Below are 70,027 nucleotides of genomic sequence, written 5' to 3'. Positions count from 1 at the left end.
AGTGTATGTCTTTGTTACTCGGTATCAGTGTATGTCTTTGTGACTTGGTGTCAGTGTATGTCTTTGTTACTGGGTGTCAGTGTGTGTCTTTGTGACTTGGTGTCAGTGTATGTCTTTGTTACTTGGTGTAAGTGTGTGTCTTTGTTACTGGGTATCAGTGTATGTCTTTGTTACTGGGGGTCAGTGTATGTCTGTGTTACTTGGTGTAAATGTATGTCTTTGTTACTTGGTGTCAGAGTGTGTCTGTGTTACTGGGTATCAGTGTCTGTCCTTGTTACATTGGTGTAAGTGTGTGTCTGTGTTACTGGGTATCAGTGTATGTCTTTGTTACTTGGTGTCATTGTATGTCTTTGTTAATTGGTGTAAGTGTGTGTCTGTGTTACTGGGTATCAGTGTATGTCTTTGTTACTTGGTGTCAGTGTATGTCTTTGATACTTGGTGTCAGTGTATGTCAAAATACTTGGTGCAGGTGTATGTCTTTGTTACTTGTTGTAATTGTCTGTCTTTGTTACTTGGTGTCAGTGTTTGTCTTTGTTACTTGGTGTAAGTGTATGTCTTTGTTACTTGGTGTCAGTGTATGTGTTTGTGACTTGTTGTCAGTGGATGTCTTTGTTACTGGGTGTCAGTGTATGTCTTTGTTACTTGGTGTCAGTGTATGTCTGTGTTACTTGGTGTAAGTGTATGTCTTTGTTACTTTGTGTAAGTGTGCGTCTGTGTTACTGGGTATCAGTGTATGTCTTTGTTACTGGGTATCAGTGTATGTCTTTGTGACTTGGTGTCTGTGTATGTGTTTGTTACTGGGTGTCAGTGTGTGTCTTTGTTACTGGGTATCAGTGTATGACTTTGTTACTTGGTGTCAGTGCATGTCTTTCTTACTGGGTGTCAGTGTGTGTCTTTGTTACTTGGTGTAAGTGTGTGACTGTCTTCCTGGGTATCAGTGTCTGTCGTTGATACTTGGTGTAAGTGTGTGTCTGTGTTACAGGGTATCAGTGCATGTCTGTGCTAATGGGGGACAGTGTATGTCTGTGTTACTTGGTGCAAGTGTATGTCTTTGTTAATTGGTGTCAGAGTGTGTCTTTGTTACTTGGTGTAAGTGTGTGTCTTTGTTACTTGGTGTCAGAGTGTGTCTGTGTTCCTGGGTGTCAGTGTATGTCTTTGTTACTTGGTGTAAGTCTATATCTTTGTTACTTGGTGTCAGTGTATGTGTTTGTGACTTGTTGTCAGTGGATGTCTTTGTTACAGGATGTCAGTGTATGTCTTTGTTACTTGGTGTCAGTGCATGTCAAAATACTTGGTGTAGGTGTATGTCTTTGTTACTTGGTGTAATTTTCTGGCTATGTTACTTGTTGTCAGTGTATGTCTGTGTTACTTGGTGTAAGTGTGTGTCTTTGTTACTTGGTGTAAGTGTATGTCTTTGTTACTTGGTGTCATTGTATGTGTTTGTGACTTGTTGTCAGTGAATGTCTTTGTTACTTGGTGTAAGTGTATGTCAAAATACTTGGTGTAAGTGTATGTCTGTGTTACATGGTGTATGTGTATGTCTTTATTACTTGGTGTCAGTGTGTGTCATTGTTACTGGGTATCAGTGTATGACTTTGTTACTTGGTGTCAGTGTATGTCTTTGTTACTGGGTGGCAGTGTGTGTCTTTGTTACTTGGTGTAAGTGTGTGCCTGTGTTACTGGGGATCAGTGTATGTCTGTGTTACTGGGGGTCAGTGTATGTCTGTGTTACTTGGTGTAAGTGTGTGTCTGTGTTACTGGGTATCAGTGTCTGTCTTTGTTACCTGGTGTAAGTGTGTGTCTGTGTTACTGGGTATCACTGTATGACTTTGTTACTTGGTGTCATTGTATGTCTTTGTTACTTGGTGTAAGTGTGTGTCTGTGTTACTGGGTATCAGTGTCTGTCTTTGTTACTTGGTGTAATTGTGTGTCTGTGTTACTGGGAATCAGTGTATGTCTTTGTTACTTGGTGTCAGTGTATGTCTTTGTTACTCGGTGTAAGTATTTGTCTTTGTTACTGGGTATCGGTGTATGACTTTGTTACTTGGTGTCAGTGTATGTCTTTGTTACTGGGTGTCTGTGTGTGTCTTTGTTCATTGATGTAAGTGTGTGTCTGTGTTCCTGGTTATCAGTGTATGTCTGTGTTACTGGGGTTCAGTGTCTGTCTGTGTTACTTGGTGTAAGTGTATGTCTTTGTTACTTGGTGTAAGTGTGTGTCTGTGTTACTGGGTATCAGTGTCTGTCTTTGTGACTTGGTGTAAGTGTGTGTCTGTGTTACTGGGCATCAGTTTATGTCTTTGTTACTTGGTGTCAGTGTATGTCTTTGTTACTTGGTGTAAGAGTGCGTCTGTGTTACTGGGTATCAGTGTATGTCTTTGTTACTGGGTATCAGTGTATGTCTTTGTGACTTGGTGTCAGTGTATGTCTTTGTTACTGGGTGTCAGTGTTTGTCTTTGTGACTTGGTGTCAGTGTATGTCTTTGTTACTTGGTGTAAGTCTGTGTCTTTGTTACTGGGTATCAGTGCATGTCTTTGTTACTGGGGGTCAGTGTATGTCTGCGTTACTTGGTGTAAGTGTATGTCTGTGTTACTGGGTATCAGTGTCCGTCTTTGTTACCTGGTGTCAGTGTATGTCAAAATACTTGGTGTAGGTGCATGTCTTTGTTACTTGTTGTAATTGTCTGTCTTTGTTACTTGTTGTCAGTGTTTGTCTGTGTTACTTGGTGCAAGTGTGTGTCTTTGTTACTTGGTGTAATTGTTTGTCTTTGTTACTTGGTGTAAGTGTATGTCTTTGTTACTTGGTGTCAGTGTATGTGTTTGTGACTTGTTGTCAGTGGATGTCTTTGTTACTGGGTGTCAGTGTATGTCTTTGTTACTTGATGTAAGTGTATGTCTGTTTTACTTGGTGTAAGTGTATGTCTTTGTTACTCTGTGTAAGTGCGCGTCTGTGTTACTGGGTATCAGTGTATGTCCTTGTAACTGGGTATCAGTGTATGTCTTTGTGCCTTGGTGTCTGTGTATGTGTTTGTTACTGGGTGTCAGTGTGTGTCTTTGTTACTGGGTATCAGTGTATGACTTTGTTACTTGGTGTCATTGCATGTCTTTGTTACTGGGTGTCAGTGTGTGTCTTTGTTACTTGGTGTAAGTGTGTGTCTGTGTTCCTGGGTATCAGTGTCTGTCTTTGTTACTTGGTGTAAGTGTCTGTCCGTGTTACTGGGTATCAGCGTATGTCTGTTTAACTGGGGGTCAGTGTATGTCTGTGTTACTTGGTGTAAGTGCATGTCTTTGTTACTTGGTGTCAGAGTGTGTCTTTGTTACTTGGTGTAAGTGTGTGTCTTTGTTACTTGGTGTCAGAGTGTGTCTGTGTTCCTGCGTGTCAGTGTATGTCTTTGTTACTTGGTGTAAGTTTATGTCTTTGTTACTTGGTGTCAGTGTATGTGTTTGTGACTTGTTGTCAGTGGATGTCTTTGTTACTGGGTGTCAGTGTATGTCTTTGCTACTTGGTGTAAGTGTATGTCAAAATAATTGGTGTAAGTGTATGTCTGTGTTATTTGGTGTAAGTGTATGTCTTTATTACTTGGTGTAAGTGTGTGTCTTTGTTACTGGGAATCAGTGTCTGTCTTTGTTACTTGGTGTAAGTGTGTGTCTGTGTTACTGGGTATCAGTGTATGTCTTTGTTACTTGGTGTCAGTGTATGTCTTTGTTACTTGGTGTAAGTGTGTGTCTGTGTTACTGGGTATCAGTGTATGTCTTTGTTACTGGGTATCAGTGTATGTCTTTGTGACTTGGTGACAGTGTATGTCTTTGTTACAGGGTGTCTGTGTGTGTCTTTGTTCATTGGTGTAAGTGTGTGTCTGTGTCACTGGGTATCTGTGTATGTCTGTGCTACTGGGGTTCAGTGTATGTCTGTGTTACTTGGTGTAAGTGCATGTCTTTGTTACCTGGAGTAAGTGTGTGTCTGTGTTACTGGGTATCAGTGTCTGTCTTTGTTACTTGGTTTAAGTGTGTGTCTGTGTTACTGGGTATCAGTGCATGTCTTTGTTACTTGGTGTCTTTGGATGTCTTTGTTACTTGGTGTAAGTGTGCGTCTGTGTTAATGGGTATCAGTGTATGTCTTTGTTACTGGGTATCAGTGTATGTCTTTGTTACTTGGTGTCAGTGTATGTCTTTGTTACTGGGTGTCAGTGTGTGTCTTTGTGACTTGGTGTCAGTGTGTGTCTGTGTTACTGGGTATCAGTGTATGTCTGTGTTACTGGGGGTCAGTGTATGTCTGTGTTACTTGGTGTAAGTGTATGTCTTTGTTACTTGGTGTAAGTGTGTGTCTTTGTTACTTGGTATCAGTGCATGTCTTTGTTACTTGGTGTCAGTGTATGCCAAAATACTTGGTGTAGGTGTGTGTCTGTGTTACTGGGTGTCAGTGCATGTCTTTGCTACGGACGTCAGTGTATGTCTTTGTTACTTGGTGTAAGTGTGTGTCTGTGTTACTGGGTATCAGTGTGTGTCTTTGTTACTTGGAGTAAGTGTGTGTCTGTGGTACTGGGACTCAGTGTATGTCTTTGTTACTGGGTGTCAGTGTATGTCTTTGTTACTGGGTGTCAGTGTGTGTCTTTGTGACTTGGTGTCAGTGTATGTCTTTGTTCCTAGGTGTCAGAGTGTGTCTGTGTTACTGGGTATCAGTGAATGTCTTTGTTACTTGGTGTCAGTGTATATCTTTGTTGCTGGGTGTCAGTGTGTGTCTTTGTGACTTGGTGTCAGTGTATGTCTTTGTTACTTGGTTTAAGTGTGTGTCTGTGTTACTGTGTATCAGTGTATGTCTTTGTTACTTGGTGGCAGTGTATGTCAAATACTGGGTGTAAGTGTATGTCTTTGTTACCTGGTGTAAGTGTGTGTCTTTGTTACTTAGTGTCAGTGTGTGTCTGTGCTCCTGAGTGTCAGTGTATGTCTTTGTTACTTGGTGTCAGTGGATTTCTTTGTTACTGGGTGTCAGTGTATGTCTTTGTTACTTGGTGTAAGTGTATGTCAAAATACTTGGTGTAAGTGTCTGTCTGTGTTACTTGGTGTCAGTGTATGTCTTTGTTACTTGGTGTAAGTGTGCGTCTGTGTTACTGGGTATCAGTGCCTGTCTTTGTTACTTGGTGTCAGTGTATGTCTTTGTTACTTGGTGTAAGAGTGCGTCTGTGTTACTGGGTATCAGTGTATGTCTGTGTTACTGGGGGTCAGTGTATGTCTGTGTTACTTGGTGTAAGTGTATGTCTTTGTTACTTGGTGTAAGTGTGTGTCTTTGTTACTTGGTATCAGTGTATGACTTTGTTACTTGGTGTCAGTGTATGTCTTTGTTACTGGGTGTCAGTGTGTGTCTTTGTTACTTGGTGTAAGTGTGTGTCTGTGTTACTGGGTAACAGTGTATGTCTGTGTTACTGGGGGTCAGTGTATGTCTGTGTTACTTGGTGTAAGTGTATGTCTTTGTTACTTGGTGTAAGTGTGTGTCTGTGTTACTGGGTATCAGTGTCTGTCTTTGTTACTTGGTGTAAGTGTGTGTCTGTGTTACTTGGTATCAGTGTCTGTCTTTGTTACTTGGTGTAAGTTTGTGTCTGTGTTACTGGGATTCAGTGCATGTCTTTGTTACTTGGTGTCAGTGTAAGCCAAAATACTTGGTGTAAGTGTATGTCTGTGTTATTTGGTGTAAGTGTATGTCTTTATTACTTGGTGTAAGTGTATGTCTTTGTTACTTGTTGTAATTGTCTGTCTTTGTTACTTGGTGTCAGTGTATGTCTGTGTTACTTGGTGTAAGTGTATGTCTTTGTTACTTGGTGTAATTGTCTGTCTTAGTTACTTGGTCTAAGTGTATGTCTTTGTTACTTGGTGTTAGTGTGCGTCTGTGTTACTGGGTATCAGCGTATGTCTTTGTTTCTGGGTATCAGTGTATTTCTTTGTGACTTGGTGTCAGTGCATGTGTTTGTTACTGGGTGTCAGTGTGTGTCTTTGTGACTTGGTGTCAGTGTATGTATTTGTTACGTGGTGTAAGTGTATGTATTTGTTACTTGGTGTAAGTGTGTGTCCTTGTTACTGGGTATCATTGTCTGACTTTGTTACTTGGTGTCAGTGTATGTCTTTGTTACTGGGTGTCAGTGTGTGTCTGTGACACTAGGTGTCATTATTTAGTTTAGTTTAGAGATACAGCACTGAAACAGTCCCTCCGGCCCACCGAGTCTGTGCCGTCCATCAACCAACCATCTGTACTAATCCAACACGAATCCCATATTCCAATAACATCCCCAACGGTCCCTATATATTTCCCTGCCACCTACCTATACTCGGGGCAATTTATAATGGCCAATTAACCTACCAACCTGCAAGTCTTTGGCAAGTGGGAGGAAACCGGAGCACCAGGAGGAAACCCACGCAGACACAGGGAGAACTTGCAAACTCCGCACAGGCAGTACCCAGAATCGAACCCTGGTCCCTGGAGCTGTGAGGCTGCAGTGCTAACCGCTGCGCCACTGTGCCGCCCAGTGTGTGTCTGTGTTACTGGGTGTCAGTGTATGTCTTTGTTACTTGGCGTCAGTGTGTTTGTTTGTGTTACTGGGTGTCAGTGTGTTTGTTTGTCTTACTGGGTGTCAGTGTGTGTCTGTGTTACTTGGTGTAAGTGTCTGTCTTTGTTACTTGGAGTCCGTGTGTGTCTGTGTTACTGCGTGTCAGTGCAAGTCTTTCTTACTGGGTGTCAGTGTATGTCTTTGTTACTTGGTGGAAGTGTGTGTCTGTGTTACTGGGTATCAGTGTGTGTCTTTGTTACTTGGTGTCAGTGTGTGTCTGTGTTACTGGGTATCAGTGTTTGTCTTTGTTACTGGGTATCAGTGTATGTCTTTTTTACTGGGTGTCAGTGTGTGTCTTTGTGACTTGGTGTCAGTGTATGTCTTTGTTCCTTGGTGTCAGAGTGTGTCTGTGTTACTGGGTATCAGTGTATGTCTTTGTTACTTGGTGTCAGTGTATGTCTTTGTTACTGGGTGTCAGTGTGTGTCTTTGTGACTTGGTGTCAGTGTATGTCTTTGTTACGTGGTGTAAGTGTGTGTCTGTGTTACTGTGTATCAGTGTATGTCTTTGTTAGTTGGTGGCAGTGTAAGTCAAATACTTGGTTAAGTGTATGTCTTTGTTACCTGGTGTAAGTGTGTGTCTTTGTAACTTAGTGTCAGTGTGTGTCTGTGCTCCTGGGTGTCAGTGTATGTCTTTGTTACTTGGTGTCAGTGGATTTCTTTGTTACTTGGTGTCAGTGTATGTCTTTGTTACTTGGTGTAAGTGTGCGTCTGTGTTACTGGGTATCAGTGCATGTGTTTGTTACTTGGTGTCAGTGTATATCTTTGTTACTTGGAGTAAGTGTGCGTCTGTGTTACTGGGTATCAGTGTCTGTCTTTGTTACTTGGTGTCAGTGTCTGTCTTTGTTACTTGGTGTCATAGTATGTCTTAGTTACTTGGTGTAAGTGTCTGACATTGTTACTTGGTGCAAGAGTATGTCAAAATACTGGGTGTCAGTGTGTGTCTGTGTTCCTTGGTGTAAGTGTGTGTCTATGTTACTGGGTATCAGTGTATGTCTTTGTTACTGGGTATCAGTGTATGTCTTTTTGACTTGGTGTCAGTGTATGTCTTTGTTACTGGGTGTCAGTGTGTGTCTTTGTGACTTGGTGTCAGTGTATGTCTTTTTTACTTGTTGTAAGTGTGTGTCTGTTTTACTGGGTATCATTGTATGTCTTTGTGACTTGGTATCAGTGTATGTCTTTGTTACTGGGTGTCAGTGTGTGTCTGTGTTACTGGGTATCATTGAATGTCTTTGTGACTTGGTATCAGTGTATGTCTTGGTTACTGGGTGCCAGTGTTTGTCCGTGTTCCTGGGTATCAGTGTATGTCTTTGTTATTTGGTGTCAGTGTGTGTCTGTGATACTGGGTACCAGTGTATGTCTTTGTTACTTGGTGTCAGTTTATGTCTTTGTGACTTGTTGTCAGTGGATGTCTTTGTTACTGGGTGTCAGTGTATGTCTTTGTTACTTGGTGCAAGAGTATGTCAAAATACTGGGTGTCAGTGTGTGTCTGTGTTACTTGGTGTAAGTGTGTGCCTTTGTTACTTGGTGTCCGTGTGTCTCTGTGTTACTGGGTGTCATTGCATGTCTTTGTTACTGGGTGTCAGTGCATGTCTTTGTTACTTGGTGTAAGTGTGTGTCTGTGTTGCTGGGTATCAGTGTGTGTCTTTGTTACATGGTGTAAGTGTGTGTATGTGTTACTGGGTATCAGTGTATGTCTTTGTTACTTGGTGTCAGTGTCTGTCTTTGTGACTTGGTGTCAGTGTATGTCTTTCTTACTTGGTGTAAGTGTGTGTCTGTGTTACTGGGTATCAGTGTGCGTCTGTGTTACTGGGTATCAGTGTATGTCTTTGTTACTTGGTGTCAGTGCAAGACTTTGTTACTTGGTGTGAGTGTGTGTCTGTGTTACTGGGGGTCAGTGTGTGTCTGTGTTGCTTGGTGTCAGTGTATGTCTTTGTTACTTGGTGTCAGTGTATGTCTTTGTTACTTGGTGTAAGTGTGCGTCTGTGTTACTGGGTATCAGTGTCTGCCTTTGTTACTTGGTGTCAGTGCATGTCTTTGTTACTTGGTGTCAGTGTGTGTCTGTGTTATTGGGGATCAGTTGTGTCTGTGTTGCTTGGTGTAAGTGTGTGTCTGTGTTCCTGGGTGTCAGTGCGTGTCTTTGTTACTTGGTGTCAGTGTATGTCAAAATTCTTGGTGTCAGTGTATGTCTGTGTTACTTGGTGTAAGTGTATGTCTTTGTAACTTGGTGTAAGTGTGCGTCTGTGTTACGGGGTATCAGTGTATGTGTTTGTTACTTGGTGTCAGTGTATGTCTTTGTTACTTGGTGTAAGTGTGCGTCTGTGTTACTGGGCATCAGTGTATGTCTTTGTTACTTGGCGTCAGAGTGTTTGTTTGTGTTACTGTGTCAGTGTGTTTGTTTCTCTTTCTGGGTGTCAGTGTGTGTCTGTGTTACTTGGTGCAAGTGTGTGTCTTTGTTACTTGGTGTCCGTGTGTGTCTGTGTTACTGGGTGTCAGTGCATGTCTTTGTTACGGACGTCAGTGTATGTCTTTGTTACTTGGAGTAAGTGTGTGTCTGTGTTACTGGGTATCAGTGTGTGTCTTTGTTACTTGGAGTAAGTGTGTGTCTGTGTTACTGGGTATCAGTGTATGTCTTTGTTAGTGGGTGTCAGTGTATGTCTTTGTTACTGGGTGTCAGTGTGTGTCTTTGTGACTTGGTGTCAGTGTATGCCTTTGTTCCTTGGTGTCAGAGTGTGTCTGTGTTACTGGGTATCAGTGTATGTCTTTGTTACTTGGTGTCAGTGTATGTCTTTGTTATTGGGTGTCAGTGTGTGTCTTTGTGACTTGGTGTCAGTGTATGTCTTTGTTACTTGGTTTAAGTGTGTGTCTGTGTTACTGTGTATCAGTGTATGTCTTTGTTACTTGGTGGCAGTGTATGTCAAATACTTGGTGTCAGTGTATGTCTTTGTGACTGGGTCTCAGAGTGTGTCTTTGTGACTTGGTGTCAGTGTATGTCTTTGTTATTTGGTGTCAGTGTGTGTCTGTGATACTGGGTATCAGTGTATGTCTTTGTTACTTGTTGTCAGTGGATGTCTTTGTTACTAGGTGTCAGTGTATGTCTTTGTTACTTGGTGCAAGAGTATGTCAAAATACTGGGTGTCAGTGTGTGTCTGTGTTACTTGGTGTAAGTGTGTGCCTTTGTTACTTGGTGTCCGTGTGTCTCTGTGTTACTGGGTGTCATTGCATGTCTTTGTTACTGGGTGTCAGTGCATGTCTTTGTTACTTGGTGTAAGTGTGTGTCTGTGTTGCTGGGTATCAGTCTGTGTCTTTGTTACATGGTGTAAGTGTGTGTCTGTGTTACTGGGTATCAGTGTATGTCTTTGTTACTGGGTGTCAGTGTCTGGCTTTGTGACTTGGTGTCAGTGTATGTCTTTCTTACTTGGTGTAAGTGTGTGTCTGTGTTACTGGGTATCAGTGTGCGTCTGTGTTACTGGGTATCAGTGTATGTCTTTGTTACTTGGTGTCAGTGCAAGACTTTGTTACTTGGTGTCAGTGTGTGTCTGTGTTACTGGGTGTCAGTGTGTGTCTGTGTTGCTTGGTGTCAGTGTATGTCTTTGTCACTTGGTGTCAGTGTATGTCTTTGTTACTTGGTGTAAATGTACGTCTGTGTTACTGGGTATCAGTGTATGCCTTTGTTACTTGGTGTCAGTGCAAGTCTTTGTTACTTGGTTTCAGTGTGTGTCTGTGTTACTGGGGATCAGTGTGTGTCTGTGTTGCTTGGTGTAAGTGTGTGTCTGTGTTCCTGGGTGTCAGTGCATGTCTTTGTTACTTGCTGTCAGTTTACGTCAAAATTCTTGGTGTCAGTGTATGTCTGTGTTACTTGGTGTAAGTGTATGTCTTTGTAACTTGGTGTAAGTGTGCGTCTGTGTTACGGGGTATCAGTGTATGTGTTTGTTACTTGGTGTCAGTGTATGTCTTTGTTACTTGGTGTAAGTGTGCGTCTGTGTTACTGGGCATCAGTGTATGTCTTTGTTACTTGGCGTCAGTGCGTTTGTTTGTGTTACTGTGTCAGTGTGTTTGTTTCTCTTACTGGGTGTCAGTGTGTGTCTGTGTTACTTGGTGAAAGTGTGTGTCTTTGTTACTTGGTGTCCGTGTGTGTCTGTGTTACTGGGTGTCAGTGCATGTCTTTGTTACGGACGTCAGTGTTTGTCTTTGTTACTTGGTGTAAGTGCGTGTCTGTGTTACTGGGTATCAGTGTGTGTCTTTGTTACTTGGAGTAAGTGTGTGTCTGTGTTACTGGGTATCAGTGTATGTCTTTGTTACTGGGTGTCAGTGTATGTCTTTGTTACTGGGTGTCAGTGTGTGTCTTTGTGACTTGGTGTCAGTGTATGTCTTTGTTCCTTGGTGTCAGAGTGTGTCTGTGTTACTGGGTATCAGTGTATGTCTTTGTGACTTGGTGTCAGTGTATGTCTTTGTTACTTGGTTTAAGTGTGTGTCTGTGTTACTGTGTATCAGTGTATGTCTTTGTTACTTGGTGGCAGTGTATGTCAAATACTTGGTGTAAGTGTATGTCTTTGTTACCTGGTGTAAGTGTGTGTCTTTGTTACTTAGTGTCAGTGTGTGTCTGTGCTCCTGGGTGTCAGTGTATGTCTTTTTTACTTGGTGTCAGTGGATTTCTTTGTTACTGGGTGTCAGTGTATGTCTTTGTTACTTGGTGTAAGTGTATGTCAAAATACTTGGTGTAAGTGTCTTTCTGTGTTACTTGGTGTAAGTGTATGTCTTTGTTACTTGGTGTAAGTGTGCGTCTGTGTTACTGGGTATCAGTGCCTTTCTTTGTTACTTGGTGTCAGTGTATGTCTTTGTTACTTGGTGTAAGTGTGCGTCTGTGTTACTGGGTATCAGTGTCTGTCTTTGTTACTTGGTGTCAGTGTATGTCTTTGTTACTTGGTGTCATTGTATGTCTTAGTTACTGGGTGTCAGTGTCTGACATTGTTACTTGGTGCAAGAGTATGTCAAAATACTGGGTGTCAGTGTGTGTCTGTGTTACTTGGTGTAAGTCTGTGTCTTTGTTACTTGGTGTCCGTGCTGTGTCTGTGTTACTCGGTGCCAGTGCATGGCGTTGTTACTGGGTGTCAGTGTATGTCTTTGTTACTTGTTGTAAGTGTGTGTCTGTGTTACTGGGTATCAGTGTGTGTCTTTGTTACTTGGTGTAAGTATGTGTCTGTGTTACTGGGTATCAGTGTATGTCTTTGTTACTGGGTATCAGTGTATGTCTTTTTGACTTGGTGTCAGTGTATGTCTTTGTTACTGGGTGTCAGTGTCTGTCTTTGTGACTGTGTATCAGTGTATGTCTTTGTTACTGGGTGTCAGTGTGTGACTGTGTTACTGGGTATCATTGCATTTCTTTGTGACTTGGTATCAGTGTATGTCTTTGTTACTGGGTGTCAGTGTGTGTCCGTGTTCCTGGGTATCAGTGTATGTCTTTGTGACTTGGTGTCAGTGTATTTCTTTGTTACAGGGTGTCAGTGTGTGTCTTTGTGACTTGGTGTCAGTGGATGTCTTTTTTACTGGGTGTCAGTGTATGTCTTTGTTACTTGGTGCAAGAGTATGTCAAAATACTGGGTGTCAGTGTGTGTCTGTGTTACTTGGTGTAAGTGTGTGCCTTTGTTACTTGGTGGGAGTGTGTGTCTGTGTTACTGGGTATCAGTGTATGTCTTTGTTGTTGGGTATCAGTGAATGTCTTTGTGACTTGGTGTCTGTGTCTCTCTTTGTTCCTGGGTGTCAGTGTCTGACTTTGTGACTTGGTGTCAGTGTGTGTCTGTGTGACTTGGTGTAAGTGTGTGTCTGTGTTACTGGGTATCAGTGTATGTCTTTGTGACTTGGTATCAGTGTATGTCTTTGTTACTGGGTGTCAGTGTGTGTCTGTGTTACTGGGTATCAGTGTATGTCTTTGTGACTTGGAATCAGTGTATGTCTTTGTTACTGGGTGTCAGTGTGTGTCTGTGTTCCTGGGTATCAGTGTATGTCTTTGTGACTTGGTGTCAGTGTATGTCTTTGTTATTTGCTGTAAGTGTGTGTCTGTGATACAGGGTATCAGTGTATGTCTTTGTTACTTGGTGTCAGTTTATGTATTTGTGACTTGTTGTCAGTGGATGTCTTTGTTACCGGGTGTCAGTGTATGTCTTTGTTGCTTGGTGTAAGTGTGTGTCTGTGTTACTGGTTAACAGTGTGTGTCTTTGTTACATGGTGTAAGTGTGTGTCTGTGTTACTGGGTATCAGTGTATGTCTTTGTTATTGGATATCAGTGTATGTCTTTGTGACTTGGTGTCAGTGTATGTCTTTGTTCCTGGGTGTCAGTGTATGTCTTTGTTACTTGGTGTAAGTGTATGTCTTTGTTACTTGGTGTTAGTGTGCGTCTGTGTTACTGGGTTTCAGTGTATGTCTTTGTTACTTGGTGTCAGTGCATGTCTTTGTTACTGGGTGTCAGTGTGTGTCTTTGTGACTTGGCGCCAGTGTATGTCTTTGTTACTTGGTGCAACTGTGTTTCTGTGTTATTCGGTATCAGTGTATGTCTTTGTTACTTGGTGTCAGTGTATGTCAAAATACTTGGTGTAAGTGTATGTCTTTGTTACTTGGTGTAATTGTCTGTCTTTGTTACTTGGTGTCAGTATATGTCCGTGTTACTTGGTGTAACTGTGTGTCTTTGTTATTTCTTGTCAGTGTATGTCTTTGTTACTTGGTGTAAGTGTGTGTCTTTGTTACTTGGTGTCCGTGTGTGTCTGTGTTCCTGGGTGTCAGTGTATGTCTTTGTTACTTGGTGTAAGTATATGTCTTTGTTACTTGGTGTCAGTGTATGTGTTTGTGACTTGTTGTCAGTGGATATCTTTGTTCCTGGGTGTCAGTGTATGTCTTTGTTACTTGTTGTAAGTGTATGTCAAAATACTTGGTGTAAGTGTATATCTGTGTTACTTGATGTAAGTGTATGTCTTTGTTACTTGGTGTAAGTGTGCGTCTGTGTTACTGGGTATCAGTGTATGCCTTTGTTGCTTGGTGTCAGTGTATGTCTTTGTTACTTGGTGCAAGTGTGCGTCTGTGTTACTGGGTATCAGTGTCTGTCTTTGTGACTTGGTGTCAGTGTATGTCTTTGTTACTTGGTGTCAGTGTGTGTCTGTGTTACTGGGGGGTCAGTGTGTGTCTGTGTTTCTGGGGGTCATTGTGTGTTTATAATTGGGTGTCAGTGTGTGTCTGTGTTACTGGGTATCAATGTATGTCTTTGTTACTGGGTGTAAGTGTATGTCTTTGTTACTTGGTGTCAGAGTATGTGTTTGTGACTTGGTGTCATTGTATGTCTTAGTTACTGAGTGTCAGTGTATGTCTTTGTTACTTGGTGCAAGTGTATGTCAAAATACTTGGTGTCAGTGTATGTCTTTGTTACTTGGTGTAATTGTCTGTCTTTGTTACTTGGTGTAAGTGTATGTCTTTGTTACCTGGTGTCAGTGTATGTCTGTGTTACTTGGTGTAAGTATGTGTCTTTGTTACTTGGTCTCCGTGTGTGTCTGTGTTCCTGGGTGTCAGTGTCTGTCTTTGTTACTTGGTGTAAGTATATGTCTTTGTTACTTGGTGTCAGTGTATGTGTTTGTGACTTGTTGTCAGTGGATATCTTTGTTCCTGGGTGTCAGTGTATGTCTTTGTTACTTGTTGTAAGTGTATGTCAAAATACTTGGTGTAAGTGTATATCTGTGTTACTTGATGTAAGTGTATGTCTTTGTTACTTGGTGTAAGTGTGCGTCTGTGTTACTGGGTATCAGTGTATGCCTTTGTTACTTGGTGTCAGTGTATGTCTTTGTTACTTGGTGTAAGTGTGCGTCTGTGTTACTGGGTATCAGTGTCTGTCTTTGTTACTTGGTGTCAGTGTATGTCTTTGTTACTTGGTGTAAGTGTGTGTCTGTGTTACTGGGGTGTCAGTGTGTGTCTGTGTTACTGGGGGTCATTGTGTGTTTATAATTGGGTGTCAGTGTGTGTCTGTGTTACTGGGTATCAATGTATGTCTTTGTTACTGGGTGTAAGTGTGTGTCTCTGTTACTTTGTGTAAGTTTGTGTCTTTGTTACTTGGTGTAAGTGTGTGTCTGTGTTACTTGGTGTCAGTGTATGTCTGTGTTACTTGGTGCAAGTGTATGTCAAAATACTTGGTGTCAGTATATGTCTTTGTTACTTGGTGTAATTGTCTGTCTTTGTTACTTGGTGTAAGTGTATGTCTTTGTTACTTGGTGTCAGTGTATGTCTGTGTTACTTGGTGTAAGTATGTGTCTTTGTTACTTGGTGTAAGTGTGTGTCTTTGTTACTTGGTGTCAGTGTGTGTCTTTGTTACTTGGTGTCAGTGTGTGTCTGTGTTACTGGGTATCAGTGGATGTCTGTGTTGCTGGGGGTCAGTGTGTGTCTGTGTTACTGGGGTCAGTGTGTGTTTCTCACTGGGTGTCAGTGTGTGTCTGTGTGACTGGGTATCAGTGTATGTCTTTGTTACTTGGTGTAATTGTATGTCTTTGTTACTTGGTGTCAGTGTATGTGTTTGTGACTTGGTGCAAGTGTGTGTCTTTGTTACTTGGTGTCAGTGTGTGTCTGTGTTCCTGGGTGTCAGTGTCTGTCTTTGTTTCTATGCATCACTTTGTGTTACTGGGTGTCAGTCTGTGTCTGTGACACTAGGTGTCAGTATTTAGTTTAGTTTGGAGATACAGCTCTTTAACAGGCCCTTCGGCCCACCGTGTCTGTGCCGACCATCAACAACCCATTTATACTAATCCTAAACTTATCCCGTATTCCTATCACATCCCCACCGGTCCCTATATATTTCCCTACCACCTACCTATGCTAGGGGCAATTTCTGATGGCCAATTAACCTATCAACCTGCAAGTCTTTGGCCTGTGGGAGGAAACCGGAGCACCCGGAGGAAACCCACGCAGACACAGAGAGAACTTGCAAACTCCGCAAAGGCAGTACCCAGAATCGAACCCCTGTCCCTGGAGCTGTGAGGCTGCGGTGCTAACCACTGCGACAATGTGTCCCCCCACCCCCAGTGTGTGCCTATGTTACTGGGTATCAGTGTATGTCTTTGTTACTTGGTGTCAGTTTATGTCTGTGTTACTTGGTGTCAGTGTGTTTGTTTGTGTTGCTGGGTGTCAGTGTGTGTCTGTGTTACTTTGTGTAAGTTTGTGTCTTTGTTACTTGGTGTCCGTGTGTGTCTGTGTTACTTTGTTAAAGTTTGTGTCTATGTTACTTGGTGTAAGTGTGTGACTGTGTTAAAGGTATCAGTGTCTGTCTTCGTTACTTGGTGTAAGTGTGTGTCTGTGTTACTGGGTATCAGTGTATGTCTTTCTTACTTGGTGTCAGTGTATGTCTGTGTTACTTGGTGTAAGTGTGTGTCTGTGTTACTGGGTATCAGTGTTTGTCTTTGTGACTTGGTGTCAGTGTATGTCTTTGAACTGGGTGTCAGTGTGTGTCTTTGTGACTTGGTGTCAGTGTATGTCTTTGTTACATGGTGTAAGTGTATGTCAAAATACTTGGTGCAAGTGTATGTCTGTGTTACTTGGTGTAAGTGTATGTCTTTGTTACTTGGTGTAAGTGTGCGTCTGTGTTACTGGGTATCAGTGTATGTCTTTGTTACTTGGTGTCAGTGTATGTCTTTGTTACATGGTGTAAGTGTGCGTCTCTGTTACTGGGTATCAGTGCATGTCTTTGTTACTTGGTGTAAGTGTGTGTCTTTGTTACTTGGTGTCAGTGTGTGTCTGTGTTACTGGGTATCAGTGTATGTCTGTGTTACTGGGGGTCATTGTGTGTCTGTGTTACTTGGGTCAGTGTGTGTCTGTGTTCCTGGGTGTCAGTATTTAGTTTAGTTTAGAGATACAGCACATAAACAGGCCCTTCGGCCCACCGAGTTTGTGCCGACCATCAACAACCCATTTATACTAATCCGACACTTATCCCGTATTCCTATCACATCCCCACCGGTCCCTATATATTTCCCTACCACCTACCTATTCTAGGGGCAATTTATGATGGCCAATTACCCTATCAACCTGCAAGTCTTTGGCATGTGGGAGGAAACCGGAGCACCCGGAGGAAACCCAAGCAAACACAGGGAGAAATTGCAAACTCCGCACAGGCAGTACCCAGAATCGAACCCGGGTCACTGGAGCTGTTAGTTTGCGGTGCTAACCACTGCGCCAATGTGCCCCCATCCCCCCCCCCCCCACCCCCAGTGTGTGACTGTGTTACTGGGTGTCAGTGTATGTCTTAGTAACTTGCTGTCAGTTTATGTCTGTGTTACTTGGTGTCAGTGTGTTTGTTTGTGTTGCTGGGTGTCAGTGTGTGTCTGTGTTACTTGGTGTAAGTTTGTGTCTTTGTTACTTGGTGTCCGTGTGTGTCTGTGTTACTGGGTGTCATTGTATGTCTTTGTTACTGGGTGTCAGTGTATGTCTTTGTTACTTGGTGAAAGTGTGTGACTGTGTTAAAGGTATCAGTGTCTGTCTTTGTTACTCGGTGTAAGTGTGTGTCTGTGTTACTGGGTATCAGTGTATGTCTTTGTTACTTGGTGTCAGTGTATGTCTGTGTTACTTGGTGTAAGTGTGTGTCTGTGTTATTGGGTATCAGTGTATGTCTTTGTGACTTGGTGTAAGTGTAGGTCTTTGTTACTGGGTGTCAGTGTGTGTCTTTGTGACTTGGTGTCAGTGTATGTCTTTGTTACTTGGTGTAAGTGTGTGTCTGTGTTACTGGGTATCAGTGTATGTCTTTGTTACTTGGTGTAAGTGTGTGTCTTTGTTACTTCTTGTCTGTGTATGTCTTTGTTACTTGTTGTAACTGTATGTCTTTGTTACTTGGTGTCAGTGTGTGTCTGTGTTCTTGGGTGTCAGTGCATGTCTTTGTTACTTGGTGTAAGTGTATGTATTTGTTTCTTGGTGTCAGTGTATGTTTTTGTGACTTGTTGTCAGTGGATTTCTTTGTTACTGGGTTTCCGTGTATGTCTTTGTGACCTGGTGTAATTGTATGTCAAAATACTTGGTGTAAGTGTATGTCTGTGTTACTTGGTGTAAGTGTATGTCTTTGTTACTTGGTGAAAGTGTGCTTCTGTGTTACTGGGTATCAGTGTATGTCTTTGTTACTTGGTGTCAGTGTATGTCTTTGTTACTTGGTGTAAGTGTGCGTCTGTGTTACTGGGTATCAGTGTATGTCTTTGTTACTTGGTGTCAGTGCAAGTCTTTGTTACCAGGTGTAAGTGTGTGTCTGCGTTACTGGGGGTCAGTGTGTGTCTGTGTTGCTTGGTGTAAGTCTGTGTCTGTGTTCCTGGGTGTCAGTGTATGTCTTTGTTACTTGGTGTAAGTGTATGTCAAAATACCTGGTGTCAGTGTATGTCTGTGTTACTTGGTGTAAGTGTTTGTCTTTGTAACTTGGTGTAAGTGTGCGTCTGTGTTCCGGGGTATCAGTGTGTGTCTTTGTTACTTGGTGTCAGTGCATGTCTTTGTTACTTGGTGTAAGTGTCCGTCTGTGTTACTGGGCATCAGTGTATGGCTTTGTTACTTGGTGTCAGTGTGTTTCTGTGTTACTGGGTATCAGTGTATGTCTTTGTTACTGGGTAACAGTGTATGTCTTTGTGACTTGGTGTCAATGTATGTCTTTGTTACTGTGTGTCAGTGTGTGTCTTTGTGACTTGGTTTCAGTGTATGTCTTTGTTACTTGGTGTAAGTGTGTGTCTGTGTTACTGGGTATCAGTGTATGTCTTTGTTACTTGGTGTCAGTGCATGTCAAAATACTTGGTGTAGGTGTATGTCTGTGTTACTGGGTATCAGTGTATGTCTTTGTTACTTGGTGTCAGTGTGTGTCTGTGTTACTGTGTGTCAGTGTGTTTGTTAGTGTTACTGGGTGTCAGTGTGTGTCTGTGTTACTTGGTGTAAGTGTATGTCTTTGTTACTTGGTGTAAGTGTGTGTCTGTGTTACTGGGTATCAGTGTGTGTCTTTGTTACTTTGTGTAAGTGTGTGTCTGTGTTACTGGGTGTCAGTGTCTGTCTGTGTTACTTGGTGTAAGTGAATGTCTGTGTTACTTGGTGTAAGTGTATGTCTTTGTTACTTGGTGTAAGCGTGCGTCTGTGTTACTGGGTATCAGTGTATGTCTTTGTTACTTGGTGTCAGTGTATATCTTTGTTACTTGGTGTAAGTGTTTGTCTGTGTTACTGGGGGTCAGTGTGTGTCTCTGTTACTGGGGGTCATTGTGTTTTTCCAGCTGGGTGTCAGTGTGTGTCTGTGTTACTGGGTATCAATGTATGTCTTTGTTACTGAGTGTAAGTGTATGTCTTTGTTACTTGGTGTCAGTGTATGTGTTTGTGACTTGGTGCCATTGCATGTCTTAGCTACTGGGTGTCAGTGTATGTCTTTGTTACTTGGTGCAAGTGAATGTCAAAATACTTGGTGTAAGTGTATGTCTTTGCTACTTGGTGTAATTGTCTGTCTTTGTTACTTGGTGCAAGTGTATGTCTTTGTTACTTGGTGTCAGTGTGTGTCTGTGTTACTGGGTATCAGTGTATGTCTTTGTTACATGGTGTAATTGTATGTCTTTGTTACTTAGTGTCAGTGTATGTGTTTGTGGCTTGGTGTCAGTATATTTCATTGTTACTTGGTGTAAGTGTGTGTATTTGTTACTTGGTGTCAGTGTGTGTCTGTGTTCCTGGGTGTCAGTGTATGTCTTTGTTGCTGTCTATCAGTGTGTGTTACTGGGGGTCAGTCTGCGTCTGTGACACTAGGTGTCAGTATTTAGTTTAGTTTAGAGATACAGCACAAAAACAGGCCCTTCGGCCCACCGAGTCTGTGCCGACCATCAACAACCCATTTATACTGATCCTACACTTATCCCGTATTCCTATCACATGCCCACCGGTCCCTATATATTTCCCTCCCACCTACCTATGCTAGGGGCAATTTATGATGGCCAATTAACCTATCAACCTGCAAGTCTTTGGCATGTGGGAGGAAACCGGAGCACCCGGAGGAAACCCACGCAGACACAGGGAGAAATTGCAAACTCCGCACAGGCAGTACCCAGAATCGAACCCGGGTCACTGGAGCTGTGAGTTTGCGGTGCTAACCACTGCGCCAATGTGCGCCCCCCCCCCCCCCACCCCCAGTGTGTGCCTGTGTTACTGGGTATCACTGTGTTTGTTTATGTTGCTGGGTGTCAGTATGTCTTTGTTACTTGGTGTCAGTTTATGTCTGTGTTACTTGGTGTCAGTGTGTTTGTTTGTGTTGCTGGGTGTCAGTGTGTGTCTGTGTTACTTGGTGTAAGTTTGTGTCTTTGTTACTTGGTATCCGTGTGTCTGTATTACTGGGTGTCAGTGTATGTCTTTGTTACTGGGTGTCAGTGTATGTCTTTGTTACTTGGTGAAAGTGTGTGACTGTGTTAAAGGTATCAGTCTCTGTCTTTGTTACTTGGTGTAAGTGTGTGTCTGTGTTACTGGGTATCAGTGTATGTCTTTGTTACTTGGTGTCAGTGTATGTCTGTGTTACTTGGTGTAAGTGTGTGTCTGTGTTATTGGGTATCAGTGTATGTCTTTGTGACTTGGTGTAAGTGTATGTCTTTGTTACTGGGTGTCAGTGTATGTCTTTGTGACTTGGTGTCAGTGTATGTCTTTGTTACTTGGTGTAAGTGTGTGTCTGTGTTACTGGGTATCAGTGTATGTCTTTGTTACTTGGTGTAAGTGTGTGTCTTTGTTACTTCTTGTCAGTGTATGTCTTTGTTACTTGTTGTAAGTGTGTGTCTTTGTTACTTGGTGTCAGTGTGATTCTGTGTTCCTGGGTGTCAGTGTATGTCTTTGTTACTTGGTGTAAGTGTATGTCTTTGTTTCTTGGTGTCAGTGTATGTCTTTGATACTTGGTGTAAGTGTGTGTCTTTGTTACTTCTTGTCAGTGTATGTCTTTGTTACTTGTTGTAAGTGTATGTCTTTGTTTCTTGGTGTCAGTGTATGTCTTTGATACTGGGTGTCAGTGCATGTTTTTCTTAATGTGTGTCAGTGTATGTCTTTGTTACTTGGTGTAAGTGTGTGTCTTTGTTACTTCTTGTCAGTGTATGTCTTTGTTACTTGTTGTAAGTGTATGTCTTTGTTACTTGGTGTAAGTGTATGTCTTTGTTTCTTGGTGTCAGTGTATGTCTTTGATACTGGGTGTCAGTGCATGTTTTTCTTAATGGGTGTCAGAGTATGACTTTGTTACTTGGTGTAGGTGTGTGTCTGTGTTACTGGGTATCAGTTTCTGTCTTTGAACTTGGTGTAAATGTGTGTCCGTGTTACTGGGTGTCAGTGAATGTCTTAGTTACTTGGTGTCAGTGTTTGTCTGTGTACTTGGTGTAAGTGTGTGTCTTTGTGACTTGGTGTCAGTGTATGTTTGTGTTACTTGGTGTAAGTGTATGTCTTTGTTACTTGGTGTAAGTGTATGTCTTTGTTACTTGGTGTCAGTGTATGTCTGCGTTACTTGGTGTAAGTGTATATCTTTGTTACTTGGTGTCAGTGTCTGTCTTTGTTACTTGGTGTAAGTGTATGTCTTTGTTACTTGGTGTCAGTGTATGTCTTTGTTACTTGGTGTAAGTGTGTGCCCCTCTTGCTGGGTATAAGTGTATGTCTTTGTTACTTGGTGTAAGTGTGTGTCTGTGTTACTGGGTATCAGTGTCTGTCTTTGTCTCTTGGTGTCTGTGTATGTCTTTGTTACTTGGTGTCAGTGTACGTCTTTGTTACGTGGTGTCAGTGTGTGTCTTTGTTACTTGGTGTAAGTGTGTGTCTGTGTGACTGGGTATCAGTGAATGGCTTTGTTACTTGGTGTAAGTGTATGTCTTTTTTACTTGTTGTCAGTGTATGTCTTTGTTACTTGGTGTAAGTGTGTGTCTGTGTTGCTGAGTATCAGTGTATGTCTTTGTTCCTTGGTGTAAGTGTGTGTCTGTGTTACTGGGTATCAGTGTATGTCTTTGTTACTTGGTGTCTGTGCATGTCTTTGTTACTTGGTGTCAGTGTGTGTCTTTGTTACTTGGTGTCAGTGTGTGTCTGTGTTACTGGGTATCAGTGTATGTCTGTGTTACTGGGGGTCATTGTGTGTCTGTGTTACTTGGGTCAGTGTGTGTCTGTGTTCCTGGGTGTCAGTATTTAGTTTAGTTTAGAGATACAGCACATAAACAGGCCCTTCTTCCCACCGAGTTTGTGCCGACCATCAACAACCCATTTATACTAATCCGACACTTATCCCGTATTCCTATCACATCCCCACCGGTCCCTATATATTTCCCTACCACCTACCTATGCTAGGGGCAATTTATGATGGCCAATTAACCTATCAACCTGCAAGTCTTTGGCATGTGGGAGGAAACCGGAGCACCCGGAGGAAACCCACGCAGACACAGGGAGAAATTGCAAACTCCGCACAGGCAGTACCCAGAATCGAACCCGGGTCACTGGAGCTGTTAGTTTGCGGTGCTAACCACTGCGCCAATGTGCCCCCATCCCCCCCCCCCCCCCCACCCCCAGTGTGTGCCTGTGTTACTGGGTGTCAGTGTGTTTGTTTGTGTTGCTGGGTGTCAGTGTGTGTCTGTGTTACTTGGTGTAAGTTTGTGTCTTTGTTACTTGGTGTCCGTGTGTGTCTGTGTTACTGGGTGTCAGTGTATGTCTTTGTTACTGGGTGTCAGTGTATGTCTTTGTTACTTGGTGAAAGTGTGTGACTGTGTTAAAGGTATCAGTGTCTGTCTTTGTTACTCGGTGTAAGTGTGTGTCTGTGTTACTGGGTATCAGTGTATGTCTTTGTTACTTGGTGTCAGTGTATGTCTGTGTTACTTGGTGTAAGTGTGTGTCTGTGTTATTGGGTATCAGTGTATGTCTTTGTGACTTGGTGTAAGTGTAGGTCTTTGTTACTGGGTGTCAGTGTGTGTCTTTGTGACTTGGTGTCAGTGTATGTCTTTGTTACTTGGTGTAAGTGTGTGTCTGTGTTACTGGGTATCAGTGTATGTCTTTGTTACTTGGTGTAAGTGTGTGTCTTTGTTACTTCTTGTCTGTGTCTGTCTTTGTTACTTGTTGTAACTGTATGTCTTTGTTACTTGGTGTCAGTGTGTGTCTGTGTTCTTGGGTGTCAGTGCATGTCTTTGTTACTTGGTGTAAGTGTATGTATTTGTTTCTTGGTGTCAGTGTATGTTTTTGTGACTTGTTGTCAGTGGATTTCTTTGTTACTGGGTTTCAGTGTATGTCTTTGTGACCTGGTGTAATTGTATGTCAAAATACTTGGTGTAAGTGTATGTCTGTGTTACTTGGTGTAAGTGTATGTCTTTGTTACTTGGTGAAAGTGTGCTTCTGTGTTACTGGGTATCAGTGTATGTCTTTGTTACTTGGTGTCAGTGTATGTCTTTGTTACTTGGTGTAAGTGTGCGTCTGTGTTAATGGGTATCAGTGTATGTCTTTGTTACTTGGTGTCAGTGCAAGTCTTTGTTACCAGGTGTAAGTGTGTGTCTGCGTTACTGGGGGTCAGTGTGTGTCTGTGTTGCTTGGTGTAAGTCTGTGTCTGTGTTCCTGGGTGTCAGTGTATGTCTTTGTTACTTGGTGTAAGTGTATGTCAAAATACCTGGTGTCAGTGTATGTCTGTGTTACTTGGTGTAAGTGTTTGTCTTTGTAACTTGGTGTAAGTGTGCGTCTGTGTTCCGGGGTATCAGTGTGTGACTTTGTTACTTGGTGTCAGTGCATGTCTTTGTTACTTGGTGTAACTGTCCGTCTGTGTTACTGGGCATCAGTGTATGGCTTTGTTACTTGGTGTCAGTGTGTTTCTGTGTTACTGGGTATCAGTGTATGTCTTTGTTACTGGGTAACAGTGTATGTCTTTGTGACTTGGTGTCAATGTATGTCTTTGTTACTGTGTGTCAGTGTGTGTCTTTGTGACTTGGTGTCAGTGTATGTCTTTGTTACTTGGTGTAAGTGTGTGTCTGTGTTACTGGGTATCAGTGTATGTCTTTGTTACTTGGTGTCAGTGCATGTCAAAATACTTGGTGTAGGTGTATGTCTGTGTTACTGGGTATCAGTGTATGTCTTTGTTACTTGGTGTCAGTGTGTGTCTGTGTTACTGTGTGTCAGTGTGTTTGTTAGTGTTACTGGGTGTCAGTGTGTGTCTGTGTTACTTGGTGTAAGTGTATGTCTTTGTTACTTGGTGTAAGTGTGTGTCTGTGTTACTGGGTATCAGTGTGTGTCTTTGTTACTTTGTGTAAGTGTGTGTCTGTGTTACTGGGTGTCAGTGTCTGTCTGTGTTACTTGGTGTAAGTGTATGTCTGTGTTACTTGGTGTAAGTGTATGTCTTTGTTACTTGGTGTAAGCGTGCGTCTGTGTTACTGGGTATCAGTGTATGTCTTTGTTACTTGGTGTCAGTGTATATCTTTGTTACTTGGTGTAAGTGTTTGTCTGTGTTACTGGGGGTCAGTGTGTGTCTCTGTTACTGGGGGTCATTGTGTTTTTCCAGCTGGGTGTCAGTGTGTGTCTGTGTTACTGGGTATCAATGTATGTCTTTGTTACTGAGTGTAAGTGTATGTCTTTGTTACTTGGTGTCAGTGTATGTGTTTGTGACTTGGTGCCATTGCATGTCTTAGCTACTGGGTGTCAGTGTATGTCTTTGTTACTTGGTGCAAGTGAATGTCAAAATACTTGGTGTAAGTGTATGTCTTTGCTACTTGGTGTAATTGTCTGTCTTTGTTACTTGGTGCAAGTGTATGTCTTTGTTACTTGGTGTCAGTGTGTGTCTGTGTTACTGGGTATCAGTGTATGTCTTTGTTACATGGTGTAATTGTATGTCTTTGTTACTTAGTGTCAGTGTATGTGTTTGTGGCTTGGTGTCAGTATATTTCATTGTTACTTGGTGTAAGTGTGTGTCTTTGTTACTTGGTGTCAGTGTGTGTCTGTGTTCCTGGGTGTCAGTGTATGTCTTTGTTGCTGTCTATCAGTGTGTGTTACTGGGGGTCAGTCTGCGTCTGTGACACTAGGTGTCAGTATTTAGTTTAGTTTAGAGATACAGCACAAAAACAGGCCCTTCGGCCCACCGAGTCTGTGCCGACCATCAACAACCCATTTATACTAATCCTACACTCATCCCATATTCCTATCACATGCCCACCGGTCCCTATATATTTCCCTCCCACCTACCTATGCTAGGGGCAATTTATGATGGCCAATTAACCTATCAACCTGCAAGTCTTTGGCATGTGGGAGGAAACCGGAGCACCCGGAGGAAACCCACGCAGACACAGGGAGAAATTGCAAACTCCGCACAGGCAGTACCCAGAATCGAACCCGGGTCACTGGAGCTGTGAGTTTGCGGTGCTAACCACTGCGCCAATGTGCCCCCCCCCCCCCCACCCACCCCCAGTGTGTGCCTGTGTTACTGGGTATCACTGTGTTTGTTTATGTTGCTGGGTGTCAGTATGTCTTTGTTACTTGGTGTCAGTTTATGTCTGTGTTACTTGGTGTCAGTGTGTTTGTTTGTGTTGCTGGGTGTCAGTGTGTGTCTGTGTTACTTGGTGTAAGTTTGTGTCTTTGTTACTTGGTATCCGTGTGTCTGTATTACTGGGTGTCAGTGTATGTCTTTGTTACTGGGTGTCAGTGTATGTCATTGTTACTTGGTGAAAGTGTGTGACTGTGTTAAAGGTATCAGTCTCTGTCTTTGTTACTTGGTGTAAGTGTGTGTCTGTGTTACTGGGTATCAGTGTATGTCTTTGTTACTTGGTGTCAGTGTATGTCTGTGTTACTTGGTGTAAGTGTGTGTCTGTGTTATTGGGTATCAGTGTATGTCTTTGTGACTTGGTGTAAGTGTATGTCTTTGTTACTGGGTGTCAGTGTATGTCTTTGTGACTTGGTGTCAGTGTATGTCTTTGTTACTTGGTGTAAGTGTGTGTCTGTGTTACTGGGTATCAGTGTATGTCTTTGTTACTTGGTGTAAGTGTGTGTCTTTGTTACTTCTTGTCAGTGTATGTCTTTGTTACTTGTTGTAAGTGTGTGTCTTTGTTACTTGGTGTCAGTGTGATTCTGTGTTCCTGGGTGTCAGTGTATGTCTTTGTTACTTGGTGTAAGTGTATGTCTTTGTTTCTTGGTGTCAGTGTATGTCTTTGATACTTGGTGTAAGTGTGTGTCTTTGTTACTTCTTGTCAGTGTATGTCTTTGTTACTTGTTGTAAGTGTATGTCTTTGTTACTTGGTGTAAGTGTATGTCTTTGTTTCTTGGTGTCAGTGTATGTCTTTGATACTGGGTGTCAGTGCATGTTTTTCTTAATGGGTGTCAGTGTATGACTTTGTTACTTGGTGTAGGTGTGTGTCTGTGTTACTGGGTATCAGTTTCTGTCTTTGAACTTGGTGTAAATGTGTGTCCGTGTTACTGGGTGTCAGTGAATGTCTTAGTTACTTGGTGTCAGTGTTTGTCTGTGTACTTGGTGTAAGTGTGTGTCTTTGTGACTTGGTGTCAGTGTATGTTTGTGTTACTTGGTGTAAGTGTATGTCTTTGTTACTTGGTGTAAGTGTATGTCTTTGTTACTTGGTGTCAGTGTATGTCTGCGTTACTTGGTGTAAGTGTATATCTTTGTTACTTGGTGTCAGTGTCTGTCTTTGTTACTTGGTGTAAGTGTATGTCTTTGTTACTTGGTGTCAGTGTATGTCTTTGTTACTTGGTGTAAGTGTGTGCCCGTGTTGCTGGGTATAAGTGTATGTCTTTGTTACTTGGTGTAAGTGTGTGACTGTGTTACTGGGTATCAGTGTCTGTCTTTGTCTCTTGGTGTCTGTGTATGTCTTTGTTACTTGGTGTCAGTGTACGTCTTTGTTACGTGGTGTCAGTGTGTGTCTTTGTTACTTGGTGTAAGTGTGTGTCTGTGTTACTGGGTATCAGTGAATGGCTTTGTTACTTGGTGTAAGTGTATGTCTTTTTTACTTGTTGTCAGTGTATGTCTTTGTTACTTGGTGTAAGTGTGTGTCTGTGTTACTGAGTATCAGTGTATGTCTTTGTTCCTTGGTGTAAGTGTGTGTCTGTGTTACTGGGTATCAGTGTATGTCGTTGTTACTTGGTGTCTGTGCATGTCTTTGTTACTTGGTGTCAGTGTATGTCTTTGTTACTTGGTGCAAGTGTGTGTCTGTGTTACTGGGTATCAGTGAATGTCTTTATTACTTGGTGTCAGTTTATGCCTTTGTTAGTTGGTGTCGGTGTATGTCTTTGTTACTTGGTGTAGGTGTGTCTGTGTAACTGAGTATCAGTGCATGTCTTTGTTACTTGGTGTCAGTGTATGTCAAAATACTTGGTGTAAGTGTATGTCTTTGTTAAATGGTGTAATTGTTTGTCTTTGTTACTTGGTGTCAGTTTATGTATGTGTTACTTGGTGTAAGTGTGTGTCTTTGTTACCTGGTGTAAGTGTATGTCTTTGTTACTTGGTGTCAGTGTGTGTCTGTGTTACTGGGAGTCAGTGTGTGTCTGTGTTACTTGGTGTCAGTGTATGTCTTTGTTACTGTGCATCAGTGTTTCTCTGTGTCACTGGGTGTCATTGTGTGTTTGTTTGTGGTACTGGGTGTCAGTGTGTGTCTGTGACACTAGTTGTCAGTATTTAGTTTAGTTGAGAGATACAGCACTTAAACAGGCCCTTCGGCCCACCGAGTCTGTGCCGACCATCAACCACCCATTTACACTAATCCGACACTAATCCCGTATTCCTATCACATCCCCATCTATCCCTATATATTTCCCTACCACCTACCTATACCAGGGGCAATTTATGATGGCCAATTAACCTATCAAACTGTAAGTCTTTGGCATGTGGGAGGAAACCGGAGCACCGGGAATAAACCCAAGCAGACACAGGGAGAACTTGCAAACACCGCACAGGCAGTGCCCAGAATCGAACACGGGTCCCTGTAGCTGTGAGGCTGCGGTGCTAACCATTGCGCCAATGTGCCCCCGCACCCTCCCCACCCCCAGTGTGTGCATGTGTTACTGGGTATCAGTGTCTGTATTTGTTGCTTTGTGTCAGTGTATGTCTGTGTTACTTGGTGTCAGTGTGTGTCTCTGTGACTTGGCATCAGTGTATGTCTTTGTGACTTGGTGTCAGTGTAAGTCTTTTTTACTGGGTATAAGTGTGTGTCTGCGTTACTGGGTATCAGTGTATGTCTTTGTTACTTGGTGTCAGTGTGTGTCTTTGTGACTTGGTGTATGTCAAAATACTTGGTGTCAGTGTATGTCTGTGTTACTTGGTGTAAGTGTGTGTCTTTGTTACTGGGCATCGGTGTCTGTCTTTGTGACTTGGTATCAGTGGATGTCTTTGTGAATTGGTGTCAGTTTATTTCTTTTTTACTGGGTGTCAGTGTGATTCTGAGTTACTTGGTGTCAGTGCATGTCTTTGTTACTGCGTATCAGTGTTTCTCTGTGTTACTGGGTGTCAGTGTGTGTTTGTTTGTGTTATTGGGTGTCCATGTGTGTCTGTGACACTAGGTTTCAGTATTTAGTTTAGTTTCGAGATACAGCACTTAAACAGGCCCTTCGGCCCACCGAGTCTGTGCCGACCATCAACCACCTATTTGTACTAATCCTACACTAATCCCGTATTCCTATCACATCCCCACCTATCCCTATATATTTCCCCACCACCTACCTATACTAGGGGCAATTTATGATGGCCAATTAACCTATCAACCTGCAAGTCTTTGGCATGTGGGAGGAAACCGGAGCACCGGGAGGAAACCCACGCAGACACAGGGAGAACTTGCAAACTCCGCACAGGCAGTACCCAGAATCGAACCCGGTTCCCTGGAGATGTGAGGCTGCGGTGCTAACCACTGCGCCAATGTGCCACCACCCCACCCCACCCCACACCCAGTGTTTGCCTGTCTTACTGGATCTCAGTGTATGTCTTTGTTACTTGGTGTCAGTGTATGACTGTGTTACTTGGTGTCAGTGTATTTGTTTGTGTTACTGGGTGTCAGTGTGTGTCTGTGTTACTTGGTGTAAGTGTGTGTCTTTATTACTTGGTGTCCGTGTTTGTCTGTGTTACAGGGTGTCAGATTATGTCTTTGTTACTTGGTGTCAATGTATGTCTGTGTTACTTGGTGTAAGTGTGTGTCTGTGTTACTGGGTATCAGTGTATGTCTTTGTTACTTGGTGTCAGTGTATGTCAAAATACTTGGTGTAAGTGTATGTCTTTGTTACTTGGTGTAATTGTTTGTCTTTGTTCCTTGGTGTCAGTGTCTGTCTGTGTTACTTGGTGTAAGTGTGTGTCTTTGTTAATTGGTGTAAGTGTATGTCTTTGTTACTTGGTGTCAGTGTGTGTCTGTGTTACTGGGCATCAGTGTATGTCTTAGTGAATTGGTATCAGTGTTTGTCTTTGTGACTTGGTGTCAGTGTATGCCTTTTTTACTGGGTGTAAGTGTGTGTCTGCGTTACTGGGTATCAGTGTATGTCTTTGTTACTTGGTGTCAGTGTCTGTCAAAATACTTGGTGTAAGTGTATGTCTTTGTTACTTGGTGTAATTTTCTGTCTTTGTTACTTGGTGTCAGTGTATGTCTGTGTTACTTGGTGTAAGTGTGTGTCTTTGTTACTTGGTCTAAGTGTATGTCTTTGTTACTTGGTGTCAAGTATGTCTTTGTTACCTGGTGTCAGTGTGTGTCTGTGTTACTGGGCATCAGTGTATGTCTTTGTGACTTGGTATCAGTGTATGTCTTTGTGACTTGGTGTCAGTGTATGTCAAAATACTTGGTGTAAGTGTATGTCTTTGTTACTTGGTGTAATTGTCTGTCTTCGTTACTTGGTGTCAGTGTGTGTCTTTGTTACTTGGTGTCAGTGTGTTTCTTTGTAACTGGGTGTCAGTGTTTGTCTTTGTTACTGGGTGTCAGTGTGTGTCTTTGTGACTTGGTGTTAGTGTGTGTCTGTGTGACTGGTAATCAGTGTATGTCTTTGTTACTGGGTACCAGTGTCTGTCTTTGTTACTTGGTGTAAGTGTGTGTCTGTGTAACTGGGTATCAGTGTATGTCTTTGTCACTTGGTGTCAGTGTATGTCTGTGTACTTGGTGTAAGCGCGTGTCCTTGTTTCTTGGTGTCAGTGTATGTCTGTGTTACTTGGTGGAAGTGTATGTCTTTGTTACTTGGTGTCAGTGCACGTCTTTGTTACTTGGTGTCAGTGCATGCCTGTGTTACAGGGTATCAGTGTATGTCTTTGTTACTTGGTGTAAGTGTATGTCTGTGTTACTTGGAGTAAGTGTGTGTCTGTGTTACTTGGTGCAAGTGTGTGTCTTTGTTACTTGGTGTCAGTGTATGTTTTTGTTACTTGGTGTCAGTGTATGTCTTTGTTACTTGGTGTCAGTGTGTGTCTGTGTTACTGGGCATCAGTGTATGTCTTTGTGACTTGGTATCAGTGTATGTCTTTGTGACTTGGTCTCAGTGTAAGTCCTTTTTACTGGGTGTAAGTGTGTGTCTGCGTTACTGGGTATCAGTGTATGTCTTTGTTACTTGGTGTCAGTGTATGTCAAAATACTTGGTGTAAGTGTATGTCTTTGTTACTTGGTGTAATTGGCTGTCTTTTTTACAGGGTGTCAGTGTGTGTCTGTGTTACTTGGTGTCAGTGCATGTGTTTGTTACTGTATCAGTGTTTCTCTGTGTTACTGGGTGTCAGTGTTTGTTTGTTTGCGTTACTGGGTGTCAGTGTGTGTCTGTGACACTAGGTGTCAGTATTTTGTTTAGTTTAGAGATACTGCACTTAAACAGGCCCTTCGGCCCACCGAGTCTGTGCCGAGCATCAACCACCCATTTATACTAATCCTACACTCATCCCATATTCCTATCACATCCCCACCTATCCCTATATATTTCCCTACCACCTACCTATACTAGGGGCAATTTATGATGGCCAATTAACCGATCAACCTGCATGTCTTTGGCATGTGGGAGGAAACCGGAGCACCGGGAGGAAACCCACGCAGACACAGGGAGAAGTTGCAAACTCCGCACAGGCAGTACCCAGAATCGAACCCGGGTCCCTGGAGCTGTGAGGCTGCGGTGCTAACCATTGCGCCAATGTGCCCCCGCACCCTCCCCACCCCCAGTGTGTGCCTGTGTTACTGGGTATCAGTGTATGTATTTGTTGCTTGGTGTCAGTGTATGTCTGTGTTACTTGGTGTCAGTGTGTGTCTTTGTTACTGGTCATCAGTGTATTTCTTTGTGACTTGGTATCAGTGTATCTCTTTGTGACTTGGTGTCAGTGTAAATCTTTTTTACTGGGTGTAAGTGTGTGTCTGTGTTACTGGGTATCAGTATATGTCTTTGTTACTTGGTGTCAGTGTATGTCAAAATACTTGGTGTAAGTGTATGTCTTTGTTACTTGGTATAATTGTCTGTCTTTGTTCCTTGGTGTCAGTGTATGTCTGTGTTACTTGGTGTAAGTGTGTGTCTTTGTTACTTGGTGTAAGTGTATGTCTTTGTTACTTGGTGTCAGTGTGTGTCTGTGTTACTGGGCATCAGTGGATGTCTTTGTGACTTGGTATCAGTGTTTGTCTTTGAGACGTGGTGTCAGTGTATGTCTTTTTTACTGGGTGTAAGTGTGTGTCTGCGTTACTGGGTTTCAGTGTATGTCTTTGTTACTTGGTGTCAGTGTATGTCAAAATACTTGGTGTAAGTGTATGTCTTTGTTACTTGGCGTAATTTTCTGTCTTTGTTACTTGGTGTCAGTGTATGTCTGTGTTACTTGGTGTAAGTGTGTGTCTTTGTTAATTGGTCTAAGTGTATGTCTTTGTTACTTGGTGTCATGTATGTCTTTGTTACTTGGTGTCAGTGTGTGTCTGTGTTACTGGGCATCAGTGTATGTCTTTGTGACTTGGTATTAGTGTATGTCTTTGTGACTTGGTGTCAGTGTATGTCAAAAGACTTGGTGTAAGTGTATGTCTTTGTTACTTGGTGTAATTGTCTGTCTTCGTTACTTGGTGTCAGTGTATGTCTTTGTTACTTGGTGTAAGTGTGTGTCTGTGTTACTGGGTATCAGTGTATGTCTTTGTTACTTGGTGTCTGTGTATGTCTTTGTATACTTCGTGTCAGTGTGTGTCTTTGTCACTTGGTGTCAGTGTGTTTAGTTGTAACTGGGTGTCAGTGTTTGTCTTTGTTACTGGGTGTCAGTGTGAGTCTTTGTGACTTGGTGTTAGTGTGTGTCTGTGTGACTGGTAATCAGTGTATGTCTTTGTTACTGGGTACCAGTGTCTGTCTTTGTTACTTGGTGTAAGTGTGTGTCTGTGTAACTGGGTATCAGTGTATGTCTTTGTTACTTGGTGTCAGTGTATGTCTGTGTACTTGGTGTAAGTGTATGTCTTTGTTACTTGGTGTCACTGCATGTCTTTGGTTCTGGGTATCAGTGTACGTCTTTGTTACTTGCTGTAAGTGTATGTTTGTGTTACTTGGAGTAAGTATGTGTCTGTGTTACTGGGTATCCGTGTATGTATTTGTTACTTGGTGTCAGTGTATGTATGTGTTACTTGGTGTAAGTGTGTGTCTTTGTTACTTGGTCTAAGTGTATGTCTTTGTTACTTGGTGTCAGTGTATGTCTTTGTTACTTGGTGTCAGTGTGTGTCTGAGTTACTGGGCATCAGTGTATGTCTTTGTGACTTGGTATCAGTGTATGTATTTGTGACTTGGTGTCAGTGTATGTCAAAATACTTGGTGTTATTGCATGTCTTTGTTACTTGGTGTAATTGTCTGTCTTTGTTTCTTGGTGTCAGTGAATGTCTTTGTTACGTGGTGTAAGTGTGTGTCTGTGTTACTGGGTATCAGTGTATGTCTTTGTTAGTTGGTGTCTGTGTATGTATTGTATACTTGGTGTCAGTGTGTGTCTTTGTTACTTGATCTAAGTGTATGTCTTTGTTACTTGGTGTCAGTGTATGTCTTTGTTACTTGGTGTCAGTGTGTGTCTGAGTTACTGGGCCGCAGTGTATGTCTTTGTGACTTGGTATCAGTGTATGTCTTTGTGACTTGGTGTCAGTGTATGTCAAAATACTTGGTGTTATTGTATGTCTTTGTTACTTGGTGTAATTGTCTGTCTTTGTTACTTGGTGTCAGTGAATGTCTTTGTTACGTGGTGTAAGTGTGTGTCTGTGTTACTGGGTATCAGTGTATGTCTTTGTTACTTGGTGTCTGTGTATGTCTTTGTATACTTGGTGTCAGTGTGTGTCTTTGTTACCTGGTGTCAGTGTGTTTCCTTGTAACTGGGTGTCAGTGTTTGTCTTTGTTACTGGGTGTCAGTGTGTGTCTTTGTGACTTGGTGTTATTGTATGTTTGTGTTACTTGGAGTAAGTATGTGTCTGTGTTACTGGGTATCCGTGTATGTATTTGTTACTTGGTGTCAGTGTATGTATGTGTTACTTGGTGTAAGTGTGTGTCTTTGTTACTTGGTCTAAGTGTATGTCTTTGTTACTTGGTGTCAGTGTATGTCTTTGTTACTTGGTGTCAGTGTGTGTCTGAGTTACTGGGCATCAGTGTATGTCTTTGTGACTTGGTATCAGTGTATGTATTTGTGACTTGGTGTCAGTGTATGTCAAAATACTTGGTGTTATTGCATGTCTTTGTTACTTGGTGTAATTGTCTGTCTTTGTTTCTTGGTGTCAGTGAATGTCTTTGTTACGTGGTGTAAGTGTGTGTCTGTGTTACTGGGTATCAGTGTATGTATTTGTTAGTTGGTGTCTGTGTATGTATTGTATACTTGGTGTCAGTGTGTGTCTTTGTTACTTGATCTAAGTGTATGTCTTTGTTACTTGGTGTCAGTGTATGTCTTTGTTACTTGGTGTCAGTGTGTGTCTGAGTTACTGGGCATCAGTGTATGTCTTTGTGACTTGGTATCAGTGTATGTCTTTGTGACTTGGTGTCAGTGTATGTCAAAATACTTGGTGTTATTGTATGTCTTTGTTACTTGGTGTAATTGTCTGTCTTTGTTACTTGGTGTCAGTGAATGTCTTTGTTACGTGGTGTAAGTGTGTGTCTGTGTTACTGGGTATCAGTGTATGTCTTTGTTACTTGGTGTCTGTGTATGTCTTTGTATACTTGGTGTCAGTGTGTGTCTTTGTTAACTGGTGTCAGTGTGTTTCCTTGTAACTGGGTGTCAGTGTTTGTCTTTGTTACTGGGTGTCAGTGTGTGTCTTTGTGACTTGGTGTTATTGTGTGTTTGTGTGACTGGTAATCAGTGTATGTCTTTGTTACTGGGTACCAGTGCCTGTCTTTGTTACTTGGTGTAAGTGTGTGTCTGTGTAACTGGGTATCAGTGTATGTCTTTGTTACTTGGTGTCAGTGTATGTCTGTGTACTTGGTGTAAGTGTGTGTCTTTGTTTCTTGGTGTCAGTGTATGTCTCTGTTACTTGGTGTAAGAGTATGTCTTTGTTACTTGGTGTCAGTGCATGTCTTTGTTACTTGGTGTAAGTGTACGTCTTTGTTACTTGGTTTCAGTGCATGTCTTTGTTACTTGGTGGAAGTGTATGCCTTTGTTACTTGGTGTCAGTGTATGTCTGTTACTTGGTGTAAGTGTGTGTCTGTGTTACTTGGTATCCTTGTATGTCTTTGTTACTTGCTGTCATTGTCTGTCTTTGTTACTTGGTGTAAGTGTGTGTCTGTGTTACTGGGTATCAGTGCATGTCTTTGTTACTTGGTGCAAGTGTATGTCTGTGTTACTTGGAGTAAGAGTGTGTCTGTGTTACTGCATATCAGTGTATGTCTTTGTTACTTGGTGTCAGTGTATGTCTTTGTTACTTGGTGTAATTGTATGTCTTTGTTACTTGGTGTCAGTGTATGTCTGTGTTACTTGGTGTAAGTGTATGTCTTTGTTGCTTGGTGTCAGTGTATGTCTTTGTTGCTTGGAGTCATTGTATGTCTTTGCTACTTGGTGTCAGTGTCTGTCTTTGTTACTTGGTGTAAGTGTGTGTCTGTGTTACTGGGTATCAGTGTATGTCTTTGTTACTAGGTGTCAGTGTATGTCTTTTTTACTTGCTGTAAGTGTATGTCTTTGTTACTTGTTGTCAGTGTATGTCTTTGTTACTTGGTGTAAGTGTGTGTCTGTGTTACTGTGTATCATTGTATGTCTTTGTTACTTGGTGTCTGTGTGTGTCTGTGTTACTTGGTGTAAGTGTGTGTCTGTGGAACTGTGTATCAGTGTATGTCTTTGTTACTTGGTGTAAGTGTGTGTCTGTGTTCCTGGGTATCAGTGTAAGTCTTTGTTACTTGGTGTCAGTGTATGTCTTTTTTACTTGGTGTAAGTGTATGTCTTTGTTACTTGGTGTAAGTGTGTGTCTGTGCTACTGGGTATCAGTGTATGTCTTTGTTAATTGGTGTCAGTGTATGTCTTTGTTACTTGGTGTAAGTGTGTGTCTGTGTTACTGGGTATCAGTGTATGTCTTTGTTACTTCGTGTCAGTGTGTGTCTTTGTTACTGGGTGTCAGTGCATGTCTTTGTTACTGGGTGTCAGTGTATGTCTTTGTTACTTGGTGTAGGTATATGTCTTTGTTACTTGGTGCCAGTGTGTCTTTGTTACTTGGTGTCAGTGTATGTCTTTGTTACTTGGTGTAAGTGTGTGTCTTTGTTACTTGGTCTAAGTGTATGTCTTTGTTACTTGGTGTCAGTGTATGTTTTTGTTACTTGGTGTCAGTGTGTGTCTGAGTTACTGGGCATCAGTGTATGTCTTTGTGACTTGGTGTAAGTATATGTATTTGTGACTTGGTGTCAGTGTGTCTTTGTTACTGGGTGTCAGTGCATGTCTTTGTTACTTGGTATCAGTGTCTGTCTTTGTTACTTGGTGTAAGAGTGTGTCTGTGTTGCTGGGTATCAGTGTATGTCTTTGTTACTTGGTGTCAGTGCAGGTCTATATAACTTGGTGTAAGAGTGTGTCTTTCTTACTTGGTGTAAGTGCATGTCTTTGTTACTTGGTGTCAGTGTATGTCTGTGTAACTTGGTGCATGTGTGTGTCTTTGTTAGTTGGCGTAAGTGTATATCTTTGTTACTTGGTGTCAGTGCATGTCTGTGTTATTTGGTGTATGTGTATGTATTTGTTACTTGGTGTCGGTGTAGTCTTTGTTACTTGGTGTAAGTGTTTGTCTGTGTTACTGGGTATCAGTGTATGCCCTTGTTAGTTGGTGTCTCTGTATGTCTGTGATACTTGGTGTAAGTGTGTGTCTGTGTTACCGGATGTCAGTGGATGTCTTTGTTACTTCGTGTAAGGTTGTGTCTGTGTTACTGGGTATCAGTGTATGTCTTTGTTACTTGGTGTAAGTGTGTGTCTATGTTACTGGGTATCAGTGTATGTCTTTGTTACTAGGTGTCAGTGTATGTCTTTTTTACTTGGTGTAAGTGTATGTCTTTGTTACTTGTTGTCAGTGTATGTCTTTGTTACTTGGTGTAAGTGTGTGTCTGTGTTACTGTGTATCAGTGTATGTCTTTGTTACTTGGTGTCTGTGTGTGTCTGTGTTACTTGGTGTAAGTGTGTGTCTGTGTAACTGGGTATCAGTGTATGTCTTTGTTACTTGGTGTCAGTGTATGTCTTTGTTACTTGTTGTCAGTGTATGTATTTGTTGCTTGGTGTAAGTGTGTGTCTTTGTTACAGGGTATCAGTGTATGTCTTTGTTAATTTGTGTCAGTGTGTGTCTTTGTTACTGGGTGCCAGTGTATGTCTTTGTGACTTGGTGTAAGTGTGTGTCTCTGTTACTGGGTATCAGTGTCAGTCTTTGTTACTTGGTGTCAGTGTGCGTCTGTGTTACTGTGTATCAGTGTATGTCTTTGTTATTTGGTGTAAGTGTATGTCTTTGTTACTTGGTGTCAGTGTATGTCTTTGATACTTAGTGTCAGTGTATGTCTGTGTTACTTGGTGTAAGTTTGTGTCTTTGTTACTTGGTGTCAGTGGATGTGTTTGTTACCTGGTGTCAGTTTATGTCTTTGTTACTTGGTGTAAGTGTGTGTCTTTGTTACTTGGTGTAAGTGTATGTCTTTGTTACTTGGTGTAAGTGTATGTCTGTGTTACTTGGTGTAAGTGTGTTTCTTTGTTAGTTGGTGTAAGTCAATGTCTTTGTTACTTGGTGTCAGTGTATGTCTGTGTTACTTGGTGTAAGTGTATGTCTTTGTTACTTTGTGTCAGTGTATGTCTTTGTTACTTGGTGTAAGTGTGTGTCTGTGTTACTGGGTATCTGTGTATGTCTTTGTTACTAGGTGTCTGTGTATGTCTGTGATACTTGGTGTAAGTGTGTGTCTGTGTTACTGGGTATCAATGTATGTTTTTGTTCCTTGGTGGAAGTGTGTGTCTGTGTTACTGGGTATCAGTGTATGTCTTCGTTACTTGTTGTCTGTGTTTGTCTTTGTTACTTGGTGTCAGTGTGTGTCTTTGTTACTTGGTGTCAGTGTGTGTCTTTGTTACTGTGTCTCAGTGTTTGTCTTTGTTACTGGGTGTCAGTGTATGTCTTTGTGACTTGGTGTAAGTGTTTGTCTGTGTTGCTGGGTATCAGTTTCTCTCTTTGTTACTTGGTCTAAGTGTGTGTCTGTGTTACTTGGTGTCATTGCATGTCTTTGTTACTTGGTGTAAGTGTGTGTCTGTGTTAGTGGGTATCAGTGTAAGTCTTTGTTACTTGGAGTAAGTGTATGTCTTTGTTACTTGGTATCAGTGTATGTCTTTGTTACTTGGTGTCAGTGTATGTCTTTGTTACTTGGTGTCAGTGCATGTCTTTGTTACTTGGTGTAAGTGTGTGTCTGTGTTAGTGGGTATCAGTGTAAGTCTTTGTTACTTGGAGTAAGTGTATGTCTTTGTTACTTGGTGTCAGTGTATGTCTTTGTTACTTGGTGTAAGTGTGTGTCTGTGTTACTGAGTATCAGTGTATGTCTTTGTTCCTTGGTGTAAGTGTGTGTCTGTGTTACTGGGTATCAGTGTATGTCTTTGTTACTTGGTGTCTGTGCATGTCTTTGTTACTTGGTGTATGTGTGTGTCTGTGTTACTGGATGTCAGGGAATGTCTTTGTTACTTGGTATCAGTGCATGTCCTTGTTACTTGGTGTCCGTGTGTGTCTATGTTACTGGGTGTCAGTGTATGTCTTTGTTACTGGGTGTCAGTGAATGCCTTAGTTAGTTGGTGTCGGTTTATGTCTTTGTTACTTGGTGTAGGTGTGTGTCTGTGTAACTTAGTATCAGTGCATGTCCTTGTTACTTGGTGTAAGTTTATGTCTGTGTTACTGGGTATCAGTTTCTGTCTTTGTTACTTGGTGTAAATGTGTGTCTGTGTTACTGGGTGTCAGTGTATATCTTAGTTACTTGGTGTCAGTGTATTTCTGTGTACTTGGTGTAACTGTGTGTCTTTGTGACTTGGTGTCAGTGTATGTTTGTGTTACTTCGTGTAAGTGTATGTCTTTGTTACTTGGTGTCAGTGTATGTTTTTGTTACTTGGTGTAAGTGTATGTCTTTGTTAGTTGGTGTCAGTGCATGTCTTTGTTAATTGGTGTAAGTGTATGACTTTGTTACTTGGTGTCAGTGTATGTCTCTGTTACTTGGTGTAAGTGTGTGTCTGTGTTACTGGTTATCAGTGTATGTCTTTGTTACTTGGTGTCATTGTCTGTCTTTGTTACTTGGTGTAAGTGTGTGTCTGTGTTGCTGAGTATCATGTATGTCTTTCGTACTTGGTGTCAGTGTATGTCTGTGTTACTTGGTGTAATTGTGTGTCTGTGTTACTGGGTATCAGTTTATGTCTTTGTTACTTGGTGTAAGTGTGTGTCTTTGTTACTTGGTGTAAGTGTATGTCTTTGTTACTTGGTGTAAGTGTATGTCTGTGTTACTTGGTGTAAGTGTGTTTCTTTGTTAGTTGGTGTAAGTCTATGTCTTTGTTACTTGGGGTCAGTGTATGTCTGTGTTACTTGGTGTAAGTGTATGTCCTTGTTACTTTGTGTCAGTGTATGTCTTTGTTACTTGGTGTAAGTGTGTGTCTGTGTTACTGGGTATCAGTGTCTGTCTTTGTTACTAGGTGTCTGTGTATGTCTGTGATACTTGGTGTAAGTGTGGGTCTGTGTTACTGGGTATCAGTGTATGTCTTTGTTCCTTGGTGGAAGTGTGTGTCTGTGTTACTGGGTATCAGTGTATGTCTTCGTTACTTGTTCTCTGTGTTTGTCTTTGTTACTTGGTGTCAGTGTGTGTCTTTGTTACTTGGTGTCAGTGTGTGTCTTTGTTTCTGTGTGTCAGTGTTTGTCTTTGTTACTGAGTGTCAGTGTATTTCTTTGTGACTTGGTGTAAGTGTTTGTCTGTGTTGCTGGGTATCAGTTTCTCTCTTTGTTACTTGGTGTAATTGTATGTCTTTGTTACTTGGTGTCAGTGTGTGTCTGTGTACTTGGTGTAAGTGTTTGTCTTTGTTACTGGGTGTCAGTGTGTGTCTTTGTGACTTGGTGTCAGTGTATGTCTTTGTTACTTGGTGTAAGTGTGTGTCTGTGTTACTGGGTATCAGTGTATGTCTTTGTTACTTGGTGTAAGTGTGTGTCTTTGTTACTTCTTGTCTGTGTATGTCTTTGTTACTTGTTGTAACTGTATGTCTTTGTTACTTGGTTTCAGTGTGTGTCTGTGTCCTTGGGTGTCAGTGCATGTCTTTGTTACTTGGTGTCAGTGCAAGTCTTTGTTACCAGGTGTAAGTGTGTGTCTGCGTTACTGGGGGTCAGTGTGTGTCTGTGTTGCTTGGTGTAAGTCTGTGTCTGTGTTCCTGGGTGTCAGTGTATGTCTTTGTTACTTGGTGTAAGTGTATGGCAAAATACTTGGTGTCAGCGTATGTCTGTGTTACTTGGTGTAAGTGTTTGTCTTTGTAACTTGGTGTAAGTGTGCGTCTGTGTTCCGGGGTATCAGTGTGTGTCTTTGTTACTTGGTGTCAGTGCATGTCTTTGTTACTTGGTGTAAGTGTCCGTCTGTGTTACTGGGCATCAGTGTATGGCTTTGTTACTTGGTGTCAGTGTGTTTCTGTGTTACTGGGTGTCAGTGTGTGTCTTTGTTACTTGGTGTAAGTGTATGTCTTTGTTACTTGGTGTAAGTGTGTGTCTGTGTTACTGGGTATCAGTGTATGTCTTTGTTACTGGGTATCAGTGTATGTCTTTGTGACTTGGTGTCAATGTATGTCTTTGTTACTGTGTGTCAGTGTGTGTCTTTGTGACTTGGTGTCAGTGTATGTCTTTGTTACTTGGTGTAAGTGTGTGTCTGTGTTACTGGGTATCAGTGTATGTCTTTGTTACTTGGTGTCAGTGCATGTCAAAATAATTGGTGTAGGTGTATGTCTGTGTTACTGGGTTTCAGTGTATGTCTTTGTTACTTGGTGTCAGTGTGTGTCTGTGTTACTGTGTGTCAGTGTGTTTGTTAGTGTTACTGGGTGTCAGAGTGTGTCTGTGTTACTTGGTGTAAGTGTATGTCTTTGTTACTTGGTGTAAGTGTGTGTCTGTGTTACTGGGTGTCAGTGTCTGTCTGTGTTACTTGGTGTAAGTGTATGTCTGTGTTACTTGGTGTCAGTGTATATCTTTGTTACTTGGTGTAAGTGTTTGTCTGTGTTAATGGGGGTCAGTGTGTGTCTGTGTTACTGGGGGTCATTGTGTTTTTCCAGCTGGGTGTCAGTGTGTGTCTGTGTTACTGGGTATCAATGTATGTCTTTGTTACTGAGTGTAAGTGTATGTCTTTGTTACTTGGTGTCAGTGTATGTGTTTGTGACTTGGTGCCATTGCATGTCTTAGCTACTGGGTGTCAGTGTATGTCTTTGTTACTTGGTGCAAGTGAATGTCAAAATACTTGGTGTAAGTGTATGTCTTTGCTACTTGGTGTAATTGTCTGTCTTTGTTACTTGGTGCAAGTGTATGTCTTTGTTACTTGGTGTCTTTGTGTGTCCGTGTTACTTGGTGTCATTATGTGTCTTTGTCACTTGATGTAAGTGTGTGTCTTTGTTACTTGGTGTCAGTGTGTGTCTGTGTTACTGTGTATCAGTGTATGTCTTTGTTACATGGTATAATTGTATGTCTTTGTTACTTAGTGTCAGTGTATGTGTTTGTGGCTTGGTGTCAGTATATTTCATTGTTACTTGGTGTAAGTGTGTGTCTTTGTTACTTGGTGTCAGTGTGTGTCTGTGTTCCTGGGTGTCAGTGTATGTCTTTGTTGCTGTGTATCAGTGTGTGTTACTGGGGGTCAGTCTGCGTCTGTGACACTAGGTGTCAGTATTTAGTTTAGTTTAGAGATACAGCACAAAAACAGGCCCTTCGGCCCACCGAGTCTGTGCCGACCATCAACAACCCATTTATACTAATCCTACACTTATCCCGTATTCCTATCACATGCCCACCGGTCCCTATATATTTCCCTCCCACCTACCTATGCTAGGGGCAATTTATGATGGCCAATTAACCTATCAACCTGCAAGTCTTTGGCATGTGGGAGGAAACCGGAGCACCCGGAGGAAACCCACGCAGACGCAGGGAGAAATTGCAAACTCCGCACAGGCAGTACCCAGAATCGAACCCGGGTCACTGGAGCTGTGAGTTTGCGGTGCTAACCACTGCGCCAATGTGCCCCCCTCCCCCCACCCACCCCCAGTGTGTGCCTGTGTTACTGGGTATCACTGTGTTTGTTTATGTTGCTGGGTGTCAGTATGTCTTTGTTACTTGGTGTCAGTTTATGTCTGTGTTACTTGGTGTCAGTGTGTTTGTTTGTGTTGCTGGGTGTCAGTGTGTGTCTGTGTTACTTGGTGTAAGTTTGTGTCTTTGTTACTTGGTATCCGTGTGTCTGTATTACTGGGTGTCAGTGTATGTCTTTGTTACTGGGTGTCAGTGTATGTCTTTGTTACTTGGTGAAAGTGTGTGACTGTGTTAAAGGTATCAGTCTCTGTCTTTGTTACTTGGTGTAAGTGTGTGTCTGTGTTACTGGGTATCAGTGTATGTCTTTGTTACTTGGTGTCAGTGTATGTCTGTGTTACTTGGTGTAAGTGTGTGTCTGTGTTATTGGGTATCAGTGTATGTCTTTGTGACTTGGTGTAAGTGTATGTCTTTGTTACTGGGTGTCAGTGTATGTCTTTGTGACTTGGTGTCAGTGTATGTCTTTGTTACTTGGTGTAAGTGTGTGTCTGTGTTACTGGGTATCAGTGTATGTCTTTGTTACTTGGTGTAAGTGTGTGTCTTTGTTACTTCTTGTCAGTGTATGTCTTTGTTACTTGTTGTAAGTGTGTGTCTTTGTTACTTGGTGTCAGTGTGATTCTGTGTTCCTGGGTGTCAGTGTATGTCTTTGTTACTTGGTGTAAGTGTATGTCTTTGTTTCTTGGTGTCAGTGTATGTCTTTGATACTTGGTGTAAGTGTGTGTCTTTGTTACTTCTTGTCAGTGTATGTCTTTGTTATTTGTTGTAAGTGTATGTCTTTGTTACTTGGTGTAAGTGTATGTCTTTGTTTCTTGGTGTCAGTGTATGTCTTTGATACTGGGTGTCAGTGCATGTTTTTCTTAATGGGTGTCAGTGTATGTCTTTGTTACTTGGTGTAAGTGTGTGTCTTTGTTACTTCTGTCAGTGTATGTCTTTGTTCCTTGTTGTAAGTGTATGTCTTTGTTACTTGGTGTAAGTGTATGTCTTTGTTTCTTGGTGTCAGTGTATGTCTGCGTTACTTGGTGTCAGTGCATGTTTTTCTTAATGGGTGTCAGTGTATGACTTTGTTACTTGGTGTAGGTGTGTGTCTGTGTTACTGGGTATCAGTTTCTGTCTTTGAACTTGGTGTAAATGTGTGTCCGTGTTACTGGGTGTCAGTGAATGTCTTAGTTACTTGGTGTCAGTGTTTGCTGTGTACTTGGTGTAAGTGTGTGTCTTTGTGACTTGGTGTCAGTGTATGTTTGTGTTATTTGGTGTAAGTGTATGTCTTTGTTACTTGGTGTAAGTGTATGTCTTTGTTACTTGGTGTCAGTGTATGTCTGCGTTACTTGGTGTAAGTGTATATCTTTGTTACTTGGTGTCAGTGTATGTCTTTGTTACTTGGTGTAAGTGTGTGACCGTGTTGCTGGGTATCAGTGTATGTCTTTGTTACTTGGTGTAAGTGTGTGTCTGTGTTACTGGGTATCAGTGTCTGTCTTTGTCTCTTGGTGTCTGTGTATGTCTTTGTTACTTGGTGTCAGTTTACGTCTTTGTTACGTGGTGTCAGTGTGTGTCTTTGTTACTTGGTGTAAGTGTGTGTCTGTGTTACTGGGTATCAGTGTATGGCTTTGTTACTTGGTGTAAGTGTATGTCTTTTTTACTTGTTGTCAGTGTATGTCTTTGTTACTTGGTGTAAGTGTGTGTCTGTGTTACTGAGTATCAGTGTATGTCTTTGTTCCTTGGTGTAAGTGTGTGTCTGTGTTACTGGGTATCAGTGTATGTCTTTGTTACTTGGTGTCTGTGCATGTCTTTGTTACTTGGTGTCAGTGTATGTCTTTGTTACTTGGTGCAAGTGTGTGTCTGTGTTACTGGGTATCAGTGAATGTCTTTATTACTTGGTGTCGGTTTATGTCTTTGTTACTTGGTGTAGGTGTGTCTGTGTAACTGAGTATCAGTGCATGTCTTTGTTACTTGGTGTCAGTGTATGTCAAAATACTTGGTGTAAGTGTATGTCTTTGTTAAATGGTGTAATTGTTTGTCTTTGTTACTTGGTGTCAGTTTATGTCTGTGTTACTTGGTGTAAGTGTGTGTCTTTGTTACCTGGTGTAAGTGTATGTCTTTGTTACTTGGTGTCAGTGTGTGTCTGTGTTACTGGGTGTCAGTGTGTGTCTGTGTTACTTGGTGTCAGTGCATGTCTTTGTTACTGTGCATCAGTGTTTCTCTGTGTCACTGGGTGTCATTGTGTGTTTGTTTGTGGTACTGGGTGTCAGTGTGTGTCTGTGACACTAGTTGTCAGTATTTAGTTTAGTTGAGAGATACAGCACTTAAACAGGCCCTTCGGCCCACCGAGTCTGTGCCGACCATCAACCACCCATTTACACTAATCCGACACTAATCCCGTATTCCTATCACATCCCCATATATCCCTATATATTTCCCTACCACCTACCTATACTAGGGGCAATTTATGATGGCCAATTAACCTATCAAACTGTAAGTCTTTGGCATGTGGGAGGAAACCGGAGCACCGGGAATAAACCCAAGCAGACACAGGGAGAACTTGCAAACACCGCACAGGCAGTGCCCAGAATCGAACACGGGTCCCTGGAGCTGTGAGGCTGCGGTGCTAACCATTGCGCCAATGTGCCCCCGCACCCTCCCCACCCCCAGTGTGTGCATGTGTTACTGGGTATCAGTGTCTGTATTTGTTGCTTTGTGTCAGTGTATGTCTGTGTTACTTGGTGTCAGTGTGTGTCTCTGTGACTTGGCATCAGTGTATGTCTTTGTGACTTGGTGTCAGTGTAAGTCTTTTTTACTGGGTAGAAGTGTGTGTCTGCGTTACTGGGTATCAGTGTATGTCTTTGTTACTTGGTGTCAGTGTGTGTCTTTGTGACTTGGTGTATGTCAAAATACTTGGTGTAAGTGTATGTCTTTGTTACTTGGTGTAATTGTCTGTCTTTGTTACTTGGTGTCAGTGTATGTCTGTGTTACTTGGTGTAAGTGTGTGTCTTTGTTACTGGGCATCGGTGTCTGTCTTTGTGACTTGGTATCAGTGGATGTCTTTGTGAATTGGTGTCAGTTTATGTCTTTTTTACTGGGTGTCAGTGTGATTCTGAGTTACTTGGTGTCAGTGCATGTCTTTGTTACTGCGTGTCAGTGTGTGTTTGTTTGTGTTATTGGGTGTCAATGTGTGTCTGTGACACTAGTTGTCAGTATTTAGTTTAGTTTCGAGATACAGCACTTAAACAGGCCCTTCGGCCCACCGAGTCTGTGCCGACCATCAACCACCTATTTGTACTAATCCTACACTAATCCCGTATTCCTATCACATCCCCACCTATCCCTATATATTTCCCCACAACCTACCTATACTAGGGGCAATTTATGATGGCCAATTAACCTATCAACCTGCAAGTCTTTGGCATGTGGGAGGAAACCGGAGCACCGGGAGGAAACCCACGCAGACACAGGGAGAACTTGCAAACTCCGCACAGGCAGTACCCAGAATCGAACCCGGTTCCCTGGAGATGTGAGGCTGCGGTGCTGACCACTGCGCCAATGTGCCACCACCCCACCCCACCCCACACCCAGTGTTTGCCTGTCTTACTGGGTATCAGTGTATGTCTTTGTTACTTGGTGTCAGTGTATGACTGTGTTACTTGGTGTCAGTGTATTTGTTTGTGTTACTGGGTGTCAGTGTGTGTCTGTGTTACTTGGTGTAAGTGTGTGTCTTTATTACTTGGTGTACGTGTTTGTCTGTGTTACTGGGTGTCAGATTATGTCTTTGTTACTTGGTGTCAATGTATGTCTGTGTTACTTGGTGTAAGTGTGTGTCTGTGTTACTGGGTATCAGCGTATGTCTTTGTTACTTGGTGTCAGTGTATGTCAAAATACTTGGTGTAAGTGTATGTCTTTGTTACTTGGTGTAATTGTTTGTCTTTGTTCCTTGGTGTCAGTGTCTGTCTGTGTTACTTGGTGTAAGTGTGTGTCTTTGTTACTTGGTGTAAGTGTATGTCTTTGTTACTTGGTGTCAGTGTGTGTCTGTGTTACTGGGCATCAGTGTATGTCTTAGTGAATTGGTATCAGTGTTTGTCTTTGTGACTTGGTGTCAGTGTATGTCTTTTTAACTGGGTGTAAGTGTGTGTCTGCGTGACTGGGTATCAGTGTATGTCTTTGTTACTTGGTGTCAGTGTATGTCAAAATACTTGGTGTAAGTGTATGTCTTTGTTACTTGGTGTAATTTTCTGTCTTTGTTACTTGGTGTCAGTGTATGTCTGTGTTACTTGGTGTAAGTGTATGTCTTTGTTACTTGGTGTCAAGTATGTCTTTGTTACCTGGTGTCAGTGTGTGTCTGTGTTACTGGGCATCAGTGTATGTCTTTGTGACTTGGTATCAGTGTATGTCTTTGTGACTTGGTGTCAGTGTATGTCAAAATACTTGGTGTAAGTGTGTGTCTTTGTTACTTGGTGTAATTGTCTGTCTTCGTTACTTGGTGTCAGTGTGTGTCTTTGTTACTTGGTGTCAGTGTGTTTCTTTGTAACTGGGTGTCAGTGTTTGTCTTTGTTACTGGGTGTTAGTGTGTGTCTTTGTGACTTGGTGTTAGTGTGTGTCTGTGTGACTGGTAATCAGTGTATGTCTTTGTTACTGGGTACCAGTGTCTGTCTTTGTTACTTGGTGTAAGTGTGTGTCTGTGTAACTGGGTATCAGTGTATGTCTTTGTCACTTGGTGTCAGTGTATGTCTGTGTACTTGGTGTAAGCGCGTGTCTTTGTTTCTTGGTGTCAGTGTATGTCTGTGTTACTTGGTGGAAGTGTATGTCTTTGTTACTTGGTGTCAGTGCATGTCTGTGTTACAGGGTATCAGTGTATGTCTTTGTTACTTGGTGTAAGTGTATGTCTGTGTTACTTGGAGTAAGTGTGTGTCTGTGTTACTTGGTGCAAGTGTGTGTCTTTGTTACTTGGTGTCAGTGTATGTTTTTGTTACTTGGTGTCAGTGTATGTCTTTGTTACTTGGTGTCAGTGTGTGTCTGTGTTACTGGGCATCAGTGTATGTCTTTGTGACTTGGTATCAGTGTATGTCTTTGTGACTTGGTCTCAGTGTAAGTCTTTTTTACTGGGTGTAAGTGTGTGTCTGCGTTACTGGGTATCAGTGTTTCTTTGTTACTTGGTGTCAGTGTATGTCAAAATACTTGGTGTAAGTGTATGTCTTTGTTACTTGGTGTAATTGGCTGTCTTTTTTACTGGGTGTCAGTGTGTGTCTGTGTTACTTGGTGTCAGTGCATGTGTTTGTTACTGTATCAGTGTTTCTCTGTGTTACTGGGTGTCAGTGTGTGTTTGTTTGCGTTACTGGTTGTCAGTGTGTGTCTGTGACACTAGGTGTCAGTATTTAGTTTAGTTTAGAGATACAGCACTTAAACAGGCCCTTCGGCCCACCGAGTCTGTGCCGACCATCAACCACCCATTTGTACTAATCCTACATTCATCCCATATTCCTATCACATCCCCACCTATCCCTATATATTTCCCTACCACCTACCTATACTAGGGGCAATTTATGATGGCCAATTAACCGATCAACCTGCATGTCTTTGGCATGTGGGAGGAAACCGGAGCACCGGGAGGAAACCCACGCTGACACAGGGAGAACTTGCAAACTCCGCACAGGCAGTACCCAGAATCGAACCCGGTTACCTTTAGCTGTGAGGCTGCGGTGCCCGCCACTGCGCATATGTGCCACCACCCCCCCCCCTCCCCCTCACCCCCCTCACCACCAAGTGTTTGCCTGTCTTCCTGGGTATCAGTGTATGTCTTTGTTACTTGGTGTCAGTGCATGTCTGTGTTACTTGTTGTCAGTGTATTTGTTTGTGTTACTGTGTGTCACTGTGTGTCTGTGTTACTTGGTGTAAGTGTGTGTTTTTGTTACTTGATGTCCGTGTGTGTCTGTGTTACTGGTTGTCAGAGTATGTCTTTGTTACTGGGTGTCAGTGTATGTCTTTGTTACTGGGTGTAAGTGTGTGTCTGTGTTACTGGGTATCAGTGTCTGTCTTTTTTACTTGGTGTATGTGTGTGTCTGTGTTACTGGGTATCAGTGCATGTCTTTGTTACTTGGTGTCATTGTATGTCTGTGTTACTTGGTGTAAGTGTGTGTCTGTGTTACTGGGTATCAGTGTATGTCTTTGTTACTTGGTGTCAGTGTATGTCAAAATACTTGGTGTAAGTGCATATCTTTGTTACTTGGTGTCATTGTCTGTCTTTGTTCCTTGGTGTCATTGTATGTCTGTGTTACTTGGTGTAAGTGTGTGTCTGTGTTACTTGGTGTAAGTGTATGTCTTTGTGACTTGGTATCAGTGTTTGTCTTTGTGACTTGGTGTCATTGTATGTCTTTTTTACTGGGTGTAAGTGTGTGTCTGCGTTACTGGGTATCAGTGTATGTCTTTGTTACTTGGTGTCAGTGTATGTCAAAATACTTGGTGTAAGTGTATGTCTTTGTTACTTGGTGTAATTGTCTGTCTTTGTTACTTGGTGTCAGTGTATGTCTGTGTTACTTGGTGTAAGTGTGTGTCTTTGTGACTTGGTGTTAGTTTGTGTCTGTGTGACTGGTAATCAGTGTATGTCTTTGTTACTGGGTACCAGTGTCTGTCTTTGTTACTTGGTGTAAGTGTGTGTCTGTGTAACTGGGTATCAGTGTATGTCTTTGTCACTTGGTGTCAGTATATGTCTGTGTACTTGGTGTAAGTGTGTGTCTTTGTTTCCTGGTGTCAGTGTATGTCTGTGTTACTTGGTGGAAGTGTATGTCTTTGTTACTTGGTGTCAGTGCATGTCTTTGTTACTTGGTGTCAGTGTACGTCTTTGTTACTTGGTGTCAGTGCATGTCTTTGTTACTGGGTCTCAGTGTATGTCTTTGTTACTTGGTGTAAGTGTATGTCTGTGTTACTTGGAGTAAGTGTGTGTCTGTGTTACTGGGCATCAGTGTATGTCCTTGTGACTTGGTATCAGTGTCTGTCTTTGTGACTTGGTCTCAGTGTAAGTCTTTTTTACTGGGTGTAAGTGTGTGTCTGCGTCACTGGGTATCAGTGTATGTCTTTGTTACTTGTTGTCAGTGTATGTCAAAATACTTGGTGTAAGTGTATGTCTTTGTTACTCGGTGTAATTGTCTGTCTTTGTTACTTGGTGTCAGTGTATGTCTGTGTTACTTGGAGTCAGTGCATGTCTTTGTTACTGTGTATCAGTGTTTCTCTGTGTTACTGGGTGTCAGTGTGTGTTTATTTGCGTTACTGGGTGTCAGTGTGTGTCTGTGACACTGGGGGTCAGTATTTTGTTTAGTTTCGAGATACAGCCCTTATACAGGCCCTTCGGCCCACCGATTCTGTGCCGACCATCAACCACACATTTATACTAATCCTACACTCATCCCGTATTCCTATCACATCCCCACCTATCCCTATATATTTCCCTACCACCTACCTATACTAGGGGCAATTTATGATGGCCAATTAACCTATCAACCTGCATGTCTTTGGCATGTGGGAGGAAACCGGAGCACCGGGAGGAAACCCACGCAGACACAGGGAGAAGTTGCAAACTCCGCACAGGCAGTACCCAGAATCGAACCCGGTTCCCTGGAGCTGTGAGGCTGCGGTGCCCGCCACTGCGCATATGTGCCACCACCCCCCCCCCCCCCCCCCAGTGTTTGCCTGTCTTAATGGGTATCAGTGTATGTCTTTGTTACTTGGTGTCAGTGTATGTCTGTGTTACTTGGTGTCAGTGTATTTGTTTGTGTTACTGGGTGTCAGTGTGTGTCTGTGTTACTTGGTGTAAATGTGTGTCTTTGTTACTTGGTGTCCGTGTGTGTCTGTGTTACTGGGTGTCAGAGTATGTCTTTGTTACTGGGTGTCAGTGTATGTCTTTGTTACTGGGTGTAAGTGTGTGTCTGTGTTACTGGGTATCAGTGTCTGTCTTTTTTACTTGGTGTAAGTGTGTGTCTGTGTTACTGGGTATCAGTGCATGTCTTTGTTACTTGGTGTCATTGTATGTCTGTGTTACTTGGTGTAAGTGTGTGCCTGTGTTACTGGGTACCAGTGTATGTGTTTGTTACTTGGTGTCAGTGTATGTCAAAATACTTGGTGTAAGTGCATGTCTTTGTTACTTGGTGTCATTGTCTGTCTTTGTTCCTTGGTGTCATTGTATGTCTGTGTTACTTGGTGTAAGTGTGTGTCTTTGTTACTTGGTGTAAGTGTATGTCTTTGTTACTTGGTGTCAGTGTGTGTCTTTGTTACTTGGTGTAAGTGTGTGTCTTTCTTCCTGGGCATCAGTGTATGTCTTTGTGACGTGGTATCAGTGTATGTCTTTGTGACTTGATGTCAGTGTATGTCTTTTTTACTTGGTGTCAGTGTGTTTCGGTCTTACTTGGTTTCAGTGTATGTCTCTGTTAACGTGTATCAGTGTTTCTCTGTGTTACTGGGTGTCAGTGTGTGTTTCTTTGTGTTACTGGGTATCAGTGTATGTCTTTGTTGCTTGGTGTCAGTGTATGTCTGTGTTACTTGGTGTAAGTGTGTGTCTGTGTTACTGGGTGTCAGTGTGTGTCTGTGTTACTTGGTGCAAGTGTATGCCTTTGTTACTTGATGTCCGTGTGTGTCTGTGTTACTGGGTGTAAGTGTATGTCTTTGTTACTTGGTGCAATTGTCTGTCTTTGTTACTTGGTGTCAGTGTATGTCTGTGTTACTGGGTGTCTGTGTGTGTCTGTGTTACTTGGTTTAAGTGTGTGTCTTTGTAACTTGGTGTCCGTGTGTGTCTGTGTTACTGGGTGTCAGAGTATGTCTGTGTTACTGTGTATCAGTGTCTGTCTTTTTTACTTTGTGTAAGTGTGTGTCTGTGTTACTGGTTATCAGTGTATGTCTTTGTTCCTTGGTGTCAGTGTATGTCAAAATACTTGGTGTAACTGTATGTCTTTGTTACTTGTTGTAATTGTCTGTCTTTGTTACTTGGTGTCAGTGTATGTCTGTGTTACTTGGTGTAAGTGTATGTCTTTGTTACTTGGTGTCAGTGTATGTCTTTGTTACTTGGTGTCAGTGTGTGTCTGTGTTACTGGGTGTCAGTGGGTGTCTGTGTTACTTGGTGTCAGTGCATGTCTTTGTTACTGTGCATCAGTGTTTCTCTGTGTCACTGGGTGTCAGTGTGTGTTTGTTTGTGGTACTGGCTGTCAGTGTGTGTCTGTGACACTAGTTGTCAGTATTTAGTTTAGTTTAGAGATACAGCACTTAAACAGGCCCTTCTGCCCACCGAGTCTGTGCCGATCATCAACCACCCATTTACACTAATCCGACACTAATCCCGTATTCCTATCACATCCCCACCTATCCCTATATATTTCCCTACCACCTACCTATCCTAGGGGCAATTTATGATGGCCAATTAACCTATCAACCTGAAAGTCTTTGGCATGTGGCAGGAAACCGGAGCACCGGGAATAAACCCAAGCAGACACAGGGAGAACTTGCAAACTCCGCACAGGCAGAACCCAGAATCGAACCCGGGTCCCTGGAGCTGTGAGGCTGCGGTGCTAACCATTGCGCCAATGTGCCCCCCCCCCCATCCCCAGTGTGTGCCTGTGTTACTGGGTATCAGTGTATGTATTTGTTGCTTGGTGTCATTGTATGTCTGTGTTACTTGGTGTAAGTGTGTGTCTGTGTTACTGGGTGTCAGTGTGTATCTGTGTTACTTGGTGTCAGTGTATGTGTTTGTTACTTGGTGTCCGTGTGTATCTGTACTACTGGGTGTCAGTGTATGTATTTGTTACTTGGTGTCATTTTATGTCTGTGTTACTTGGTGTCAGTGTGTTTGTTTGTGTTACTTGGTGTCAGTGTGTGCCTGTGTTACTTGGTGTAAGTGTGTGTCTTTGTTACTTGGTGTCTGTGTGTCTGTTTTACTGGGTGTCAGAGTATGTTTTTGTTACTGGGTGTCAGTGTATGTCTTTGTTACTTGGTGTAAGTGTGTGTCTGTGTTACTGGGTATCAGTGTCTGTCTTTTTTACTTGGTGTAAGTGTGTGTCTGTGTTACTGGGTATCCGTGCTTGTCTTTGTTACTTGGTGTCATTGTATGTCTGTGTTAATTGCTGTAAGTGTGTGTCTGTGTTACTGGGTATCAGTGTATGTCTTTGTTACTTTGTGTCAGTGCTTGTCAAAATACCTGGTGTAAGTGCATGTCTTTGTTACTTGGTGTAATTGTCTGTCTTTGTTACTTGGTGTCAGTGTATGTCTGCGTTACTTGGTGTAAGTGTATGTCATTGTTACTTGGTGTCAGTGTATGTCTTTGTTACTTGGTGTCAGTGTGTGTCTGTGTTACTGGGTGTCAGTGTGTGTCTGTGTTACTTGGTGTCGGTGTATGTCTTTGTTACTGTGTATCAGTGTTTCTCTGTGTCACTGTGTGTGTTTGTGTTTGTTTGTGGTACTGGGTGTCAGTGTATGTCTTTGTTGCTTGGTGTCAGTGTTTGTCTGTGTTTTTTGGTGTAAGTGCATGCCTTTGTTACTTGGTGTCCGTGTGTGTCTGTGTTCCTAGGTGTCAGTTTATGTCTGTGTTACTTGGTGTCAGTGTGTTTGTTTCTGTTACTGGGTGTCAGTGTGTGTCTGTGTTACTTGGTGTAAGTGTGTGTCTTTGTTACTTGTTGTCCGTGTGTGTCTGTGTTACTGGGTGTCAGAGTATGTCTTTGTTACTGGGTGTCATTGTATGTCTTTTTCCTTGGTGTAAGTGTGTGTCTGTGTTACTGGGTATCAGTGCATGACTTTGTTACTTGGTGTCATTGTATGTCTGTGTTACTTGGTGTAAGTGTGTGTCTGTGTTACTGGGTATCAGTGTATGTCTTTGTTACTTGGTGTCAGTGTATGTCAAAATACTTGGTGTAAGTGTATGTCTTTGTTATTTGGTGTAATTGTCTGTCTTTGTTACTTGGTCTAAGTGCATGTCTTTGTTACTTGGTGTCAGTGTATGTCTGTGTTACTGGGTGTCAGTGTATGTCTGTGTTACTTGGTGTCAGTGTATGTCTTTGTTACTGTGCATCAGTGTTTCTCTGTGTTACTGGGTGTCAGTGTGTGTTTGTTTGTGGTACTGGGTGTCAGTGTGTGTCTGTGACACGAGTTGTCAGGATTTAGTTCAGTTTAGAGATACAGCACTTAAACAGGCCCTTCGGCCCACCGAGTCTGTGCCGACCATCAACCACCTATTTATCCTAATCCCACACTGATACCGGATTCCTATCACATCCCCACCTATCCCTATATATTTCCCTACCACCTACCTATACTAGGGGCAATTTATGATGGCCAATTTACCTAAAAACCTGCAAGTCTTTGGCATGTGGGAGGAAACCGGAGCACCGGGAGGAAACCCAAGCAGACACAGAGAGAACTTGCAAACTCCGCACAGGCAGTACCCAGAATCGAACCCGGGTCCCTGGAGCTGTGAGGCTGCGGTGCTAACCATTGCGCCAATGTGCCCCCGCACCCTCCCCACCCCCAGTGTGTGCCTGTGTTACTGGGTATCAGTGTATGTATTTGTTGCTTGGTGTCAGTGTATGTCTGTGTTACTTGGTGTCAGTGTGTGTCTTTGTTACTGGTCATCAGTGTATTTCTTTGTGACTTGGTATCAGTGTATCTCTTTGTGACTTGGTGTCAGTGTAAATCTTTTTTACTGGGTGTAAGTGTGTGTCTGTGTTACTGGGTATCAGTATATGTCTTTGTTACTTGGTGTCAGTGTATGTCTTTGTTACTTGGTATAATTGTCTGTCTTTGTTCCTTGGTGTCAGTGTATGTCTTTGTTACTTGGTGTAAGTGTATGTCTTTGTTACTTGGTGTAAGTGTATGTCTTTGTTACTTGGTGTCAGTGTGTGTCTGTGTTACTGGGCATCAGTGGATGTCTTTGTGACTTGGTATCAGTGTTTGTCTTTGAGACGTGGTGTCAGTGTATGTCTTTTTTACTGGGTGTAAGTGTGTGTCTGCGTTACTGGGTTTCAGTGTATGTCTTTGTTACTTGGTGTCAGTGTATGTCAAAATACTTGGTGTAAGTGTATGTCTTTGTTACTTGGTGTAATTGTCTGTCTTTGTTACTTGGTGTCAGTGTATGTCTGTGTTACTTGGTGTAAGTGTGTGTCTTTGTGACTTGGTGTTAGTTTGTGTCTGTGTGACTGGTAATCAGTGTATGTCTTTGTTACTGGGTACCAGTGTCTGTCTTTGTTACTTGGTGTAAGTGTGTGTCTGTGTAACTGGGTATCAGTGTATGTCTTTGTCACTTGGTGTCAGTATATGTCTGTGTACTTGGTGTAAGTGTGTGTCTTTGTTTCCTGGTGTCAGTGTATGTCTGTGTTACTTGGTGGAAGTGTATGTCTTTGTTACTTGGTGTCAGTGCATGTCTTTGTTACTTGGTGTCAGTGTACGTCTTTGTTACTTGGTGTCAGTGCATGTCTTTGTTACTGGGTCTCAGTGTATGTCTTTGTTACTTGGTGTAAGTGTATGTCTGTGTTACTTGGAGTAAGTGTGTGTCTGTGTTACTGGGCATCAGTGTACGTCTTTGTTACTTGGTGTCAGTGTATGTCTGTGTACTTGGTGTAAGTGTGTGTCTTTGCTTCTTGGTGTCAGTGTACGTCTGTGTTACTTGGTGTAAGTGTGTGTCTTAGTTAATTGGTCTAAGTGTATGTCTTTGTTACTTGGTGTCATGTATGTCTTCGTTACTTGGTGTCAGTGTATGTCTTTGTTACTTGGTGTAAGTGTGTGTCTGTGTTACTGGGTATCAGTGTATGTCTTTGTTACTTGGTGTCTGTGTATGTCTTTGTATACTTGGTGTCAGTGTGTGTCTTTGTCACTTGGTGTCAGTGTGTTTCTTTGTAACTGGGTGTCAGTGTTTGTCTTTGTTACTGGGTGTCAGTGTGAGTCTTTGTGACTTTTTGTTAGTGTGTGTCTGTGTGACTGGTAATCAGTGTATGTCTTTGTTACTGGGTACCAGTGTCTGTCTTTGTTACTTGGTGTAAGTGTGTGTCTGTGTAACTGGGTATCAGTGTACGTCTTTGTTACTTGGTGTCAGTGTATGTCTGTGTACTTGGTGTAAGTGTGTGTCTTTGCTTCTTGGTGTCAGTGTAAGTCTATGTTACTTGGTGTAAGTGTATGTCTTTGTTACTTGGTGTCACTGCATGTCTTTGGTTCTGGGTATCAGTGTACGTCTTTGTTACTTGCTGTAAGTGTATGTTTGTGTTACTTGGAGTAAGTATGTGTCTGTGTTACTGGGTATCCGTGTATGTCTTTGTTACTTGGTGTCAGTGTATGTATGTGTTACTTGGTGTAAGTGTGTGTCTTTGTTACTTGGTCTAAGTGTATGGCTTTGTTACTTGGTGTCAGTGTATGTCTTTGTTACTTGGTGTCAGTGTGTGTCTGAGTTACTGGGCATCAGTGTATGTCTTTGTGACTTGGTATCAGTGTATGTCTTTGTGACTTGGTGTCAGTGTATGTCAAAATACTTGGTGTTATTGTATGTCTTTGTTACTTGGTGTAATTGTCTGTCTTTGTTTCTTGGTGTCAGTGAATGTCTTTGTTACGTGGTGTAAGTGTGTGTCTGTGTTACTGGGTATCAGTGTATGTCTTTGTTAGTTGGTGTCTGTGTATGTCTTTGTATACTTGGTGTCAGTGTGTGTCTTTGTTACTTGGTCTAAGTGTATGTCTTTGTTACTTGGTGTCAGTGTATGTCTTTGTTACTTGGTGTCAGTGTGTGTCTTTGTGACTTGGTGTCAGTGTATGTCAAAATACTTGGTGTTATTGTATGTCTTTGTTACTTGGTGTAATTGTCTGTCTTTGTTACTTGGTGTCAGTGAATGTCTTTGTTACGTGGTGTAAGTGTGTGTCTGTGTTACTGGGTATCAATGTATGGCTTCGTTACTTGTTGTCTGTGTTTGTCTTTGTTACTTGGTGTCAGTGTGTGTCTTTGTTACTTGGTGTCAGTGTGTGTCTTTGTTATTGTGTCTCAGTGTTTGTCTTTGTTACTGGGTATCAGTGTATGTCTTTGTGACTTGGTGTAAGTGTTTGTCTGTGTTGCTGGGTATCAGTTTCTCTCTTTGTTACTTGGTGTAAGTGTGTGTCTGTGTTACTTGGTGTCAGTGTATGTCTTTGTTACTTGGAGTCAGTGTATGTCTGTGTACTTGGTGTAAGTGTTTGTCTTTGTTACTTGGTGTCAGAGTATGTCTGTGCTACTTGGTGTAAGTGTATGTCTTTGTTACTTGATGTCATTGTCTGTCTTTGTTACTTGGTGTAAGTGTGTGTCTGTGTTACTGGGTATCAGTGTATGTCTTTGTTACTTGGTGTCAGTGTATGTCTTTGTTACTTGGTGTCAGTGCATGTCTGTGTTACTTGGTGTAAGTGTGTGTCTGTGTTAGTGGGTATCAGTGTATGTCTTTGTTACTTGGAGTAAGTGTATGTCTTTGTTACTTGGTGTCAGTGTATGTCTTTGTTACTTGGTGTAAGTGTGTGTCTGTGTTACTGAGTATCAGTGTATGTCTTTGTTCCTTGGTGTAAGTGTGTGTCTGTGTAACTGGGTATCAGTGTATGTCTTTGTTACTTGGTGTCAGTGTATGTCTTTGTTACTTGGTGTAAGTGTATGTCTTTGTTACTTGGTGTCAGTGTATGTATTTGTTGCTTGGTGTAAGTGTGTGTCTTTGTTACAGGGTATCAGTGTATGTCTTTGTTAATTTGTGTCAGTGTGTGTCTTTGTTACTGGTTGCCAGTGTATGTCTTTGTGACTTGGTGTAAGTGTGTGTCTCTGTTACTGGGTATCAGTGTCAGTCTTTGTTACTTGGTGTCAGTGTGCGTCTGTGTTACTGGGTATCAGTGTATGTCTAAGTTATTTGGTGTAAGTGTATGTCTTTGTTACTTGGTGTCAGTGTATGTCTTTGATACTTAGTGTCAGTGTATGTCTGTGTTACTTGGTGTAAGTTTGTGTCTTTGTTACTTGGTGTCAGTGGATGTATTTGTTACTTGGTGTCAGTTTATGTCTTTGTTACTTGGTGTAAGTGTGTGTCTTTGTTACTTGGTGTAAGTGTATGTCTTTGTTACTTGGTGTAAGTGTATGTCTGTGTTACTTGGTGTAAGTGTGTTTCTTTGTTAGTTGGTGTAAGTCAATGTCTTTGTTACTTGGTGTCAGTGTATGTCTGTGTTACTTGGTGTAAGTGTATGTCTTTGTTACTTTGTGTCAGTGTATGTCTTTGTTATTTGGTGTAAGTGTGTGTCTGTGTTACTGGGTATCTGTGTTTGTCTTTGATACTTGGTGTCAGTGTATGTCTGTGCTACTTGGTGTAAGTGTATGTCTTTGTTACTTTGTGTCATTGTCTGTCTTTGTTACTTGGTGTAAGTGTGTGTCTGTGTTACTGGGTATCAGTGTATGTCTTTGTTATTTGGTGTCAGTGTATGTCTTTGTTACTTGGTGTCAGTGCGTGTCTGTGTTACTTGGTGTAAGTGTGTGTCTGTGTTAGTGGGTATCAGTGTATGTCTTTGTTACTTGGTGTAAGTGTATGTCTTTGTTACTTGGTGTCAGTGTATGTCTTTGTTACTTGGTGTAAGTGTGTGTCTGTGTTACTGAGTATCAGTGTATGTCTTTGTTCCTTGGTGTAAGTGTGTGTCTGTGTTACTGGGTATCAGTGTATGTCTTTGTTACTTGGTGTCTGTGCATGTCTTTGTTACTTGGTGTCAGTGTATGTCTTTGTTACTTGGTGTAAGTGTGTGCCTGTGTACTGGATGTCAGTGAATGTCTCTGTTACTTGGTGTCCGTGTGTGTCTATGTTACTGGGTGTCAGTGTATGACTTTGTTACTGGGTGTCAGAGAATGCCTTTGTTAGTTGGTGTCGGTGTATGTCTTTGTTACTTGGTGTAGGTGTGTGTCTGTGTAACTGAGTATCAGTGCATGTCCTTGTTACTTGGTGTAAATGTGTGTCTGTGTTACTGGGTGTCAGTGTCTATCTTAGTTACTTGGTGTCAGTGTATGTCTGTGTACTTGGTGTAACTGTGTGTCTTTGTGACTTGGTGTCAGTGTATGTTTGTGTTACTTGGTGTAAGTGTATGTCTTTGTTACTTGGTGTCAGTGTATCTTTTTGTTACTTGGTGTAAGTGCATGTCTTTGTTACTTGGTGTCAGTGCATGTATTTGTTAACTGGTGTAAGTGTATGTCTTTGTTACTAGGTGTCTGTGTATGTCTGTGATACTTGGTGTAAGTGTGGGTCTGTGTTACTGGGTATCAGTGTATGTCTTTGTTCCTTGGTGGAAGTTTGTGTCTGTGTTACTGGGTATCAGTGAATGTCTTCGTTACTTGTTCTCTGTGTTTGTCTTTGTTACTTGGTGTCAGTGTGTGTCTTTGTTACTTGGTGTCAGTGTGTGTCTTTGTTTCTGTGTGTCAGTGTTTGTCTTTGTTACTGGGTGTCAGTGTATTTCTTTGTGACTTGGTGTAAGTGTTTGTCTGTGTTGCTGGGTATCAGTTTCTCTCTTTGTTACTTGGTGTAATTGTATGTCTTTGTTACTTGGTGTCAGTGTATGTCTGTGTACTTGGTGTAAGTGTTTGTCTTTGTTACTTGGTGTCAGTGTATGTCTGTGCTACTTGGTGCAAGTGTATGTCTTTGTTACTTTGTGTCATTGTCTGTCTTTGTTACTTGGTGTAAGTGTGTGTCTGTGTTACTGGGTATCAGTGTATGTCTTTGTTATTTGGTGTCAGTGTATGTCTTTGTTACTTGGTGTCAGTGCGTGTCTGTGTTACTTGTTGTAAGTGTGTGTCTGTGTTAGTGGGTATCAATGTATGTCTTTGTTACTTGGTGTAAGTGCATGTCTTTGTTACTTGGTGTCAGTGTATGTCTTTGTTACTTGGTGTAAGTGTGTGTCTGTGTTACTGAGTATCAGTGTATGTCTTTGTTCCTTGGTGTAAGTGTGTGTCTGTGTTACTGGGTATCAGTGTATGTCTTTGTTACTTGGTGTCTGTGCATGTCTTTGTTACTTGGTGTCAGTGTATGTCTTTGTTACTTGGTGTAAGTGTGTGCCTGTGTACTGGATGTCATTGAATGTCTTTGTTACTTGGTGTCAGTGTATGTCTTTGATACTGGGTGTCAGTGTATGTTTTTGTTAATGGGTGTCAGTATATGTCTTTGTTACTGGGTGTCAGTGTATGACTTTGTTACTTGGTGTAGGTGTGTGTCTGTGTAACTGAGTATCAGTGCATGTCCTTGTTACTTGGTGTAAGTTTGTGTCTGTGTTACTGGGTATCAGTTTCTGTCTTTGTTACTTGGTGTAAATGTGTGTCTGTGTTACTGGGTATCAGTGTCTATCTTAGTTACTTGGTGTCAATGTATGTCTGTGTAATTGGTGTAACTGTGTGTCTTTGTGACTTGGTGTCAGTGTATGTTTGTGTTACTTGGTGTAAGTGTATGTCTTTGTTACTTGGTGTCAGTGTATCTTTTTGTTACTTGGTGTAAGTGCATGTCTTTGTTACTTGGTGTCAGTGCATGTATTTGTTAACTGGTGTAAGTGTATGTCTTTGTTACTTGGTGTCAGTGTATGTCTCTGTTACTTGGTGTAAGTGTGTGTCTGTGTTACTGGTTAGCAGTGTATGTCTTTGTTACTTGGTGTCATTGTCTGTCTTTGTTACTTGGTGTAAGAGTGTGTCTGTGTTACTGAGTATCATGTATGTCTTTCTTACTTTGTGTCAGTGTATGTCTGTGTTACTTGGTGTAATTGTGTGTCTGTGTTACTGGGTATCAGTGTATGTCTTTGTTACTTGGTGTCAGTGTATGTCTTTGTTACTTGGTGTAAGTTTATGTCTTTGTTACTTGGTGTCAGTGCATGTCTTTGTTACTTGGTGTAACTGTGTGTCTGTGTTACTGAGTATCAGTGTATGTCTTTGTTACTTGGTGTAAGTGTGAGTCTGTGTTACTGGGTTTCAGTGTATGTCTTTGTTACTTGGTGTCAGTGTATGTCTTTGTTACTTGGTGTCAGTGTATGTCTTTGTTACTTGGTGTAAGCGTGTGTCTGTGTTACTGGGTGTCAGTGTATGTTTTTGTTAATGGGTGTCAGTGTATGTCTTTGTTACTCTGTGTCCGTGTGTGCCTGTGTTACTGGGTGTCAGTGTATGTCTTTGTTACTGGGTGTCAGTGTATGCCTTTGTTACCTGGTGTCTGTGTATGTCTCTGTTACTTGGTGTAAGTTTGTGTCTGCGTAACTGAGTATCAGTGTAAGTCTTTGTTACTTGGTGTAAGTGTGTGTCTGTGTTACTGGGTATCAGTGTATGTCTTTGTTACTTGGTGTCAGTGTATGTCTTTGTTACTTGGTGTAAGTGTCGGTCTTTGTTGCTGGGTGTCAGTGCATGTCTTTGTGACTTGGTGTAAGTGTTTGTCTGTGTTACTTGGTATCAGTGTATGTCTTTGTTACTTGGTGTCAGTGTATGTCTGTGTTACTTGGTGTAAGTGTGTGTCTGTGTAACTGAGTATCAGTGTATGTCTTTGTTACTTGGTGTAAGTGTGTGTCTGTGTTACTGGGTGTCAGTGTATGTCTTTGTTACTTGGTGTCAGTGTATGTCTGTGTACTTGGTGTAAGTGTGTGTGTTTGTTACTTGGTTCAGTGTATGTCTGTGTTACTTGGTGTAAGTGTATGTCTTTGTTACTTGGTGTCTTCGTCTGTCTTTGTTACTTGGTGTCAGTGTATGTCTTTGTTGCTTGGTGTAAGTGTATGTCTTTGTTACTTGATGTCAGTGTATGTCTTTTGTTACTTGGTGTAAGTGTGTGTCTGTGTTACTGAGTATCAGTGTATGTCTTTGTTCCTTGGTGTAAGTGTGTGTCTGTGTTACTGGGTATCAGTGTATGTCTTTGTTACTTGCTGTCAGTGTATGTCTGTGTTACTTGGTGTCAGTGTATGTCTTTGTTACTTGTTGTAAGTGTGTGTCTCTGTTACTGGGTATCAGTGAATGTCTTTGTTACTTGGTGTCAGTGTATGTCTTTGTTACTGGGTGTCAGTGTACGTGTTTTTAATGGGTGTCAGTTTATGTCTTTGTTACTTGGTATCCGTGTGTGTCTGTGTTACTGGGTGTCAGTGTATGTCTTTGTTACTGTGTGTCAGTGTATGCCTTTGTTACTTGGTATCCGTGTGTGTCTGTGCAACTGAGTATCAGTGTATGTCTTTGTTACTTGGTGTAAGTGTATGACTGTGTTACTGGGTATCAGTGTATGTCTTTGTTACTTGGTGTCAGTGTATGTCTTTGGTACTTGGTGTAAGTGTGTTTCTGTGTTACTGGGTATCAGTGGATGTCTTTGTTACTTGGTGTCAGTGTATGTCTGTGTTACTTGGTGTAAGTGTGTGTCTTTGTTACTTGGTGTAAGTGTGTGTCTGTGTTATTGGGTCTCAGTGTATGTCGTTGTTACTTGGTGACTGTGTACGTCTTTGTTACTTGGTGTCAGTGTGTGTCTTTGTTACTTCGTGTCAGTGTTTGTCTTTGTTACTGGGTGTCAGTGTATGTCTTTGTGACTTGGTGTTAGTGTGTGTCTGTGGTACGGGTATCAGTGTCTGTCTTGGTTACTTGGAGTAAGTGTGTGTCTGTGTTGCTGGGTATCAATGTATGTCTTTGTTACTTGGTGTCAGAGTATGTCTGTGTACTTGGTGTAAGTGTGTGTCTTTGTTACTTGGTGTCAGTGTATGTCTGTGTTACTTGGTGTAAGTGTATGTCTTTGTTACTTGGTGTCAGTGTATGTCTTTGTTACTGGGTGTAAGTGTATGTCTTTGTTACTTGGTGTCAGTGCATGTCTTTGTTACTTGGTGTAAGTGTATGTCTTTGTTACTTGGTGTCAGTGTATGTCTCTGTTACTTGGTGTAAGTGTGTGTCTGTGTTACTGAGTATCAGTGTATGTCTTTGTTATTTGGTGTCAGTGTATGTCTTTGTTACTTGGTGTCAGTGCGTGTCTGTGTTACTTGGTGTAAGTGTGTGTCTGTGTTAGTGGGTATCAGTGTATGTCTTTGTTACTTGGTGTAAGTGTATGTCTTTGTTACTTGGTGTCAGTGTATGTCTTTGTTACTTGGTGTAAGTGTGTGTCTGTGTTACTGAGTATCAGTGTATGTCTTTGTTCCTTGGTGTAAGTGTGTGTCTGTGTTACTGGGTATCAGTGTATGTCTTTGTTACTTGGTGTCTGTGCATGTCTTTGTTACTTGGTGTCAGTGTATGTCTTTGTTACTTGGTGTAAGTGTGTGCCTGTGTACTGGATGTCAGTGAATGTCTTTGTTACTTGGTGTCAGTGTATGTCTTTGATACTGGGTGTCAGTGTATGTTTTTGTTAATGGGTGTCAGTATATGTCTTTGTTACTGGGTGTCAGTGTATGACTTTGTTACTGGGTGTCAGAGAATGCCTTTGTTAGTTGGTGTCGGTGTATGTCTTTGTTACTTGGTGTAGGTGTGTGTCTGTGTAACTGAGTATCAGTGCATGTCCTTGTTACTTGGTGTAAGTTTGTGTCTGTGTTACTGGGTATCAGTTTCTGTCTTTGTTACTTGGTGTAAATGTGTGTCTGTGTTACTGGGTGTCAGTGTCTATCTTAGTTACTTGGTGTCAGTGTATGTCTGTGTAATTGGTGTAACTGTGTGTCTTTGTGACTTGGTGTCAGTGTATGTTTGTGTTACTTGGTGTAAGTGTATGTCTTTGTTACTTGGTGTCAGTGTATCTTTTTGTTACTTGGTGTAAGTGCATGTCTTTGTTACTTGGTGTCAGTGCATGTATTTGTTAACTGGTGTAAGTGTATGTCTTTGTTACTTGGTGTCAGTGTATGTCTCTGTTACTTGGTGTAAGTGTGTGTCTGTGTTACTGGTTAGCAGTGTATGTCTTTGTTACTTGGTGTCATTGTCTGTCTTTGTTACTTGGTGTAAGAGTGTGTCTGTGTTACTGAGTATCATGTATGTCTTTCTTACTTTGTGTCAGTGTATGTCTGTGTTACTTGGTGTAATTGTGTGTCTGTGTTACTGGGTATCAGTGTATGTCTTTGTTACTTGGTGTCAGTGTATGTCTTTGCTACTTGGTGTAAGTTTATGTCTTTGTTACTTGGTGTCAGTGCATGTCTTTGTTACTTGGTGTAACTGTGTGTCTGTGTTACTGAGTATCAGTGTATGTCTTTGTTACTTGGTGTAAGTGTGTGTCTGTGTTACTGGGTTTCAGTGTATGTCTTTGTTACTTGGTGCCAGTGTATGTCTTTGTTACTTGGTGTCAGTGTATGTCTTTGTTACTTGGTGTAAGCGTGTGTCTGTGTTACTGGGTGTCAGTGTATGTTTTTGTTAATGGGTGTCAGTGTATGTCTTTGTTACTCTGTGTTCGTGTGTGCCTGTGTTACTGGGTGTCAGTGTATGTCTTTGTTACTGGGTGTCAGTGTATGCCTTTGTTACTTGGTGTCTGTGTATGTCTTTGTTACTTGGTGTCAGTGTATGTCTTTGTTACTGGGTGTCAGTGTACGTGTTTTTAATGGGTGTCAGTTTATGTCTTTGTTACTTGGTATCCGTGTGTGTCTGTGTTACTGGGTGTCAGTGTATGTCTTTGTTACTGTGTGTCAGTGTATGCCTTTGTTACTTGGTATCCGTGTGTGTCTGTGCAACTGAGTATCAGTGTATGTCTTTGTTACTTGGTGTAAGTGTATGACTGTGTTACTGGGTATCAGTGTATGTCTTTGTTACTTGGTGTCAGTGTATGTCTTTGGTACTTGGTGTAAGTGTGTTTCTGTGTTACTGGGTATCAGTGGATGTCTTTGTTACTTGGTGTCAGTGTATGTCTGTGTTACTTGGTGTAAGTGTGTGTCTTTGTTACTTGGTGTAAGTGTGTGTCTGTGTTATTGGGTCTCAGTGTATGTCGTTGTTACTTGGTGACTGTGTACGTCTTTGTTACTTGGTGTCAGTGTGTGTCTTTGTTACTTCGTGTCAGTGTTTGTCTTTGTTACTGGGTGTCAGTGTATGTCTTTGTGACTTGGTGTTAGTGTGTGTCTGTGGTACGGGTATCAGTGTCTGTCTTTGTTACTTGGAGTAAGTGTGTGTCTGTGTTGCTGGGTATCAATGTATGTCTTTGTTACTTGGTGTCAGAGTATGTCTGTGTACTTGGTGTAAGTGTGTGTCTTTGTTACTTGGTGTCAGTGTATGTCTGTGTTACTTGGTGTAAGTGTATGTCTTTGTTACTTGGTGTCAGTGTATGTCTTTGTTACTGGGTGTAAGTGTATGTCTTTGTTACTTGGTGTCAGTGCATGTCTTTGTTACTTGGTGTAAGTGTATGTCTTTGTTACTTGGTGTCAGTGTATGTCTCTGTTACTTGGTGTAAGTGTGTGTCTGTGTTACTGAGTATCAGTGTATGTCTTTGTTATTTGGTGTCAGTGTATGTCTTTGTTACTTGGTGTCAGTGCGTGTCTGTGTTACTTGGTGTAAGTGTGTGTCTGTGTCAGTGGGTATCAGTGTATGTCTTTGTTACTTGGTGTAAGTGTATGTCTTTGTTACTTGGTGTCAGTGTATGTCTTTGTTACTTGGTGTAAGTGTGTGTCTGTGTTACTGAGTATCAGTGTATGTCTTTGTTCCTTGGTGTAAGTGTGTGTCTGTGTTACTGGGTATCAGTGTATGTCTTTGTTACTTGGTGTCTGTGCATGTCTTTGTTACTTGGTGTCAGTGTATGTCTTTGTTACTTGGTGTAAGTGTGTGCCTGTGTACTGGATGTCAGTGAATGTCTTTGTTACTTGGTGTCAGTGTATGTCTTTGATACTGGGTGTCAGTGTATGTTTTTGTTAATGGGTGTCAGTATATGTCTTTGTTACTGGGTGTCAGTGTATGACTTTGTTACTGGGTGTCAGAGAATGCCTTTGTTAGTTGGTGTCGGTGTATGTCTTTGTTACTTGGTGTAGGTGTGTGTCTGTGTAACTGAGTATCAGTGCATGTCCTTGTTACTTGGTGTAAGTTTGTGTCTGTGTTACTGGGTATCAGTTTCTGTCTTTGTTACTTGGTGTAAATGTGTGTCTGTGTTACTGGGTGTCAGTGTCTATCTTAGTTACTTGGTGTCAGTGTATGTCTGTGTAATTGGTGTAACTGTGTGTCTTTGTGACTTGGTGTCAGTGTATGTTTGTGTTACTTGGTGTAAGTGTATGTCTTTGTTACTTGGTGTCAGTGTATCTTTTTGTTACTTGGTGTAAGTGCATGTCTTTGTTACTTGGTGTCAGTGCATGTATTTGTTAACTGGTGAAAGTGTATGTCTTTGTTACTTGGTGTCAGTGTATGTCTCTGTTACTTGGTGTAAGTGTGTGTCTGTGTTACTGGTTAGCAGTGTATGTCTTTGTTACTTGGTGTCATTGTCTGTCTTTGATACTTGGTGTAAGAGTGTGTCTGTGTTACTGAGTATCATGTATGTCTTTCTTACTTTGTGTCAGTGTATGTCTGTGTTACTTGGTGTAATTGTGTGTCTGTGTTACTGGGTATCAGTGTATGTCTTTGTTACTTGGTGTCAGTGTATGTCTTTGTTACTTGGTGTAAGTTTATGTCTTTGTTACTTGGTGTCAGTGCATGTCTTTGTTACTTGGTGTAACTGTGTGTCTGTGTTACTGAGTATCAGTGTATGTCTTTGTTACTTGGTGTAAGTGTGTGTCTGTGTTACTGGGTTTCAGTGTATGTCTTTGTTACTTGGTGTCAGTGTATGTCTTTGTTACTTGGTGTCAGTGTATGTCTTTGTTACTTGGTGTAAGCGTGTGTCTGTGTTACTGGGTGTCAGTGTATGTTTTTGTTAATGGGTGTCAGTGTATGTCTTTGTTACTCTGTGTTCGTGTGTGCCTGTGTTACTGGGTGTCAGTGTATGTCTTTGTTACTGGGTGTCAGTGTATGCCTTTGTTACTTGGTGTCTGTGTATGTCTTTGTTACTTGGTGTAAGTTTGTGTCTGTGTAACTGAGTATCAGTGTATGTCTTTGTTACTTGGTGTAAGTGTGTGTCTGTGTTACTGGGTATCAGTGTATGTCTTTGTTACTTGGTGTCAGTGTATGTCTTTGTTACTTGGTGTAAGTGTCGGTCTGTGTTACTGGGTATCAGTGTATGTCTTTGTTACTTGGTGTCAGAGTGTGCCTTTGTTACTTGGTGTCATTGTGTGTCTTTGTTACTGGGTATCAGTGTATGTCTTTGTTGCTGGGTGTCAGTGCATGTCTTTGTGACTTGGTGCAAGTGTTTGTATGTGTTACTGGGTATCAGTGTCAGTCATTGTTACTTGGTGTAAGTGTTTGTCTGTGTTACTTGGTATCAGTGTATGTCTTTGTTACTTGGTGTCAGTGTATGTCTGTGTTACTTGGTGTAAGTGTGTGTCTGTGTAACTGAGTATCAGTGTATGTCTTTGTTACTTGGTGTAAGTGTGTGTCTGTGTTACTGGGTGTCAGTGTATGTCTTTGTTACTTGGTGTCAGTGTATGTCTGTGTACTTGGTGTAAGTGTGTGTGTTTGTTACTTGGTTCAGTGTATGTCTGTGTTACTTGGTGTAAGTGTATGTCTTTGTTACTTGGTGTCTTCGTCTGTCTTTGTTACTTGGTGTCAGTGTATGTCTTTGTTGCTTGGTGTAAGTGTATGTCTTTGTTACTTGATGTCAGTGTATGTCTTTTGTTACTTGGTGTAAGTGTGTGTCTGTGTTACTGAGTATCAGTGTATGTCTTTGTTCCTTGGTGTAAGTGTGTGTCTGTGTTACTGGGTATCAGTGTATGTCTTTGTTACTTGCTGTCAGTGTATGTCTGTGTTACTTGGTGTCAGTGTATGTCTTTGTTACTTGTTGTAAGTGTGTGTCTGTGTTACTGGGTATCAGTGAATGTCTTTGTTACTTGGTGTCAGTGTATGTCTTTGTTACTGGGTGTCAGTGTACGTGTTTTTAATGGGTGTCAGTGTATGTCTTTGTTACCTGTTATCCGTGTGTGTCTGTGTTACTGGGTGTCAGTGTATGTCTTTGTTACTGTGTGTCAGTGTATGCCTTTGTTACTTGGTATCCGTGTGTGTCTGTGCAACTGAGTATCAGTGTATGACTTTGTTACTTGGTGTAAGTGTATGTCTGTGTTACTGGGTATCAGTGCATGTCTTTGTTACTTGGTGTCAGTGTATGTCTTTGGTACTTGGTGTAAGTGTGTTTCTGTGTTACTGTGTATCAGTGGATGTCTTTGTTACTTGGTGCCAGTGTATGTCTGTGTTACTTGGTGTAAGTGTGTGTCTTTGTTACTTGGTGTAAGTGTGTGTCTGTGTTATTGGGTCTCAGTGTATGTCGTTGTTACTTGGTGACTGTGTACGTCTTTGTTACTTGGTGTCAGTGTGTGTCTTTGTTACTTCGTGTCAGTGTTTGTCTTTGTTACTGGGTGTCAGTGTATGTCTTTGTGACTTGGTGTTAGTGTGTGTCTGTGGTACGGGTATCAGTGTCTGTCTTTGTTACTTGGAGTAAGTGTGTGTCTGTGTTGCTGGGTATCAATGTATGTCTTTGTTACTTGGTGTCAGAGTATGTCTGTGTACTTGGTGTAAGTGTGTGTCTTTGTTACTTGGTGTCAGTGTATGTCTGTGTTACTTGGTGTATGTGTATGTCTTTGTTACTTGGTGTCAGTGTATGTCTTTGTTACTGGGTGTAAGTGTATGTCTTTGTTACTTGGTGTCAGTGCATGTCTTTGTTACTTGGTGTAAGTGTATGTCTTTGTTACTTGGTGTCAGTGTATGTCTCTGTTACTTGGTGTAAGTGTGTGTCTGTGTTACTGAGTATCAGTGTATGTCTTTGTTCCTTGGTGTAAGTGTGTGTCTGTGTTACTGGGTGTCAGTGTAAGTTTTTGTTAATGGGTATCAGTGTATGTCTTTGTTACTCTGTGTCCGTGTGTGCCTGTGTTACTGGGTGTCAGTGTATGTCTTTGTTACTGGGTGTCAGTGTATGCCTTTGCTACTTGGTGTCAGTGTATGTCTTTGTTACTTGGTGTAAGTTTGTGTCTGTGTAACTGAGTATCAGTGTATGTCTTTGTTACTTGGTGTAAGTGTGTGTCTGTGTTACTGGTTATCAGTGTATGTCTTTGTTACTTGGTGTCAGTGTATGTCTGTGTTACTTGGTGTAAGTGTGTGTCTTTGTTACTTGGTGTAAGTGTGTGTCTGTGTTATTGGGTATCAGTGTATGTCGTTGTTACTTGGTGACTGTGTATGTCTTTGTTACTTGGTGTCAGTGTGTGTCTTTGTTACTTCGTGTCAGTGTTTGCCTTTGTTACTGGGTGTCAGTGTATGTCTTTGTGAGTTGGTGTTAGTGTGTGTCTGTGGTACGGGTATCAGTGTCTGTCTTTGTTACTTGGAGTAAGTGTGTGTCTGTGTTGCTGGGTATCAATGTATGTCTTTGTTACTTGGTGTCAGAGTATGTCTGTGTACTTGGTGTAAGTGTGTGTCTTTGTTACTTGGTGTCAGTGTATGTCTGTGTTACTTGGTGTAAGTGTATGTCTTTGTTACTTGGTGTCAGTGTATGTCTTTGTTACTGGGTGTACGTGTATGTCTTTGTTACTTGGTGTCAGTGCATGTCTTTGTTACTTGGTGTAAGTGTATGTCTTTGTTACTTGGTGTCAGTGTATGTCTCTGTTCCTTGGTGTAAGTGTGTGTCTGTGTTACTGGGTGTCAGTGTATGTTTTTGTTAATGGGTATCAGTGTATGTCTTTGTTACTCTGTGTCCGTGTGTGCCTGTGTTACTTGGTGTCAGTGTATGTCTTTGTTACTGGGTGTCAGTGTATGCCTTTGCTACTTGGTGTCAGTATATGTCTTTGTTACTTGGTGTAAGTTTGTGTCTGTGTAACTGAGTATCAGTGTATGTCTTTGTTACTTGGTGTAAGTGTGTGTCTGTGTTACTGGTTATCAGTGTATGTCTTTGTTACTTGGTGTCAGTGTATGTCTTTGTAACTTGGTGTAAGTGCCTGTCTGTGTTACTGGGTATCAGTGTATGTCTTTGTTACTTGGTGTCAGAGTGTGCCTTTGTTACTTGGTGTCATTGTGTGTCTTTGATACTGGGTATCAGTGTATGTCTTTGTTACTTGCTGTCAGTGTATGTCTTTGTTACTTGGTGCAAGTGTGTGTCTGTGTTACTGGGTATCAGTGAATGTCTTTGTTACTTGGTGTCAGTGTATGTCTTTGTTACTGGGTGTCAGTGTACGTTTTTTTAATGGGTGTCAGTGTATGTCTTTGTTACTTGGTATCTGTGTGTGTCTGTGTTACTGGGTGTCAGTGTATGTCTTTGTTACTGTGTGTCAGTGTATGCCTTTGTTACTTGGTATCCGTGTGTGTCTGCAACTGAGTATCAGTGTATGTCTTTGTTACTTGGTGTAAGTGTATGTCTGTGTTACTGGGTATCAGTGTATGTCTTTGCTACTTGGTGTCAGTGTATGTCTTTGGTACTTGGTGTAAGTGTGTTTCTGTTTTACTGGGTATCAGTGAATTTCTTTGATACTTGGTGTCAGTGTATGTCCTTGTCACTTGGTGTAATTGTGTGTCTGTGTTACTGGGTATCAGTGCATGTCTATGTTACTTGGTGTCATTGTGTTCCTTTGTTACTTGGTGTCATTGTGTGCCTTTGTTACTGGGTGTCAGTGTATGCCTTTGTTACTGGGTGTCAGTGATCTCTTTGTGACTTGGTGTAAGTGTGTGCATGAGTTACTGCGTATCAGTGTCTGTCACTGTTAATTGTTATAAGTGTTTGTCTGTGTTACTGGGTATCAGTGGATGTCTTTGTTACTTGGTGTCAGTGTGTGTCTTTGTTACTTGGTGTAAGTGTGTGTCTGTGTTATTGGGTATCAGTGTATGTCGTTGTTACTTGGTGACTTTGTATGTCTTTGTTACTTGGTGTCAGTGTGTGTCTTTGTTACTTCGTGTCAGTGTGTGTCTTTGTTACTAGGTGTCAGTGTTTGTCTTTGTTACTGGGTGTCAGTGTATGTCTTTGTGACTTGGTGTTAGTGTGTGTCTGTGGTACTGGGTATCAGTGTCTGTCTTTGTTACTTGGAGTAAGTGTGTGTCTGTGTTACTTGGTATCAGTGTATGTCTTTGTTACTTGGTGTCAGAGTATGTCTGTGTAGTTGGTGTAAGTGTGTGTCTTTGTTACTTGGTGTCAGTGTATGTCTTTGTTACTTGTTGTAAGTGTGTGTCTGTGTTACTGGGTATCAGTGAATGTCTTTGTTACTGGGTGTCTGTGTACGTTTTTTTAATGGGTGTCAGTGTATGTCTTTGTTACTTGGTATCCGTGTGTGTCTGTGTTACTGGGTGTCAGTGTATGTCTTTGTTACTGTGTGTCAGTGTATGCCTTTGTTACTTGGTATCCGTGTGTGTCTGTGCAACTCAGTATCAGTGTATGTCTTTGTTACTTGGTGTAAGTGTATGTCTGTGTTACTGGGTATCAGTGTATGTCTTTGTTACTTGGTGTCAGTGTATGTCTTTGGTACTTGGTGAAAGTGTGTTTCTGTGTTACTGGGTATCAGTGAATTACTTTGATACTTGCTGTCAGTGTATGTCCTTGTCACTTGGTGTAATTGTGTGTCTGTGTTACTGGGTATCAGTGCATGTCTATGTTACTTGGTGTCATTGTGTGCCTTTGTTCCTTGGTGTCATTGTGTGCCTTTGTTACTGGGTGTCAGTATATGCCTTTGTTACTGGGTGTCAGTGTATCTCTTTGTGACTTGGTGTAAGTGTGTGCATGAGTTACTGCGTATCAGTGTCTGTCACTGTTAATTGTTATAAGTGTGTGTCTGTGTTATTGGGTATCAGTGTATGTCGTTGTTACTTGGTGACTTTGTATGTCTTTGTTACTTGGTGTCAGTGTGTGTCTTTGTTACTTCGTGTCAGTGTGTGTCTTTG

This window comes from Heterodontus francisci, unplaced genomic scaffold (assembly GCF_036365525.1).
Source record: "Heterodontus francisci isolate sHetFra1 unplaced genomic scaffold, sHetFra1.hap1 HAP1_SCAFFOLD_72, whole genome shotgun sequence".
Taxonomy (NCBI): domain Eukaryota; kingdom Metazoa; phylum Chordata; class Chondrichthyes; order Heterodontiformes; family Heterodontidae; genus Heterodontus; species Heterodontus francisci.
Note: the sequence above shows the minus strand (reverse complement) of the source record.